Here is a 68,716-nt window from a genome sequence, read left to right as displayed (position 1 = left end):
AAGTTAAATCAATGCCTAACAGTACACCACAGTCCAAGCAGCATAACAGGTGAATACTTGCATTTCATTTCAACTCAGCATTACAGTAGGGTAGATCAAATGTGTACCTGATAATTGCAAACAAGAATAGGAGGAGATCAGTAGCAGTGACAGTTTGTAACAGCAGCCCAGGGAGAGGTTAAAACTAGTATTAAACTCAGTTCAATACAGCACAACAATTCTCAACTCGATTAACACAGCAGGACCAAAACACCAACAATTTTCAAACACCAATGCAATCCAAAACCAAACCAGACGACCAGATTCAGTTTAACAATTAGATGGAGTACCCCAGTTGTTCATGATTTAGCACAGAATGAATATCAAGACAGTTTCGAAAATTTTCCAGGATTTTCAATGGAACAGTGTATTTTTCTCTGTATTTTTCTGTTTTAAAACTCTAAATCCTCTTAGATTCTAGCAAATGTTCCTCACTGTTCTCCTAAAAATTTCAGGCCTCCCCTCCCTTTTTTCAAGGCAAAATGACTGCCTATTTATAAGTAAGCTAAGTTCAATTTTCAGGTTTTCTTTACCCCCTTTAGTCCCTATCCCAATTTCAGTTTTTACCCCACTATTTCTGACTTGTTATGCAAGCAACTATCCTAAGTTTATTAGAATCTACACTACAGCCCCTCCTAGAAGGTTCTATGCCTATCACAATCTCTATTCTACCCTTAACCTTTCCCACAAACTACAAAATCTGCTAAAAGTACCATTTTCTGGTGTCCAAACTACCCTTTAAGCCTTCTAAAATTTCTAGACTACCCAAACCCCTTTCGATTTTAACTTAACATTTGACTATGGTTAATTCAATCCTAAATCAACTATAACCAATCAATCAACCCTAAAAATTGAACTAAGAAACAATTTATCAATTTTAAACTGGAACTAACATTAGTACAATACTGGTTTTCATCAAATCAGTGCTCAAACGAACCCAGCGATCAAAAATGGAGCAACACAAACATATTCGAAATAAAACTGCTATTAAAAATAAAATGACAGTGAACTTAAAACAAACACAAAAAGAATTAGCAGAAAGGAACACATACCTTTTTTGATTAAGAGCTCGGACCATTTTGTTGCTTGAATCCTTGAGGATTCTTGATCCGTAACATCCCCAATCATGTATTTTCATAAGAATCCACATGATTGAGGGAGCTACGATCAGAAATCCTCAAGGTTCTTTGGTTAGGGTTTTGTCCATTTTTAAGATTTAAAATTTGAGAAATTCTAGCATGATTCGAACAATTTTGGTTGGGTATTAATGATGAGGAAGCCATGGGGACTATGGGGGTGTAAATTTGGGCCGGTTTGGATGAAGTTGAGTTTTGGCCGGAACTTTAGATTTGTTATTCGAGGGGTTTGGTTCGGAATTAGAAGATGATGTTATGGGGGTTGGAAAGAGGAGAGTGAGGGGAATCTGTGGTGTATTTTTGGTGTTGATTGGAGCTTCGCCGCCGGCGGCGGCGATTTCCGGCCGGCGGCGGACGGCGGAGGGACGGTGGTGGGACGATGGCTTATGGCGGGGCCGGTGATCGGAGTTAAGATACGAGGAAGATGAAATTTGGTCTCAAATTTTACTAAACAATTCGGACACTTCTATTTAAAACTCGAGACCAAAACTGGGCCGTTGGATGTGGGGAGATGGACGGTTGTGATTAAACGACGTCAAAACGACGTCGTTTTGTCATGGAAGGGACTGGACCGGATGGTGAATTGGGCCTGGGCAAGTTTGGGCTGGGTGTTCTTCTTTTTTTGGATTAATACAATTAGCCCAGTCCGGGCAAATTTTGTATTACTTTCTTATTTTGCCTTTTGTATATTTTTGTATTATTTATATATATATATTTTTTTTTTTGTATTTATTCGTTTTTTCTGATTTTATAAAATGCCTAAACAAAGCAAAGACCTAATTAAGCTATTTTAATTCCTAAAATTTACTTGTAAACCTATTTTGACACAAATGCAAAACTAGTAGTGCAAAAGACTATTTTCTTGCAATTTCTTTGTATTTTATTCTAGGACTAATTAATACTAAAATTGTAAAATTAAATCCCTAAATGATAATGCATATTTTGGTATTTTTATGGATTAAATGCGAAAAATGAATGCAACAATTACCAAAGAATGCCATAAAACTCACACAAAATTATGAAATACTAAGAAAATTATTTTGTTTGAAATTTGGGAATTACTTCTTTGGGCAAAAATCACATGCTCACACCAGTTTGGCGAGACCGTCCACTTCGATGTTCTGTGCTCGAGGTATTTGATCGAGCTGGCATTCGTCGAACTCGGGAAACAGTTTGCAGATTCCAGCCTGGTATTTCTATAGCCGTTGTTCCTTGATTTGGAAAGTCCCTGTGACTTGATTGACGATGAGTTGCGAATCGCATCGTAGGACTACTAGTCGTGCTACGTACTTGACTGCCAATTTTAATCCTACAATCACGACCTCATACTCAGCCTCATTGTTAGTCATATCAGGGCATCGCATGGACTGGCGAATTATTTCCCGAGACTTCGAGCACGAGTCCCAGTCCAGATCCTGACGTGTTAGAGGCGCCATCGGTGTACAGAATCCATAGGTTATGTATTTTGGGGGTACTGGCGGCTTCCCTTTCAACTTTGGGCATTATTTTTGCACTGAATTTGGCGACGAAGTCGGAAAGCACTTGCGACTTTATCACCGTTCGCGGGTGATGTCGCCCAAACTCACACCAAAATTATAGGTAGTGAGGCGATTGAAGAAATAATAAAATCCAAGGCAAGTCGGGGTCGAATCCTCAGGGAGTTAGAATTGGGATTAGGTCTATATTTAGTGCAATTGTATGATGTGACTCAAATTACACTTCCACATTCTTGTTTGTTGTTTTTACTTCTACTTTAAGCTATCGATTACAAATATGAAACTAGATGACAATATTTTTGGTTTTGGTTGTTTTTCAAATGATAAAAGATTTGGAGTCGTGACTTACACCTAGGTGGTTACCTAACGGGTTGTAAACTCTAGGGCAAGTTTAACTAGTGGGGGTTGTAATATAGCAATCACACGCAATTACCCACTCTATACCTCTCGGTAGTTTGAGTGATTTTGCCCAATTTGGATTTTTCAAGTCCAAATGGGTATAACACAAGACAAGTGATATATGCTCAAGTCGGGTCTTACTATCTCTAGATTCGACCCTTTCATTGGGGCTATCAATTTCTTGAGTTCACCCCAATTTCTTGTTATCCAAGTGTTCCTAGACTTAGTCTCTCATTCTCAAGTAGAGACTAAGTTAAATAGGCATGAATCAATATTTGCAACCATTAATTCTTGAATTTAAGCATGAACTTGGAAAAATATCACTAACCCAATCACAAACAACCCTAAATCAAACACCAATTAAGTACCCACACTAGGGTTGGGCCACAACCCCAGCTAAAAATTTAGCTACTCATGAAAAATGAAAAAATACAAAAAGAAATTAAGATAGAATGCATAATATTAGATTAGAGAAAGAAAATTTAATGTTTAGAAGTTAATCTAGTACAAAAGTACTCAAAACAGCAAAGAAAAACGGCTCAGGTTCTCTCCCGAAACTAAACTTAACCTAAAAATGACAAAAAGTTCTATTTATACTAAGCTGAAAATATCTGATAAAAATGCCCCTGCGAAGGTTGTGCGGCCGCATAATTGTGTGTGCGGTCCGCACAATGAGCTTCTGCGGCCGCACAATTATAGTGTGGTCCGCATTCCTGGAACTTGGGCTTGGCACTTTGGGATTTTTGCGGTCTGCATATAAATAAGTACGACCGCACAAAAATAGTGCGGTCCGCATTCCAGCTTGACTCTAGAATTCCCATCTCTCTAATCTTTATCTTCTGCGGACCGCATAATTTTGAGTGCGGCCGTACTTGTTCTTCTGCGGCCGCATAATTATAGTGCGGTCCGCATGCCTTCAGCCTTCCAAAAATCCAACTCTCTGAATCTCTTGTCTGCGGCCGCACAACAATTGTGCGGTCCGCACTATAGGCCTTTTTGCCTTATTTTGGTTCTTGTTCACTTTTGACTCCTTTATGAGTTGATTTTGACTTCTTTGGCTCGTTTCCCAATATTCCTGTACAAAATCACATTTCATTAGTTCTTGGGAATACATTTAAGCATTTTTGAGCTAAAATGCAAGTAAAAGAGAGCAAATAAGCAGTAAAAAAATCCTACTTATCAGCGGGTGATAAGTTATATCGTGCTAGCTCAGTTCTATGGTCCATTTGGCCAACCTACCCAACAGCTCGGGTTTGTGCAGGATGCCCCTTAGAGGAAAGGTCGTGACCGCTGAGGTGGGGTGGCACTGGAAATAGGGTCTAAGCTTACGTGAAGCTACGGCCAAGGCAAGGGCTAGCTACTCGCGGTGGGGGTACCGCATTTCAGCGTCGACCAAAGTGTTTCTAAGATAGTAGATTGGAGATTGCGTACTCAGACATAGCCAGGTAGATGAGGAGACGTTCTCCGAGCTCACCCTTAGAAGGCAGCGGGGGCGAAGACAGGTACGCCTTCAATTCTTTTAAGGCATCGACGCACTCGGAATTCCATTGGAGTCCGTTGTCCTTTTTGAGTACGCTGAAAAACTTGTGGCACCTATCAGAGGATCGTGAGATAAATCTAGACAGGGAAGCTATACGACCGGTCAGCTTCTGCACCTGCTTCTTGCGGGTTAAGTTCTCTGGTATTCTCTCTATAGCATTGATTTGGTCAGGGTTGACCTCGATGCCTCGTTGCGATACTAAGAAATCGAGGAACTTTCCCGAGGTTACACCGAAGGCACATTTCTCGGGGTTCAGCTTCATGCCGTACCTCCTAAGTATGTCGAAGGCCTCCCCCAAATGGTCGATGTGGTCTTCCTTTCTTTTCGACTTGACCAACATGTCGTCTATATATACTTCCATGGTATTGCCGAGTTGATCTTTGAACATCTTGATCACCAGCCTCTGATATGTCACCCCTGCGTTTTTCAACCCGAACGACATAACCCTATAACAGTACGTCCCCTGGTGGGTGATGAAAGTGGTTTTTTCCTGATCTTCCTCCTCCATGAGGATCTGGTTGTAACCCGAATAGGCGTCTAGAAAACTTAATAGCTCGTGCCCGACCGTTACGTTGATGAGTTGGTCAATATGGGGCAGTGGGAATGAGTCTTTCGGGCATGCTTTGTTCAGATCTGTGAAGTCTACGCACATCCGCCATTTCTCGTTTTTCTTTTTTACCAATACCACGTTGGCGACCCATTGGGGATATTTTGACTCTCTGATAGAGCTGTTCTCAAGCAACTTTTCCACCTCCTCGCGGACATCATCATTTATCGCCGCATTGAATTTTCTTCTTACTTGCCACACTGGGGGGGGGGGTGAAATGGGTCGACATTCAATTTATATGTTGCTATCTCCTTTGGGATGCCCGGCATATCTGCATGGGAAAAGGCAAACATGTCCACGTTATTTTTTAAGAATTGACGGAATTCACCTGCTTCCTGGAGTTTGTGGCCGATGAAAGCTTTCTTGCTGTGGTCGTTATCGTTGAGTTGGATGGGGTCGAGATCCTCTATGGTTGACCCCGTGGCTACAACGATTTTGGGGTCTCTGATAACTTGATATAAGCTGGAGGGGACGGCTTTCATGGCGTGTATCCAAGGTCGACCTATGATGGCGTTGTACGCCATATCCTGGTCCATGATATGGAACGTGGTCACCAAAGTAACGCCACCGGCCAGGACGGGTAGCATGATTACTCCAGATGTCCGCTCAACTGCATTGTTAAAACCCCTTAGTGTGATGTAGCATGACACTATCCTATCCTCGAGCCTCATTTGGGCGAGAACTCGAGGATGGATGATGCACGCGCCGCTCCCGTCATCGACCATAATACATTTTACATCGGTATCAAAAATGCGTAAAGTAATGACAAGAGCGTCATAATGAGGAAAAACCAAATCGTGGGTATCCGACTTATCGAATATGATACTTTCTTTGAGTTCGTCATACCGTTCATGGGTGATTGACCGTTTGAGTTTGTGGGTGGTGATGAACTTCACGCTGTTGATTGATTCATCGTCACCCCCTCCGATGATCATTTGAATGGTTCGAACTGGGGAAAGTGGTTTGGGCGGTCCCTGGTGTTGTTCACGTCCTCGGGCAAAGTTGGCTCTCCCCCGGTCGCTCATCAGCTCTTTCAAGTGCCCTTGGTGAAGCATGTTCATGACCACCTGTCTTAGGGCGATACAGTCCTAGGTTTTGTGACCCCGCTCATGGTGGAATTCGTAGATTGCATTCGACTATCTAGTGCTCGGGTCGGATCTCATCTTCTGTGGCCACTTCACTTTTAGGCCTAGCTTCTCCAGTGCGTAGACTATTTCTGAGGGGGAAACACAAAAATTATGAGCAGATAATAAAGGGGGCATACCTCTCACACTTTGGTGGGTTCCCGTTCGTAGCCTGGATGGGCCTTCGTCGTGGCGTGGATACGGCATGAAGGCACCTCTGATATAGGGCTGATGTCTTTCCCGATTAGGTCGAGGTCCCACTAGATCTCTCTTGCTGTCGTTTCTCCGGTCTTCCTGGACTCCATTTGGACCGAGGTCAAACGTTGGGTAGGTCCGTTGAGATCGTCCTCGTCGGCTCTTACCTCGGCACAATAGGCGTTGTGTATCTCATCCCAAGTGGTTGGAGGGTATTTCATGAGTCGGCTTAACAAATATTTGGTCGCCCTCGACCCGCTTATGCTTAGCCATTTTGGAAAGTGGCTACCGCCATCCCTTCAGATACATTTGGAAGGGTCATTCTTACACGGTTGAATCGGGCACGGAAGTCCCTGAGTCCTTCGCCAGGCGATTTCTTAATGGCAAATATGTCGTTCACCCTCGCCTCTGCTTTCTTAGCTCCGGCATGGGCAGTAACAAACTTGTCTTCCATCTCTTCGAATGTTTATATGGAACGCGCAGGTAACTGTGAGTACCAAGTCAGCGCTCCCCCGGTTAGGGTTTCTCCAAACTTCTTTAGCAATATGGATGATACCTGTTCTTCGGCGAGGTCGTTGCCTTTCACTGCAGTGACATAGTGGGTCACATGATCCTCCAGGTCCGTCGTGCCGTCATATATTTTTAAGTACGGTGGCATTTTGAAGGTCTTAGGTATGGCGTATGGTGCAGCTTCGTCGCTATACGGCTGCTCAACAAACCGAACGGCGTCCCTTTTTGGCAGAAGTTTTGGGGTACCCGGTATTTTGTCTACCCTTTCTTGGTGCTCTTTCATTTGGTTGCGGAGCGTTTTGTTCTCGTTCTCCATTTCCTCCATCTTTTTCAAAATGGATGCGAGGGTGTCATTACCTGTATCATTAGCATTGTTAGTAATACTTGTTGGGGGGGGGGGGGTGTGCTGCTCGTCAGCTGCCGACGCAATGCCGACCCTTGCCTCTTCTCTGCTCGGCCTTTGAGCATGCTTGTCGAGGAAGCCGGTTAGCATGTTTGCCAACCACGCCTCGAGTAGCTTTTTTACTGCCGGTGGTGCCTCTTCTGTTGTGGATGTAGAGGCCCCTTTACCGTGCGAGGTCGTGATGCTACCGTGAGGTGGGGGCGGGTCGTTTCGCCTGGGAGAGGTGTTTGGTGTTATATCTTCGCCCTCAGTTTCATCCACTTCGTTGATGGTGTGTAGGAGGTTGGTGGTAAGGTCAGCTGTCGCCTTTTTCTTTTCCTCTCCATTGCCTGCCATGTTAGGTTTGTGCACACAAGGATGTATAGGGTTTTTGCAAAGTTTTTTTAGATCTAGAAGAAACTAAAATTTTAACTAGAAAATTCCCACAGACGGCGCCAAATTGTTTGACCAAAAAGTATGAAACCTTTTGTTAAAATAATTAAATAAGAAGATAATGGAAAAATTCTAGTTAAACATAATAAACCCTGGATTGAAGGAGTGTTTGCACAGATAACATGGAAATGCGTTGTCATGACCCAAAAACCGACCCGGTCGTGATGGCGCCTATTGTGAAACTAGGCCAGCCGACACAACTCCCAAATCAATCCATTATTCTATAAAAAGCCATTTTTAAGTCATTAATTAACAAGTAAACTCATAACATAAGTCTAAATAACCAGTGCGAAATAAATACACCAGTCCGACATCGGGGTGTCACAAGTCACGAGCATCTACTAAGGTCTGAATACAAAGAAGAGTCTGAAAATATACTAAAAACCATCTAAGGAGGATAAGAGGGAGAAGAGCAAGGCTGCAAACGCCGGGAAGCTACCTTGCTAACTCCGTTGAACCTGCCACTGAGTGATCAACACCCACTACCGGGTTCAGAAATACCTGAATCTGCACATAAGGTGAAGGGAGTAATGTGAGTACGCCAAGTCAGTAAGTAATAAAAGTAAATGAAAGCTGAGCAGTAAGAAAACAGATAATTCCACGTCACAGCACTACAGCAAATACAGTACATTTCCAAAACAGTACAGAACTCAATTATCTCGTAAAACAAATTCAATTTCAGTAAAACCTTTTCTTTTAAAACATCTTTCAATAGTTTCAAATAAGTGAAGAAACAGTGGGTCAAAATGATAGAAACGTAAACAGCCCCTCGGGTAAGACATGTACCATAAACCGCCCCTCGAAAAAAAATATCAACAGAACCAGCCCCTCGGGCTACCTCACAATCGCTCGTAATCAGCCCCTTGGGCAACAACATGAAATAACAACAGCCCCTCGGGCAATATCACATCACTCACACTGGCTACCCGCGCTCACTGGGGGTGTACAGACTCCGGAGGGGCTCCTACAGCCCAAACGCTATAACAAGCCATCTCGTGGAATAAATCAATCAGGCCCTCGACCTTATAATAACAAGCCACCTCGTGGCATAAATCAATCAGGCCCTCGGCCTCACAATATCATGAATCAGTAACAACTTGCTGCGGCATGCAACCTGATCCCATAATATCCTCACAACACAGGCCCTCGGCCTCACTCAGTCAAAACTCACTCAAGCCCCTCAGACTAACAGTAAAACAGGTATTCGGCTCAAAATATCATTTATAAAATCGAAAGGAGTAAATAAACCCGAGTAATGAAATCAATGAAAGCATAGCATGATTGAGTGTAAATGTTACCAAAAACAGTGAGGAAACAGTAGTAAAAAGCCCCTAAGGGTCCAAACAGTCGGCATTTAGCCCCAAACATAGTAATACTTTCCAAATTATAATAATATCAAACAGTTTCCAATTAAATACGTGACTTAATAGTCGTACGGGATGGACCAAGTCACAATCCCCAACGGTGCACGAGCCCACGCTCGACATCTAGCGTGTGCGTCACCTCAAAGTAGCACAACGATGTGAAATTCGGGGTTTCATACCCTCAGGACAACATTTACAATCATTACTTACCTCAATCCGGTCCAAACTCTAGCCCGCGATGCCTTTGCCTCTCGACTCGATCTAACCAAAATCAGTATCATACCATTAATACGCGCTAAAGGAACAAAGCCCAAGCGAAAATAATCAAATTAACTCAAAAATCCCGAAATTGTCCAAACCCGACCCCCGGGCCCACGTCTCAGAATTCGATAAAAATCACATCACAGGAATCCTCATCTTCCCACTAGTCCATACATATCAAGAACATCAAAATCGGACCTCAAATGGCCCCTCAAATCCCCAATTTAAACTCTCCAATTCCAAGCCCTAATTCACCAAGTTTAGTCCTTAAATCCCACAAATTTCATGTCTAATTAGTTAGAAATTATCATAGAATCGAGTACTGAGTTCAAAATCTTACCTCCAAGTGTTTCCCTTTGATTCCCTCTTCAATCCCTCTCAAAAAGCTTCAAAGCCGCTCAAAAATGGTGAGAAATGGGCTAAAAATCACGAAGATGGGTTTTTATACATTCTGCCCAGGTGCTCTCTTCATCGCGAACGCGACCTCCCTCTCGCGTTCGCGTAGGCCAAACTCAGACTGACTCCGCTTAACCCTTCGCGAACGCGACAACTGCGAACGCGATGCTTAACCAGCTCACACCTTCGCGAATGCAGACCTCACCTCGCGAGCGCATAGACCAAAGACCTGGGGTCCCCAACTGCCTCACTCCTCTTCGCGAACGTGACCCCAACCACGCGTCCGCGATGCACATGCTGCCTTAACCTTCGCGTTCGCGTCCTCTCCTTCGCGAACGCGTAGAACAAAATCACCACCACAGATGACACTCTTCGCGAACGCGATGAACAAAATCTCTGCAACAGAAAACCAGCAAAAACTGCTAACTCCTCAAGTCCAAAATGTCCCGTTGAGCATCCGAAACACACCCGAGGCCCTCGAGACCTCAACCAAACATGCCAACACATCCCATAACATCATTCAAACTTGTTCCAAAATTCGGAACACTCAAAACAACATCAAATCACCCTCGGATTCAAGCCTAAGAATTCTAGAACTTCTGAATTCCGCAAACGATCAAAAAGTCTATCAAACCTCACCCGAATGACCTGAAATTTTGCACACACGTCAAAAATGACACAACAGACCTACTCCAATTTCCGGAATTCCATTCCGACCCCGATATCAAAATTTTCACTGCCGACCGAAAAACGCCAAAACTCCAATTTCGCCAATTCAAGCCTAAATATACCACGGACCTCCAAATACATTCCGAACACGCTCCTAAGTCCAAAATCACCCGACGGAGCTAACCAAATCCTAAAAATCCAAATCCGAGATCAAATACTAAAAGTCAAAACTTGGTCAAACCTTTCAAATTTAAAGCTTCAAGCTGAAAATTGTTCTTCCAAATATGTTCTGATTATCCTGAAAACCAAAACCGACGATCTACATAAGTCATAATACACCATACGAGACTAGTCATGCCCGAGAACTGGCGAGCGAAGTGCAATTGCTCAAAACGATCGGTCTGGTCGTTACATGCATTTTTATCAATTTAATATAGCGGGTATTAAAAGATACTGTTATAAATGAGTGGGAGAATAATGATAAGCAATAAATATATTAAATGGCAATAAATGTAATTAGAGAAGATGATTCACCCAAACATTGGATGAGGTGGATGATTCTTCTCTCTGACAATGATGTAAGACAAATGAATATGAGAATATAGAGAGTTTTCTCGGATCTAATGCGAGAAATATGGGATAAACAACAAATCGAATCTTTATGAAAATGCAATATTTGTATTTCTCTTGAGAGTCAACTTTTCATAAGAGTTTTATCATATAGAATATTACATGCCCCTTTCTTCTCTCTACCTTTCCCTTTATATGGGACTTATCCCTTACCTAACATAAAGTACAAGTGCAGAGAATATTCTCCTGAAATATCTTGCTACAAAACTAGCCGTTATGGCCAACCTGAGTATCCGACCTCGACCCCAGTTACTCGGCTCGCCAATTGGTTCCTTTTATCTCGAGTACGACCTCGGCCTAATCGGCTCTTAGTAATCTACCTTTGAGCAAGATTTCCTTGGTCAGATTTCGATCCATACAGAGTTATCTTTTGTTTATACGGTGAACCAAACAATCGCTAATATAATTAAACAAACGAGTCCAAACATGTTTTTTTCTTTTTTCTTTTTCAGTAGAAGCCAATAGCTTTTGCTCTATATTTTATATACTACTATTCCTTCCGTTTCAATTTATGTGAACCTGTTTGACTGGGCACGGCGTTAATGAAAAAATGAAGACTTTTGAAATTTGTGATCCTAAACACTTAACTTAGGGAATAGAATAGGGGAATCTAAATATACAACTATTTTATATACGATCTAGAGTGATATAAAAAAAATTATGGTTATAAAAGCTTCTCATTAATAAGGGTAGAATGAGAAGTTTAAGCTAAATTGTTTTCAAATTTAGAAAGGGGTCATTTTTTTAAAACGGAACAAAAATGAAATATGTTCGCATAAACCGGAACGAAGGGAGTACTTCTTTATCCTACGTGGCAAGTAAAAAGCTGACAAAAGCGAGAGCAAAATGTACACGTTGGCACCTACGTCAGTCTGACTGGTACAACATTAACACGTCAACGTTAATTGGTCGCGGTCCGGTGGGTGGATTATGCTTCATGTCTCTCAATACTCCACCAGTCAATAGTCAAAGGCACCATATGTGCGACAGAGCACAGCCAAGAATTATAAATCTTACTAGTAATTAGAAATTCTGGTTTTATTTAAACCCTAAGGAAGTTTCTGCTTCATTTTTGACCACCAACTAAAGTATTCCTGTATTTTAGTGGAAAGTACTTGGTCTAGTACTTTTCTCTTAATCCCATTCTCCTTGGAAAATAATCCTTAATACTCCACTATGTGCCCTTTTGTCCTTATTTTCTCTGGACCATTCTCTTCCAACAAAACGCGTAAATGTGTAATTTTCTTTTCAGAAACTCTAGTTTTGATATCTTGTCATCTCATCCTCCCTACTTTTTGTTCTTGTCCTGACTCAAAATATCTTTGATGAGAGGGCTCCAAGAAACAAGAACAATCTTGGCTCGAGGTTTCATATGCTTTCTTGCTTCTTCATCTAGACAGTCTGTTTAATCCCTTTGCCCATATCTTTATGTTTAGCACTTAAACTTTGGTTTTGTCATGTTACTGTTTCAACATTTTATTTAACAGTATTTGGCTGTTGATGTCTTGATGATTGTCTATATATTGTTGTAATCATGTGATTTGTGGATGTTTGCCTTAGTTTCTGAGTGAATTTGATATATTTTCATGTCCATCCACTGATACCTACTAGTCTTTTAATGTTAGTGACCATAAAAGGGTTTAAGAGAAGTATCCAATTTTGTCCTATTTCATTAGAAGTTCTTGGGCTGTTGAGGACTTGAGGTTAATCTATGAGGTATATTCTAGCTACTAGTCTTGGTTTCTGAATTTCTGACCCAATCAGAAAACATATAGAAAGAAAGGGGGTGGAGAGGCCTCTTGATTACCTATTTCATCAGAAAAATAGAGCTTGAGGTTGGTTTCAAGATTCAGGAGGAAGGATCATCCAAAGTTTAGACTTTTAAGCCTAATCAACCTGCTCTAACTTTTGCCTGGAAATGGATGATAATAAATCAGTGGTCACAGTTCTTGATGGGGAACAACACATAATTGCTGCAGCTCATCACCTTGTGAAGGCGTTACGAGCCAGTACGAGCTTGAGTGTTGAAGTTAGAAGAAGTCTAGCAGATCTTGACATTCATTTGGCTGCAATGACTGAAGCAAAAGAAGATGAGACCACAAGTCTCCGAGAGATTGAAGGTAGGCTCAAGTCAGCTCAGGTAAAGATCTTGACTTTGCAGTCAAATTCTTTGAAGATTTGGGATGTTGGTCCTTCGCAACTTCTTGAGTATCTGCAAGCTGTAGAAGAAGTTCGAAATATAACACTGAGCTTGGAAAGCATGGTGCCAAACCATAACGGAAAACAAAACAGACTCGCTAACCAAGCTCACAGTGTGTTGCAAATGGCAATGGCAAAACTGCAGGAAGAAGTTATCAACATTCTTGCACAGAATAAGCTGTGTTTTGGGCATGATCATGTGTCATTCCACTCGTGTGAAGAGTTCGTTGTGGATGAGGAGTCGATGGTTTCAACTGAAAATGACTCGGTTGTGGGAACTTCTTGCAGGGAGAGTAGTGGAGCTGAATCAGAAGAATGTACAATGGATTTGGTCCATCCATATGTTGTTCCTCATATCAAGTCTATTGCAAATGTAATGTTCGCTTCACATTACGATCAGGAATTTTGCCAGGTCTTTATCAGATTCTGGAAAGATGCATTGCATGAATACTTAAGGCTTTTCTGTATGCAACAAATCAGCATTGAAGATGTTCTGAGAATGGATTGGACTTGCTTGAATTGCAGAATAAAGAAGTGGCGCCAAGCCACAAAGAATGTCATTGCATTCTTTCTCCCTAATGAGAAAAACCTCTTTGATCAACTTCTAGGTGAGTTTGGATCTGTTAGCTCAACCTGTTTCATTGAAGCTTCAAAGGATGCAATGTTGTGTCTGTTGAATTTTGGCCAAGCTGTAGCTATTGGCCCCCTTCGACCAGAACGCCTTTTTTGTTTACTTGATATGTATGAGCTTCTAAGAGATCTTTGTCAAGACGTGGATGCTTTGTTTTGCGAAAATCATGGTAATTTTATTAAAATAGAATACCATGAACTCCTGAAAAATCTTGGAGATTCTGCAAAAGCAATCTTTCTGGAGTTGGGGAATCACATCGCTTCAAACACTTCAACAACTCCCTTCTATGGAGGAGGTGTTCATCCTCTTACCAAGTACGTTATCAATTATTTCATGCTTCTTTCAGAATATTGTAATACCCTGAGGTTCCTTCTTGAGGACAGAGAGGTACAGAATTTGGAAGGTGTTGTTGATGCTATGGCCAGGCTCGACGTTTCTTCTGAATTCTCATGTCCATTGGCTCTTCACTTGCAGTCAGTAGCATCTACACTTGAATCCAACCTTGACAAAAGGTCCAACCTATATAAAGATGGTTCTTTAAAGCACATCTTTCTGATGAACAACATCCATTACATGGTTCAGAAAATCAAGAACTCCAAAATTAGAACTTGTTTTGGTGATGAGTGGATAAAAAAACGTATTGTAAAATACGTGCAGCACGAAAAAAGCTACGAGAGAATAACATGGAGTCCTATCTTATCTCTGATTACCGGTTATGAGAAATCAGGAAAGACAGTTCTCAAGGAGAGGTGCAGAAATTTCAGTATTGCTTTTGAGGAAGTGTACAAGAACCAGACAGGATGGACTATCCCAGATATTGAGCTTAGAGAAGAATTGAGAATTTCAACCGCGTTAAAGGTTGTTCATGCCTACCGGCCATTTGTTGGACAGGTGAAGAAATCTGTAAGTGACAAGCACATCAAGTATACAGAAGATGAGTTGGAGAAGTATCTCTTGGACCTTTTTCAAGGTTCAACAAAATCACTGAATCATCATCAATGGAGAAGGTGAAAGTTGAATAATGGCTACAGTGTATGCTCTATTTTCATGCACTCAGCAATCCATTGCCAAATGTATAGCTGCCTATACTTCTGGAGTTCATTATAGTATTATGACTTTATGGTATAATAGTTTATGCGTGCATTTTAATTTGATGGTTTCAAGAGAAAATAGGTGGTCCAATTCATCAAGTTCTTCCCTTGGTACTGGTATATTGTGTTGTTGTAGATGATAGATTAACATACCAGTTTCTGTGAATGACATTAGCATTGTTACTCTTTCTGTCCCAATATATTTATCTAGTTTAACAGTCCACAATGAAAAAATATTCTACTAAGTAATTATTATTCAGTGTGAATTAGTGTTTCATCTACGAACTACCCCTGAATCCTAGTTGGATCGCACTATTTGGTTCTATTTGTCCCAAATTCAACCGATGAATTTACAACAACAACCATCCAGTAAAATCTCACTAGTGGGGTCTGGGGAGGGTAGTGTGTATGCAAACCATACCCCTACCCCGAGTAGTAGAGAGGTTGTTTCCGGAAAACCCTCGGCTCTAATTTAGGGAAAATTACCACATAACCGCTCTCAAAATAATAGCCGAATATATATATACATTTCTCTATGGTATATATAAACAAATATACAAATTATATACACTTTTGTAGCTATCAGATATAAATAGTTTCGACCACGTGCTAAAATAGATATTTGCCCATGAATTTACACTGATCGTCAACCTATCACTGTTCTTCACTTATATCCGAGCTTGAAACCACCTATGGGAAGCTGACATAGGTGATATTTTCATCTGATTTAATATACTTTTTAAAGACCACTGAGCTTTCAACTAAGATGTAGCTGCTAGCGGAATGAATGGTTAGATGTCATTTCTTCTAAAATTGACCTAGCAATGCTGATGATAGTGGTCACTTCGAGCCATAAAGATTGGAAAATGGAAGACAAATTTAAGGTATTAAATTCTGAAGACAAGCCTAACAAAACAGCGACCAAGTAAACATGGTCGGCTTGAAATCTGAAAAGACGGTGCTAAGATTAGTCCTTTTTAAGTCATGATGGCATTAAACACAGAAATAAAAGGGACGACTTGTTTGAGCACGTGTTCTACAGCAATTATCAAGATTTAATACTATATATTTTCTTTTCTCTATTGATTTCAGCCGCTATACTGCTTCTGGTTTTTGTCAGCCACAAGATCAATTTCGTTCTACCAAATCATATTGATATATTCCTTTCTCGTTGTTAATCCTCTTCCCTAATTCAGTACCCTGAGGCAGAGCGGACCTATATGTTATAGAGGGATTACCGGACCCCGTAAGGTTCGCAACAATCTTGTATATGTATATGTATATACCTTGACAATAGTTAATTTAACGCACTTAGCACCTTGATTCTTTTAGGGGGCACTCGTTGAGTAGAATATTGTGCCCCCGTCGTGTAAAAATCCTGGGTCCGCCTCAGCCCTGGGGCTGTCATTGAGCATTTGTATGATTGTATCATTAATGCCTCATAATCAATGTGAAAGTCGTCCCAAGTGTTCTCCCTTGTACCTGTACTATAGTTCTATACTCTAAAACCATTGATGGTGTGGAAGTCTAAATTCTGTAGAGGGAATAGTGGTCCAAGGGGGGAAGGCTAACAACAACTGGTGATTGAAACATTTACATTCAGTTTACATGATTCCTCTACACAAGGGATAACGAACTACTTAAGTTAAAAATTCAACATGCTAAGTATTAAAAAACAAGTAAGAATTAAGCAACAATTCAAGAGCACTATTGCATTTAACAACTCAATCTGCAGACTAGAGCTGGTAATTGCAGGAAGTACTTAAAGCATGTATAATTGAGTATAAAGTGTTGTTGGAGGTATTCAAGTAACAAAAACAAAACCTCGTAATCATTGAGTGATCAGATCACGTAACAAATGATCTGGTAACCTCATGTTCAGTCTCATACAATCTCTCCAGTATACTCAATGCATCATAATTCTTTTTCAAACAAGAAGAAATTGCAGGCCTAATGGAACTTAGTCATCTACAGGCAAGTGCAGCTTCTCGAATGCGTTTGTGATGACTTTTATACAAAAAATACACACTTCTCTCAGTAATCATACTTTCCGTAGTGTCAAAAAACAATAAAATCCAGATACTCATCTGCCAAGCAATCACAAGTCTAAGGAACAAACAGTGTAATGAAATAGGCTAATTGACATAGTCAATTTGATAAAGAATGTAATGGAGGCAGAGCCAAAATAAGATGCCAACTCCAGCTTTAGAGACACCAGATTCTCCTTGGCATTTATCTTTATGTCCCTTAATATACTCTCCTTTGTTTCTGTTTCATAGATGAAATTACTCCTACTAACTTCCTTGGAGAATTTTGCAGTAGAAGTTCATAAATAATTGTTGAATTTCCATATTACCCTTTTCTCAATAAGGGAAATAAGGATAAAGATGTGTTAAACGCTTAATGTACTAGTCACAGTTCCGAGCCAACATTATAGCTCAATTGACTATAGCTTTCAAAAAGAGCACAGGTTTTCCTGATTTTCTATTTACATTCTTTCAAATGAAGCAAATTACTTTCCCCAAACACAGTGGTCAGGTACATTACTGATGAGTCATGTTGTTTCAAACAGACAATCAAGATTCAAAACTTACTTTAATAACAGAACAAACAATATTTTCTGCTGAAAATTTGACAATAAAAGTGCCATTTCATATCCCAAAGTCATGGTATGATTCTATTCAAAGCTCATTTCCTAGGAAATGGAAAGAAGGAACTTCCCCTGAAAATTGTCAGAAGCACTCAAGCATTTGATGTTAAAATACGAAGTTCACAACATAAAAGTAACAGAGTAAAGACAAAAGGGAAGCGAAGATGAACAATCTTGTGATTTTGTATCATCTTTGTGTTTGTAAAGTTCAATCATTTTCATTGATTTTCATGACTTCACAAAGACAAAGGTGATACAATATTAATCAAGATTATTTTTACATATATCGAAGATATCAATCACTTCTGAGTGATCTAATAAAAAATACTGTAACACTACTAGAGATGTTCGGTCTTATTGCATCCTAGACAATCGGTTATGTTCAGAATTAATATAACCATTCCAGCCATACTTCACATTCCTAGCCCTCCCTCTCTCTTTAGCTTGATTGACAAGTACTTGCCCTAGTTTTCACCATGCCAATGCTCAGAGCATTGGCACAACCGCACAAGTCATCTTGTGCTTTCTTAAAATCAATTTCTTTCCTGCTTTAGGTTACTGGTCATTTAAAGCGTGATGGCAGACTGGCAAAGCAAGATACCGATATTTTACGTCATGTGCCAATTATAAAAGACGTTTCTATGATATGTATGCACCACCATAAAAAGCATAAGCAATGTATCGACATGTTCGCATATAATGGTTTCTAGTGTCTGATTTGCTCAGTACATAGAACCACTAGCTCGTATGTCCCGTTCTCATATCCATGGCGTATGGCTTCTGTATGTCTTTCATCATGAACCACTACCTGTTTCTTTTATTTCACACACACACAAAAAAAAAATGCTACCGCTAATGCATCCACGCTTGCAATTCGACCAACTTGGAACAAACAATAAAAAAGATGTTATAACAGATATGAGTGAAGAATTATTATTGCTTGAAAGTAGTTCCATTATCAATGAGGAAATAATGTTCCTAAAACATCAACAGGTTCATAGAACATTGTACAACAAATGTCTCGAGCAATAGCCGAGTTAATAAGTAAAACAAGACACCTAGCATAACGGACACAGGAAGAGCAGGCAAAGCTTTCTGATAAAATGCAAGAAGCATCAGAGTGATACCAAGACCAGCTATAATAGTAAGGTAGCATGCATAAACTGTCATGAAATCGTACATGGCAGCCCTGGCTACTAATACACTGTAGAATATGAAGTCTCCTAGCCCCAGCTTAATAGCACCTGAGGATCCCAACCCGATTCCTTCAAGTGCAAAATCATCATTTGACCCTTCCTGTAAATTCATTCTGACATTTATCCTATGTTGAATCAGCGGCGCAGCAAGCTCAGACTCAGCTCTTAAAACTTGACCGTCCTCCACATCAACCCCATTCCTCTCATTCTCGTCACTGCCGATTGGCGTAAACCTTTCAAGACCAGAATTCGGTTCGAAACTTGAATTGACAGTTGCATTCAAGTTAGACCTAGAGTCTAAATTTTCATTGGAGCCGAAATCATTGTCCCGTCTTTCTCTCCACACTCTCCTTTGCACAACAGCACCCCTTGGAACTGAATCATGATTAATAAGCGGCCTAGCCTCGTACACCAAAGCAGGGATATCTTCATCCCTAGATATTGCAAGCTCAACAAGTAGCCTTAGGGGCCCACCAGGCAACAAAACAGCAGCAAGGTCATATAATGCCATTGCAACCAAAAGCACCCAAGTAGTCCATTCAGGCAGCATTGTAAACCAATAAGCAACCAACACTCCAATAACAACCAAATATCCTTGAGTAACTATAATTGCTGTCTTTGACATAAACACAGCCAAAACCCCAACAACAGTGAAATTGAACAAACTCAATGCAAAAGTAATGCAATCAATTGGAATTTTGAATTTTGATATCAAGAATAAAGATATTTCACCACCCATGAATCCCAAAACAAGACAAGACGAGAAACCCATGTAGTATTTCAAGAATTTGGTGCATCTGAAGTAGAAAAGTAACACCAAAAGGAATGTAACAGCGGTAACAACCACAACAAAGACCAAAGCATTCAAAAGGGCACCTTTCAATTTGTCCCACGTTGAGTCTGAGCTGCTCTCAGTGTAAGCAATTGTGGCTACAGATGTAAATGAGGGGCCCGAGGAATCTGAATCAGTGTTTAGTACTGAAACAAGAATGACCACCATAAGCATGCAGATTGAGACTGGTATAACGATTCTAACTATTTCTTCACCCAGTGAATCAAGAACGCTTTTGGGCTTTGGATTTTGCTCCATTGGAATTGGAGCTCCAAAATTTGCTTTTTGATTTTCAATGGTCAGTTGATGGTGAGAAAATTTGGGTATTTCCAATTTCGACTTTGGATCTCCTAATAGATGTCAAATTAGCCCGACCCGAGTTAGACCCGAATTCCGAAGCTGGCCTAATACATCAGTCTGGCCCAAACTCGGGGAGAAATTCAAAAATACCCAGATTTACAAGTGGTAGGTCAAAAATAACTCAGTTTCAAAAGTAATCGAAATCTAGCCATTTTTCATGTAAAGATAAATCTGAGCGAAAATACTGTTCAAAACCCGAAAAATACGTCAGTATATTATGCTGGAGTTCCAGCATAAGTATACTTGAACTCCAGCATATTATACTTAGGGGTGTGCATTCGATTTATCGATTCGATTTTGACCCTTATCGATAATTACTTATCGATTATCGATTTGTACATATGCTTATCGTTATCGTTTCAATAAGGTTTCGATTTATCGATTTTTGGGGCTTATCGATTACACCAATAAGAAAATTTGCGGGGTTCCACGGAAAGTATATCACTATAAACACGCCTAACTAATATGGACCAAAAGAAGCTAAAATAAGACGAATACCGTTTATAACATAAAAATTGTGTCAACAAGCACATGCAACGAAACTAAAGTAAGGGATCAAATGTATGCCACCAACACTCCAACGGTATAAAAAAAAAATACATCATCACGGCTATTCTATTTTCCATTAATTTGAACTTCATTCCCTTGAGCTTTAAAATGATCATTCCTTAAATGTGGTAGATGAAATAATAGGGTTAGGGACTTAGGGTAAAGGAAAGGGTATTACAGAATAAGGGCAAAAAAAAAAAAAAATTAAAAAAAAAAAAAAATAATTTTTTTTAGTATTTCTTATCGGTTTATCGATAAACCGAAGAGGACAAAATCGAAATCGAAATCGATAACTCGATAAGGAAAATTTCGAAATCGAAATCGATAAATCGATAAACCGATAACAAATAATCGATTCGATTTATCGATAAACCGATTCGAATGCACACCCATAATTATACTAGAGTTCCAGGATAAGTATGCTGGAACTCCAGCATAATATGATGGAGTTCCAGCATAAGTACACTAGAACTCCAGCATAATATACTGGAGTTCCAGCAAAGTATACCGGTCCAGTATAATATGCTGGAAGTTCATACACAAGTGCCCGAATCTCCAGTATATTATGCTGGAACTTTCCGTGTGTTGGAGTTCCAGCATAATATGCTGGAAGTTCATACACAGGTGCACCGAACTCCAGTATATTATGTTGGACCGATCTCTGTTGCAGCAAAATAGTGGCTATTTTTTATTGACTTGGTAAACACTGGCTATTTTTGAATGACCAGTCCGAAAATTGGCTAGACCGTGCTATTTTAACCGAAACTCAGTAAGGAGTTCAAAACAATTAATCTCATGTTTCACGGATTAGCTTTAAAATTCAAATATAGCTATAAATAATAAATTTATTAAAAGTTTAGCTACGAATGATAAACATAGCATTTATGTTTGACGTATCGTGTAGTTTTCCCTATTTTAAACAGGCACTACACCGTAAGAGTCGTTTAGTTTGTGGGATGGACAATAATATTCCAATATGGGATAATTATTCTCACATTTTTACTATAAGATGATTCTCGAGATTAACTAATACTCATACTCAAACGCGAAATAAAATAATCTCGTACACTACTAGAAATCCGGAAAAAAGCGACCACAAAAAGAGACTAAATTTGATCGCTTACAGGTCAAAAAGCGACCAAAAAGCGTCCAAACTAGCTTGGTCGCTATTTTGCTGGTCCCTTTACCTTAGAGACCAAAGTTGGTCGCTAATTAGCGACCAACTTTATTAGCGACCAACTTTGGTCTCTACGGTAAAAGGACCAAATATTCCGGGTAAACAATATACTGACCAACTTTGGTCGCTTTAATATTTTAATAATATAAATTTAGCGACCAAAGTTGGTCTCTATATTTAAATTATGTTTTTTTATTTATTATTAATCAAAATATAGCGACCAACTTTGGTCTGTAAACCAAATATTATATTTTAAATCTGGAAAATAGCGATAAAAATTGGTCGCTTTTTTTTAATTTTTTTAAACCATAAGTCGACCAAATTGGTCGCTAANCGACCAAAATTGGTCGCTATTTTTCAGATTTTTTTTTAAATAGAATAGCGACCAAAGTTGGTCGCTTTTTAGGAAATCTGGGTTAATTAGCGACCAACCGTGGTCGCTATTGCCCAGAAAATATTTTTTTAAATAGAAAAGCGACCAAAGTTGGTCGCTTTTCTATGTATAATTTTGGCAGAAACTGCCTGTTTTGGCAGCTACACCACCTGGTAGCATACCAAATTCCTAAATAACAATATAATTCAATTCATAAACTACAATTTCAATACCAAATCTCCACAACAACCCAACAACAACACCACCACCACAACAACAACAACAACAACAACAACAACACAACAACAACAACAACACAATTCAAAAAACACATTAAAACCAACAAATTAAAGTTCAATAGAACTAACAATACTAAGTTAATGCTTATTACACCTAGTTCATAACCGTTCTATTTGTCTAGTTCAAAGTATATAAAAGTCAAGGAGTGTTTTGTACAACATCATTATCATCACTGTCTGATGAACTTTCATCACCAAGATGGTATGCAGAAGGGTCTACTTGTCGAGGACGGGAAGAACGATCACGGGGAGGATAGGAGGAACGAGCACGGGGAGGACGGAAGGAACGCTCACGTTCAAGTCGAGCCTCTGGCGATGACTCACGAGACCGAGGAATCGGAAAACATCCAGAAGCTAGGAGAGATTTGAGCTGCTCTTGCATGCCCTGGTACTGAGCTTGCATGCCAATGTACTGAGCATCTTTAAGCTTTTCTCTTTCTTTGGCCGCTTCTAACTCGGATGTGAGCTTTAGCACAATCTCCCGCATAGCGGAGAGGCTCTCCCCATCAAGTTGCTCGCCTTGCGAGGAAGTCTCTATTCCTTGCATTCCACACTTATAGCGATGGAATTTCTTCGTAGGAAGCCCGTATACCTTCCCCCATTTTGGACCGCCAGCAGCCTCCGTCCACATTCTTTCAGCATCCTCGTCCGAAGGTTGGATTGGCTCGCCCGACTCGTTACGTGGCTGACTGCGTATGAATTCCTCCACTTCAGCTGTGAAGCGACCCTATAAGAAAAATTACATTGAATTAGTATTTCAAAATTTATATAAAAGTAAATTAAAATACTTAATGAAAAGTGAAAACTTACATGTACAGTCGAGGCTCGGCCCTCGACCCACCTTTCTTGATCCGTCTCTTTCTTCTCTTTACAATATGAGTCTCCTTGAATAGCTTATCTTGGTTCATCGGACGCCCCAACTTCTTTTCGGATTACGTGGACCGGAGATAATACAATTTAAGAATATATATGGACTAGTCATGCATATCTCGGGTGGTAGATTATAAGGTGTAAGAAAGACATGCCAACATGAATATGGTGTCGCAGATACAGAAAAAGGCGTGAAGCCATCCGCACACAGACCTAACCGAATGTTCCTTGGTTCAGTAGCAAAATCTGGATATGTCCTATCAAAGTGCTTCCAAGCTTCTCCATCTGAAGGATGACACATAACACCAGGTGGTCTTCTATTTTCAAAGTGCCATCTCATATGAGGAGCAGAACTCATCGACGCATATAACCTCTTTGACCTAGGTATAAGAGGTAAATAATGCATCGCCTTGATAGCGACCATATTCCCGCCGGAAAGCCTCTTGAAACGAGGCTTTTTGCAAAATTTACAACTGCTTAAATTTGCATCATCTTTATAATATAACATGCAACCATCTTCACAACAATCAATTCTCATTGACGAAAGTCCTAACTTAGAAACTAATCTCTTTGCCTTATAGAAATCACCATGTAATTTGATATTAGGGTCAACTAGTTCACTCATAAGGTCAATGAAAGAGTCCATGGCTGCTTGAGAAATATTCCAATCAGATTTGATACTTAGTAATCTAACTGCAGCAGACAGCTCAGAGTGCGGACTTCCATTACGTAGTGGACGACTAGCTTCCTCTAACTGTTCATAAAAACGTTTTGCGTCATCATTAGGAGTTTGTTCAACATTTTCATTGGTCTCACCCCCTAAGTGCATCCCAAAGCATCCGCAACCATATCATGAATTCTAGAATCACGATTTGTATTCTCCACTGACCTACTACTTTCACCCACATGTTATGAAATATCTCATGGCTACCATCCATCTCTCCATGATTAATCCACACAAAGTAATTTGCTATAAACCCCTTCCTATAAAGATGATGCTTAACTTCCGCCGGTTTTCCAAACTTCATACAGTCGCACCTAACACAAGGGCACCTAATTACTCATTCACTTAGGTATGGTGGAAGTGACATTGCATGTCTAATAAAGTCATCCACCCCTTCTACAAAATCCTCCCGCAATCCCTGCCGATTAGGATAATTGCTATTGTACATCCAAGTACGATGTTCCATCTATACAAATAAAACAAGAACAAATTAATTTAGTTAATTCATATCCTAATCTTTTTTTAGTTAATTAATTTCATATCCTAAAATTTCAATTCATATCCTAAATTTCAATTTATAAACTAAAAGTTCAATTCATAAACTAAAAGTTCAATTCATATTCCAAAAGGTTCAATTCATAAACTAAAAGTCCAATTCATATCCTAAAATACTCAATTTATAAACTATCAAGACAATACAAAGTATAATTCAAATCTAACTAAACTAAATTCAACACTAATTAAACTAATTAGTTAATAAAATTAATTAACAAAGCTAACTAAAACAAGACCTAAACCCTAATCCTCAATAAAATACAATGTTCAAAGAATTTAAACACTAATTCATATCCTTAAACTACAATATTGAAATAATTGAAACAAAAACTAGAAATAACAAAGATTCAAGGTTATAATTCAAACCTAGGTTTTTTTTAGGTGGAGAAGGAGAGAAAGGGGCAGACGGCGGCCCGGCGGTGGCTCCGGCGGTCACAGTGGTGGCGCGGGGTGGGGGGATTGATTTGTGTGAGGGAAATAGAGAAGGGGAGGGGAATGTGTTGAGAGAGAGTTGGAAAAATTTGGGGAAGAAAATAAGAGAATGGGAGGGGGAAACTCGTTTTTGAGTCTGGAGTTACAAAAAGCGACCAACGTTGGTCGCTATTTTTGGTAGCTAATTAAGTTTTGACTGTTTGCCCAAAATAGCGACCAACGTTGGTCGCTAGTTTTTTACTGTTTGACCAAAATAGCGACCAAAGTTGGTTGCTATTTCTAAAAAAAATTAAATAACTTTTTTTTTCTATTTTGGTTTTTAAATATTATAAGCTATAAAAAATCTTATTAGCTATTTATTTTATTTAACTACAATTATTATAAATAATTAAAAACTATAAGCATAATCTTAAAAAAATTAAATTAACTAGGTAATTACTTTTAATAAATTATAATACAATGTATGTAAAGGATTTTTTTAACTTATATTTAAGTATATGAGTAATTTCATACACACGCATAAACTATATTGTAATTGATGATCAATCTTATTCATTCATCACTAGGTTATAAGTCGATGAATCAATTATAACAGATTAATTGATATAAGTCGAGACGTTTTGTTTTTAATATTCAACGATGCATCTGAGTAGGTTATAAGTCGATGAATCAATTTACATATATATATATATATATATATATATATATATATATATATATATATATATATAACACGCTTCGTTGTACTACTTTAACTACATATATAGCATGTTAGAGTATATTTTAGTGTATTCATCCCTTGTATTACAAAAGTGTTAACGGATTACATTTATATTATTTAGATAGTAAATACAAAAGTGATTTTTAATTTTGACCAATGTTGACTTGAAAAGAGACCAACTTTGGATGCTAATTATCCAGAAATTAAATTAGCGACCAAAGTTGGGTCGCTAAATTTAAATCAGATTTATTTATATTTTATATAATATTTAAAATAATAATATAATTGTTAAACGTTAGAACTGGGTCCCAGATTAGCGACCAAAGTTGGTCTCTATCTGCTTCCCCTTTCGTAAGCGACCAACTTTGGTCGCTAATTTTGAATCATATTTATTTATATTTTAGAATTTTTTTAAATAATAATATAATTATTAAAATTTTATAATTGGGTCCCGGATTAGCGACCAAAGTTGGTCTCTATCTGCTTCCCCTTTCGTAAGCGACCAACCTTGGTCGCTAATTTTAAATTATATTTATTTATATTTTATTATTTTTTTAAAATAATAATATAATTATTAAAATTTTATAACTGGGTCCCAGCGACCAATAATTTCAGTATTTCTTTGACCAAGCAAGTCTCACCAGTCCGGTCAACATTTTGACCACATTATCGACCAAAAAGCGACCAACCTTGGTCGCTAATGTATTTAGAATAATTATTTAATTATTTTTCAATTTAGCGACCAACTTTGGTCGCTTTTCTTGACAGACCAATTTCGGTCGCCAAATTTTGGTCGCTTTTTTGGATTTCTAGTAGTGGTATTTTATATGAGAATTATACACAACAATCCCTAATTTACTATAAGTTAGACTTATATCAGAGGCAGGATGTGATCACATTAAATTGAGTGAGTATTTCTCTAAAATTTTAATCTTTACATTAAATGCATTATATAGTCCTCTTTTATCTTAATTAGTAGTTTGTTTTATGATAGACGAGAATCAGACCTACATATTAGATGTAACTGCAACATATTAGATGTATGATATTGCTCAGCCCTTAAACTTTTCTTACTTATGGAGAATAACCATGCCTATAATTCGAACTCGAGGAATTAACAATCAAGACACCATTACATTAAATATTGAAGATTTAAGGTCCGTGAAAGCAAAATATAAAGGAAAAGGTATTACTGAAATTAATATTGATCTAAGAGGACATACATTAGTGCACATATACATATTAGAAGTTTTGGACTCACAACAATACTCAAAGACTAAACTACATTTTGAACTCTATATATTTGAGCAAACAAATTAAGTAGGAGTAGTAATTATTTGCGCAAAAAAAATGATCAAAGCTATTATGTTAATTTACAAGGAACTTGGCTACATTAAAAAATATTCCAAAAACAACAAACTGCCACATCAATAGATTCAAATACTCTTCTCCTACTTCAACTCAACCAAATATTGTCCAAATTAAACGCCTCTCACAAAAATAAATGTTTAAAAGAGAAAGAAAAAAAAAAAACCTAATGTTTAAGGGTTTGATTCTCCAATCCCTTAGGGTCGAGCATTATTAAACCGATAACGATGATAGCCAATGCACAGCACAAGTTAACGAATCTGGAGACAAAGGGGTTACCAATTACAAGGAGCACAGGAAAATAGTTGACATAAAGCAGCACGATACCAACCACAATTAAAAGCGTTGCTAATTGTTCTTCCTTGTCCCTTTTTTCATCAATTTGATTTTCCAGCATAAATATCCATTGATCATCTTCACCTTTCGAATTCATCCTTGTATTTGGTGCCTGTTGCTGCTTTCCACGCTTGAGAAAACTAGAAATCATATCGACAGTCTTGTTCTTCTTTTCCATTGTGTTATTTGGAACAAAAGTAGTCCCCTTCACCCTAATCATGACAACTAATACATGAATTAATAACTATTATCACGACAACAACAATAACTCTAATGTAATTCTATATATAACGCCACGATTTTCATTAAGGGATCAAAATATAAAAAAATAAACTCACCAAAAAGTCAAAGGGTGTCATTATAATACATATTTTTGTTAAAATTACTGAGCTAAACAATGTAATTTTTCGACGAAGGGGTGTCGGTAGTGGCGGAGCTTAAGCACCCATTGCTTTCAGAGGTGAATGTAGCATTGTATTTACGGGTTCAATTGAACCCATAACTTTTGATGCGGAGCGTAAATTTGGGTATAAAAATTTACTAAAATTGCAACAAATAGTAGATATGAATCCATAACTTTAGAAATATAATGAGCTCAATATTAAGAATCTTAAATATTGAACCCATAAAATTTAAATCTTGGATCTGTCTTTGATTGCTTTTGGACACAAACACTATTACTTGTATAGAAAAATTAATAATTCATAAACTAAGTGGTAATTTCCAAATTAAAAATAGTTGAGCACAAATAATTTAAAAATTCTAGATCTGCCGTTGTTCGGGGTCTTAATCCTTTTAAGTTACTGGGTTCTAAATTAATAATTTGTATATATTTAATGAAAATTTTAAGAAAAATACATGATTTGAATCAAAGCTACTGGGTTTGGCTGAAATCATAAACGACATTGTGGCTCCGCCTCTGACCTTACCCCTACCTTGTAAAGGTAGAGAGGTTATTTCCAAGACCATCGGCTCAAAAAACAACAACATCAACAACTATAAAAGAATTTAAAAAAACAGCAAGGAATGATCTAAAATAATTTGAACTCCATATATTAATTATAAGAGAAGAAAGGGGAGAGAAGTCTAACCTCTTAAGTGTAAAGCTATGTCAATTCTTCACAGTAGGCGAAACCTAATTATGAATGATCAAGCAGCAACTACGCACAATATATACCCTCTCACCCCAAAAGAAAAGGGAAAAAGTTGAAGTGTTTTAGTCCTAGGAGATTTAGGACGCTTAATCTCTTAATCATTTGCTATAAGTCGGGCTTAAGTTTAATTAGATAATGACCCACATTGGATGCATGTGCAGTTTTTAAAAAAAATTTATTATCAGTTTTTATACATAAAATTCTAAAATCATTAACTCAATCAATAACAATTTAAAGCTTTTGGATAAGGATTATTAAGAGAAAATTTGTAATTTGTGAAATAACGGGCTAAAAGTAAGGGAAACTTGTTAGAGAGAAACTAAAATAGGAAAAGAAGGTAAATCCCATGTATGTTGTTACTAATAGGGCTGTGCACGGATCCGATTTAGCACATTTCGGATTCGGATTTCGGATTTCGAATTCTAGAAAATGCAATCCGAATCCGATCCGAATTATATCGGATTTTAAAGTTTGGATCGGATCGGATTTCGGATCGTATTATTATGCCTCAAAGTTGCAAACTATTATATATATTTTCTTTGTAAAAGAGGCAATACATTAAGAAAAATTCATGTTTATGCAATTATGAGAGTACTATGGTGATAATATAGCTAAATCAAGCAATTGTAAAGGTAATAGCTTGGAGGAAGATGTAAAGGAAGTACTGACTATCCAAAATTAAAGTGTAGTATTTATACATGCCCTAATAATTTCGGATTTCGGATCGGATCGGATTAAAATATACCAATCCGATCCGATCCGAAATCCGAAATTGAATGGATCGGTTCAGATTTCGGATATCCGATCCAAATGAACAGCCCTAGTTACTAAGCCCTAACCTAAGTTGCTCCGACATGGCAGTTTAGATGTTGTACCCGTGTCGACACGACACTAGTATGAGTGTGGGTATGGGATCCGTACTGGATTTGGTCAAATAATTTTGGATACATTGACCACATCAGACAGAAAAATTCGAGGCGAGATACAATTTGATTCCCGAAATTAGAACTAAAACTAGAGTAAATCAAAAGAAAATAGCATACCTTATCTAGGAAATTAATCATTTACTTATCTACAATTTGACAATAAAAATATTCATACTTTACAAGCTAAGTATTCCACACAATTTCTCATAATTTAGAGATATTTTTATATTTTTATTTTTTTGAATTATTTTTAGCCGGATCCCTCCACCCGTATCCATACTAGGATCCATATCCCCGAATCTTAGAATTTACATCTCGAAGGATCCGACATCTAGATCCGCACCCGTGTCCGAGCAACTTAGGCCCTAACTTAAGGCGCAAGATAAATCATAATCAGTAAATTTTAACAACTTCATCCTCTTTTTAATTTTTTTAATTGTGCCTAACAACCTTGGAAGGTTTTTGTACTAAACTTTATTACTAATAATATTAGGTTCTTTTTTACCATAGTCCCTACCCCCCCCCCCCCCAACCACCCACCACCATACACTTTAGGGGCAGAGGCATTTGGTATTTCAAGCTGATTAAGCTCAAACATTTTCTGCTAAAAAAGAACTAGTTATCTAGGATTTGGGGGTTTGAAAAAGGTTCATATTTGAGAATACAGGCAAATTGACTTATAAGTTGTCAATTAACTGGAAAAATCCTTGATAGGGAGCGCTTCCCCCCGAATAGGGCCCTACGCGGCGGGAATCCGGATATAATCGAGCTCAAATGCAGGTACCGGACACCGGGTGGGAAACCAAAAAAAACAAAAAAATGCAAAAATCTTTTTTTCCTCTTTACTTTGTATTGGGAATATATCAATGTTCATTATCATCAAGTGAGAACAAAGCTCTCTGCACATTTAAAACTGCTGGAGAGCCTTTCCTGGCTTTCTCAACAATATGCCTAATTAATTTCTCCATCTCATCATCACCATCTTCACTTTCATCATTTATCCTACCATTTTCAATCCAGTCAAAGTCCCGTTCACGTGATCGCGAGTTTTCTTGGTGGTTGCTGTCCTTAACCCCTGATGCAACAGCAACATCCTCTTCCTCTGACTCATTTAACCTCGTGAAATCGTCAAAAGCCTCGTTATATGCATCTAAAGCTTCCCCGGATAAATTGATTACCACGGGCTGGTCTGCTGGACGTTGTTCAACTTTAGTTACAGGACTACCATGGGTGGAAGAAGAACCCCCTTCACTGTTTGAGGAATCCCTCCAAGAACTTACAAGTTCTGCTTCCATATACCGAACTTTCCTTTCACTGTTCTGAAGTGCCATCTCAAGCTCCTTGAGGCGTTCTTCTAATTGTGATTGAAGGACTTCATGCAGCCGTAAGCTCAGCTCTCTTGGCGAGACAGCATAGTCAACAGGATGAGGGGTCGAGGTTGCGCTACCGTCCTGATCTGCATAAGGTTGACCTTTGGCTTGTGTACTAAAGAGTTCAGCTCTAAACTCCCCCTCGGCTAGATCTGGCACAAAGCCTGGATCAAGCTGCAAAAGATTGAACAATTATTAAAGCTTCTTTAAAATAGCAGACAACTGACTCTATACATGTATAGCTTAACATGGCAGGCATAGATTGTCTTCCGTTTTCTCTTCACCGAAGCAACCTATTGGAACCTGGCTTTAGTTGTTATGTGGTATAGCAATGAGAGTCATTTTCCTTTACTAGTGTATGTAAAAGGGTTGCACCAGTCATAACTTCTAAGTCTCTCTGAGAACTATCCTATGAATTCTTCAAACTATAACATAGATTCCTTCTAGAAACCAGATATGGATGATACTCTGATCCTACCAATCATAAATCCAATGGTTCTCCTAGTAAAGACATGAATACAGAACTTCTTCATTAGAGGATCGAAGGAAAAGGGCAACTTGATTAAGATTGAGATTGATGATACTTGCAAAAGCTAGAGATCATAGTGACTGATTAAAGACTGACAAGAAGCTAAACAAAAATCTGGAAAAGAGAACTTTAAAAAAATCTCCAACACAGAGAGAATGCAAACACAAGATACGCCTAAATTGCACACTAGATCACAAAGCTAACTGCCACAGCAAGCAAATTGAAGCACAAAAACCTATTCGCCGCAAACATCATGATGTGAAATTTTCTCAATCTTCTAAAGAAGAGCCCTCCTGACATTGTATAAGCTGAAAAAGTTGCCGGTCTATACTATCCAGATCAAGAAGATAGCAAGAAAGGAAAAAGATGGGCAAACCTGAAGAAAGAAGAAGGATATAATGTCTAAGAAACCACAAATATATTTTCATAAAGTTCAATAAAGATATTAGATCTGATGATATGACTTATAAATGTAAGGTACACATCCTACTAATAGCAGTATTAGAGACTAAAGAGCTCAGCAACAATATGCAACATAACCACCAGAAATCAATAAGCACTAGAGAGATCCTCCTGAATAGTTATTTCTAATGGCAAGAACTGATGGAAGTACCTATCTTTAAGCTTATCTATTACCAACCATAAGCTCTAGCGCTTCCTTGAAAAAACACAAATTCATAAGCTGTCAAAGTTAACCAGTTGTCGATCTTGCACCAAAATGCTTATGTGCATATAATGCCTAAATTAACTTCTCTAATAAGATAACTATATTTTCAAGAATGGAGTATCAAAGTAAGCAATTTGTGTTTTAGCTACGCGAAAAGAAAAAAAAAGGCATAGGGATGAATTAATCAGAAAGCATTCCTACCTCATCTAGTTCTGCAAGTTTCCCCTCCAACTTAGACGAGTTCATACTGAATTCTAACCTCTCCAGTTCAGCTTCAAGCTCTGCTTCAATTTTACTCATAGATTCTTCCTCTGTCTTCTGGCTTTGACAGTCTTCATCGTAATTTGTTGACGACTTATCCAACTTCCCTTTAGGGGAAGGTGCATGTAAAGCTTCATTGTTTGAAGAATCATGATGTCTATCTTGTGATTCACAATCTTCAGCAGCAAGCTCTTTCACAGTTAATGAATCTTTCATCTCAAGTTCCTCATGTAGATCTTGAACCAAATTCTCTGACTGTCTCAGCATCTCATTTAATTTATCCATTTCATTTCTATTTTTCCAGAAAGAAGATATTATGCCCACAGATATTCCAAGACAGAAAAGAAGCACACCATGAGATGATCCTGATTTCAAGACAACCATAAAATGGGGGATAATAGGAGCTGTTAATATTACTTACTAACAAGATAGAAGTTAGTATTCACTTATCGTGCCATTAGCAGGAAATTCATGAGCAGTTATGAGCTTCAAAAGTTTTAGTATCGCAAGTAGAAGTCTAAAGAAAGAAACAGACATGACTCCATTAAGGTACAAAACGACCATCTCTCTTACAAATTATTTTGTGTTCCATCAACTGTTGCAGGTAAACAGATAAATCATTCATGTGTTTCATTATGTGAAAATTGACTACCATTTTGCAAAGCTGTGCATTAGCATAATATCTTGATGGAAAATATTTGGGAGCTACATCCCATTTTTCTCTACTGGTTTTAAATTCTTTCAGAGAATGTTGCTAAGTGTCTAATATCTTGGAAAATAATATCTATCTATTTCATTAAATCTTACCATGGAAACCATTAAAATCAGACTTCAAACAGAAAAAATTACCTTGTAAACTTCCGCGTCTCTCATTGTTCATTTTAATGAAATCACTAAATCTTCCAGAATGATCCTTCACCTCGGCTTTTCCCGGGAGCTCCATGGATCCAACACTAGGTAGTTGAGGGACTCCAAATACAGTATTCAATTTTGAAAAGTTAACCTGCAGCTTATGATGTCCAGCGCCTCTTGAGGTACTCAAGGAGTTAGACGTACCTCTGCTTATAATTCTGCTTCCGTCGGTAACTAGAAATGGTCTCGCAGTTGGTGTCCATGGTGAAGAGTTTGAACTAAAAATATAGTCCTCAACTTCACCATGTTCCTCGTATAATTGAGCCATGAGACAACTTTCTAGAGAATTTAGAGGCTTTATTAGATGCCCAATTTTTCTTCTACTCCTAAGGCTGCTCTTTTTCCTCGCATTACCACCATAAGAAAAGGCCAATTCAGTCGTAGAAGGGGGAAGTAATGACTCATATCCCGGTTCATTAATGTCATCACATATGCTTCCACAAGACATCCCTCGGTTTTCACCAGCCAAATTGCTGGTGGAAGCCACTTCTGGATCATGACATTCGCCTAGTTTCTTTCTCGGTGTCTCTACAGGGGAGGAACAATTACTATCCAGGACTTGCTGCATACGCGGTAATGAGTCAGTTCTTAGAAAACTAGGAGACTTAAGAGATGATTCTGAAAATTCATGTCTGCTTTTTAAGAGATCCTTCCAATGCTGGGCAATATAACCAGCACCGGCAGCTGCAGCCACAACCCAAATATCCATGTTCACTGCAATTCCTCACAGCAGATAATACTAACCTAGTTCTGCAACCAAAATCTCCCTGTTGCAATCATCTAAGTAGCAGAGGCAAAACTTCTTAAATCCTAAAATTAAAAAAAAAAAGTGCCAATGACAAATCAAATTGGAAGGCACTAATCACAATTAACAGAAGTATCTCTTTGCCTTGATTCAATTCAGTTCTTGAGAAGCTATAGTCAAAAACCCTAATGCAAACTGGAAAGAAAAAGAGGAAAAAACTACCAAATGAGGAAAGATTACGCTTTTATCAAACAATAAATGCCCAAAAATAATTCTATTTTCTCAATTTTCTGAACCAAATACAACTTGTCAAACCTTAAGAACAATCAGAAGCCATGTTCAATAACCAAAAGAACAAGAACCTCAATCCCTTTAAAACATATGCAAAAACATCCTTTCTGCACCGCACGACGCATCAATAAAAAGAAATAATCAAAATTTTCCCCGGAAAAATCCAATAAAAAATAGCAAGAATCTAAAGGCTACTCGTTTGAAAGGCGCAGGTAAAGTGCAAAATCCCACCAATAAAAATCAACCAATTTTCACCAAACAACTACACCCAACTCAGCCACCGGGTATATAAAGTACAGTAAAAAGGGAGTGATGAATATAAATAAGAAAAAAATAATCTTGAAAAGGATTCTGGGTCTGTTTAAGATAGAGAAAAAGAAAAGAGTGATTTTTTTTTCACAGGTTGGTGTGAAAAGGGTCATTTGGTTGGAGATTTGGGTCCTCATTTTGCCCCATTATCTACACAGAAAGGCGCAGATTTTTACACTAAAGAAATATTGGGAGAAATTTTATATGGTTTTACACTTTTACTAGTCTTTATTTTTTCCTTAAAACCAACCGGTACTGAAATGATGTTTCTTTTATAGCCAAAATGGAGGGATGATAATTAAATTTCTATTTTCATCCTTTTTGGACTTTTCTTTTTGACAAATGAAAGATATATAAGTTGCAAGTTTGTATAATGTAATAGTAATGAGTATTAAATTATTGAAATTGATTATTCTTTAGTTTGAGATTTATCTTTTTTGCTCATATGTATAATAATGTCATTTTGTTTCACGCTATTATCGTGCACAATGTATAAATTTATTACGAGCTTATCTAGACTTTTGATAGTATTATCGTTCACATTTTTATCGTTTGACAGACAATTACATTATCAAAGACCTGATGTATTATGTTTAATACTAACAATGTCCTTATAGACATAATCTGATAGTTTGCCCTGTCATTGAGTTATCTCATGATGCAAATTCAAATTTTCGTATTTTCCCCCCATAATTTAATTATAAGGAGCGAAAAAAATAATTTTAGAACTCAACTAATGTCCATTTTTTGAAAACAAAACTTGTTCAACTCTTTAAAGATGGGATTATTAGATGTAATGTCACATTCTTGTAATTGTCAATCCAAAAGACCAGGTCTGTTTTTCATTTAATATTTAACTTTCAATTCTTTCAAGTTCAACTACAAGAAGAGTGTATATATAATAAACGTAAATCTTAATAAAATGAATAAAAATATGAAGAATGGACATGAGGAACGTGTGATAGGAATATATTTATATCAAGGCGATTTTCAAAGTAGCCAACGGCTAACTTCAGCTTATTTATTTGTTTTATGAAAGGGAGAGGGGATAAGGTGGTGGAATGGAGATCTCAACTTAATTGACAATTGTAGCCATGGTTTGTAATGGACCCTGCAGAAAATAAATAAGGGATTTTAATATAAATAGTCGGTCGAATTTACTGTTTACCTTTTTTTTAGTCAATTCACATAAATTATACAAACGCATTTAGGGAGCTTCAGTTCCGAACCTGAACATATGCCTAAGTCCAAGATCATCATACGAACCCGTAGGAATCATCAAATCTCTTATCCAAGGTCATTTACACACAAGTCAAACCTTGGTAAAATCTAACAACACCTTGTTTGATCGTGTGTTCTACTTGATTCTATGTTTTACTCAATTGATTAACAACGTGAGCACGATAAATTATGCAAGAGCTAATGTGAGTCTAGTAGTACATTATTTTGAACATGATGAACTAATCTTGAGATTGAAGCTATACTTGCCAGGGACGTAGTCACATGTATGTTATGAACACACATCCGTACTTGTTGTTGCTATTTAAGTTAATTTTTCAATAAATAAGGTCCTTGAATCATTTTAAAAATATATGATCCACCAACTTGATATAAAAGTGCATCCACAAATAGTTATCATGAGAACTACATTTCTCTTAAAGGGCACTAATGAGAGAAACCACATCAAATAAAGTGAACCCACAGGCCATAGCCACTACTGAAAATGATCACAAATTCATAATCATATTTTGCAATACTATCACACCACAACCAATACTAGCTGATCTAATCATGAACTTACGTGTTCAGCATAATTCAGTTTTTGAAGATCCAATTCTATATATATGTGAAAAAATAAGTATAAGAAAAATTACATATATTTGTCAGATCAACTTGCTCTTTCAAATGAGTATCTGCTATATGTCAAAAAACTGAATCTACCATTCACAATGAAAACTACAAATGATTTAAAATTTTGTAGTTGAATCGTGAGATAATTTGGGATATTGACATTTAAAGACAGACTAAAATAGTGAACTTCATTAGCAGTACAGATATAATTCCAAACCAGACAGTAATATGAGTGACCCTTAATTTTCTTCCTACCTCACATTTAAACTTCTCATTTATCATAAACCTAATTAAGGCTGAGGCACTTGCTTCCTATAAAAGGCACTTACTTCCTATAAATAATAGTAGGACCTAGTACTGCTTTCATGAAAATGATCGATTGTGGAATAGATTTCTTTTATTAAAAAAAGGAAATATAACAATTCTATTACTTCACTACTAAACTACATCAATTTGAAGATTTAATAGCCATCCATGTTTTGGTACGAAATATTGAAATGTATAAACATCTATTATTCACTTCAGCACAGCAAAACACTAATGAATTAGTGACAAACACTATAATAACGTTGTAAATATTAAAACATTCAAACAGAATAACATTCAGCGGTTTAACAAAAGAAAATACTAGCTTTGCGTAGGAATAAAAGAGAAAACATTTATTTATAATAACTTGGAATAGATTTCTGAGCCGAGAGATCTCTACCGTCATAAGGTAGGGGTAAGGTCTGCGTACACTTTACCTTCCCGGATCTTACTTGTGAGATTTTACTGGGCTTGTTGTTGTTGTAACTTTTGAATAGATTTGTGAATGTAAAAAGGAAAGATGAGATTTGTGAAGGAATATAGTATATTGACGAAGAAGAAAGTCCCTGCAAAGGTGGAGTTTCGAACATGTTGTCACGTTGTGGGGATCTCGTGGGTTGTAACGAACATATCAGGACAAGAAAGGACCATTACCATTCACTTCTATTTGCTAGCGACAATAACAATTCAGTTGATTCCATCTTGCATCAAAACAATACCAAGAGTTATTGTACCAGAGGAAAAAGAACAAGCAAGAATTGACCAATTGATTTCCTTGAGAGATAAAATATCAATGGCTAAGCTCCAACCTACTCAATGGGTTTGACATTTGCTGTCGAGAAATATGTGGATTATTTTTTCTATGCCTAGAGATTAGAGGAATGTAGAGTTGGTACACTTTCCACAGAGATACTATTTCCTACTACCAAAGCTAGAACATAGTAACTCACAAATTATAAAATAGTATCATTGTAGTCCGGCCCTTTCCCGGACCCCGCACATAGCGGGAGCTTAATGCACCGAACTGCCCTTTTTTTACCATTAGTTTTCACTAGATAAAACAGTTTTTTTATGGGAGCAAGCTAATGTGGCCGGCCTAAATATTTGACAAGTAAACCTCTTTAAACGTACTAACAGAGAAGCTTGCCTAGTTTAATGCCCAGATGTTTCCCCTGGCCGGCTTGCTGTTCCTTTGTCTAATAGTCACATAAGCTATGAGCAAATTGCAATTCCAACAAGTTCTATTTTGAACATAAAAAGTTGTCTGTTTTTTAAATTTGTTTCCATAAATAACATGAAAGATGTCATCGTCTTATTTAAGTAATGTTGCAGTTAGGACAAGTTCCAAGGGCAGTGTTTGACAAGAGAATACTCAATCCTAAATAGGTATATTGAATTACTGACATGAACTTACGCTTCTCAGAAAATTACAATCATCATGCACTTTCATTCTGAAGAAATTGGGTACCTTCGCAAGAGCACACCATAAACTACAAGTACATCATAACATTTGAAGCAATATTATTATATCATTTAACTGTATGGCTGTAAATGTTCCATAGCCCATTTTGAGGCTGATAGAACCAGATTACATTTAAAAACAGTCACAAAGTCCTTACACTGGACCAGAATAGCTCACAAAGTAGAAACTTGATGAAAGGGCAGATGTCAACTTACAAGCCAAAAACATGCACCAAGGCAAAGAGCTTTTCAAGAAAATTTTCTTGACCAAGTTATGGCAATTCAGGCTGTGCCACCCGGTACAAAGAATAAAAGGAAACAGATCATGACATTTGTGACTATTTTGCAACAGTGAAACCGATTTTCCCCAGAAATAAAAGTTAACCGGGAGATTATTCATAAATCAAAACTGATAATCATCCACCTCACGGTGCTAAAAAAGGCTATAGATTTTTTATTGTCTCCATCAGACAGAAGCAATAGCTGGTCCAATTAACCCTCCAGTGCTGATGCTCCTGATATGATCTCTATCAGTTCTGTGGTGATAGATGCTTGACGGGTTCTGTTTCACAGAAAAAAATATAAAAAAAGGCCAGTAAAAATGACAGACAAAAAAGAATCGATCAACCTTCTAAATTATATGTTATCCTCAAAAGTATACAAATGTCATCTGTTTAGATCATGATGTATCAGCAGCCACTTGTCACTATTAGTGGTGTATATAAAGCCAGTTAGTTAGCAAATCTGCAGTATGTTGGACATCAATTAAGGAAATATCAATTTATTTGTAGGTTCATAACTGCATACGTGTAGATAAGCATGTGCGCTAAGTAGAGAGCTTAGGGTACTTTTGAGGGGCTTTATTTATTTAACTTTTTTTTTCCGATAGAGCATCTGAAGTTATGTGTAGGCCAAGTTTGAGAGAGATAAACTGTCTCTTTCTGTTTGACTGTGTAAGCATGCCTGAGAGTTTGACGGTGCAAATACGTGTGTGATAGAGACAGGGTGAAGAGTAAGACCTGTTGTAAGTAAGAGTGAGACGATCAAGCATGTCACCAGCATTTCTGCTGGAGCTATCCATGGCAGACATTCTTGCTCCTTGCTCACTACAAGCGTTCTCTAGAACTGCATTGAACATAACCTGGAAAAGACATTTTGCAATTTATCCAATTTTAAGTACACACCAGTATCATATTCATCACCTTGAAAGAATCATTTTATTAGCGGTAAATATATCCATCAGAAACCACGGTCAAGACTTATTTATTCCCCCCCCCCCCCAAAAACCAGTACCACATTTATTTAGAAGCCGAGGAGAGCAAATAGCAAGCTTATAAGACGGCTCTAACACTAAAATGGCAAACTTACACATGAAAACTGAAATTCAGCTAGGTTCTGAAGAACTTCAGCCTTTGTCTCGGCACCTTCAACTTCATATGAATCCAACTCTCCAAGCTTTCCACCAGCTTCAGCCTCCCTCTCCACAACCTACATTAAACCACAAAAGACTTGTTCCAAGAAACAGATAAAATGAAAAGAAACATAGTGAACAACAAGACCTTCCAGTTTAGGCACCTCTGGAGATAGTACAGTGGACATTGTTGGCAAAAATGCGACAACTGACTGGAACTTATTATAAACAATCCTCAGTGCATCAAATTCTACATTCTTCAAGATGTCATCTGCAATCACAGAAACCTGCAAGAGAAATTACATATATCAGTAGAAGGAACAGTGTAAAGAAGTCAATACAAAACAGCTGTCGGTATATTATTTCAGTGCATACGTATTGCTTCCAATACTTATCAGGCACTATAAGATTTTCATTTAATTCACAAAGATTTGAAGTTGCAACATTGCAATCAAATTGTTTGCTTTACACATGTTTTTTGAGAAAAAGGTAAGTTTGTTTGCTTTACACATGTAAAACTCAACAAGAATTTAAATCAGCCAAAGTTGACATTCTGAAAAATGAAAATAAAGGCGAGTGAGACATAGCTTTCAATTGTCTACTTTCTCGGAAAAAAAATGCAAAATAAAAGATTATACCACAGATTCATGTACAGGTCAAAACCCCCCCCCCCCCCAAAAAAAAAAAAATAGGAGCCCTATACTACATGGACTTGATTAATGGTCTGGATTTAATTAAGTTGTGTGCAAGTATCTGATGCAGGTACATGTAGGGGTGTTCACGGTTCGGTTTGGTCGGTTTTTGATTAAAACCAAAACCAAACCAATTTAATCGGTTTTTAAAATTTTAAAACCAAAACCAAACCAAATTAAATACAAACCATCAGTTTGATTATTGTTGGTTTGGTTCGGTTTGGTTCGGTTTTTCGGTTCTTAGCAAGCTAATGATAAGTCGATAATATTAAAACAACGCTAGACAACAATCTGAAAATAATTGGCCAAATTTATGCTTTTTATATATTTCTTTGAGAACTGAAAGTTTATTTACATGTTTATATGAGAAGAATGAACAAAAAACAAACTAAAACTTTGCTTTCTCAAGCTTTAGCCATTGTTGTCTTGCAATTTGAATGTGCTTTCTTTACTCTTGTGGTGATTTTTTTTTTAACTCTTCTTTTAGGCAAAAGTATGTGCAAGAAAATTGGTCGAATCCTATTGTTTTGGGCTTAGGCAATCTTATAAGATATAACAGGATAAACCAAAATTCAAAATAACAATTAAAATTATTAACAAAAAGATATTATATTGTATATAAATAATTATTAAATTTTATATATAATTAATCGGTTTGGTTCGGTTTATTTTTCGGTTTTTTAAAATAGAACCAAAACCAAACCAAATATTATCGGTTTTTAAAATTTAAAACCAAAACCAGTCCAAATCAAAAAAAATATCGGTTTACTTAATCGGTTTGGTTCGGTTTTCGGTTTGGATCGGTTTTCCGTCAAACCGTGAACACCCCTAGGTACATGCAGTGTTCGTGAAGCATCCCATAAAGGCAAATGCAGTCCTATTTTAAATTATAATTCGGCCAGGTACAGTCTCTTTCTAATTTGCCTGCTTTTGAATCATCTACACAAAGTACCATCACCCATGTCATACCAGTTCGACAAGGATACGCTAAGCCAAATGAACAATCCATGTACCACAGGGTAAGCTACAGCAGCACCAACTTCAAGAAATAGTTGGCAAAAAGTAGGAAAATAAAAAGTGGGCATGCTTCACAGTTCACACAAGGTTGAAAATAAGGAAGATGTAACACATCATAACCTGTGTGTAGTTAAGGGGATTTTTCTGCAACTCAGTCATGATCAGCTCGATGTCCTTCTTCGAATCTCGCAACAGCTGAGCCTTAGCCTTTTCCCCCAAGACAACATACTTATTTTCCTTTTCAGGGCCTAGTAGTTGCAAACAAAGAAACATTAAACTAATTCCGGAAGAACAAATTTAGTCAATATAAAACAATTTTGCATTTTACCAGAATTCAACTTATGAATAGCCCTGCTTATCTTGACAGATGTAGAATTGATTCCACCACAAAGACCTTTGTCTGAGGAAATGGTAACTATAACATTCTTCTTGACATCAACACCTGAAGCAACAAATGTTAGATGTGTTATCAGCCGAAGATTTCTTGTTGACTGCTTAAAGTTGATGGCATCAAATTTATAAACTTTGGTGTAGTAAAATGTATCTCGGAAAGTCTCATCAACAAAATGCATTCAGGCTGCGGCAATACCCTTTCACAAAATGTTGATTTAGTTGTTGCATCAAAATGCACAAAACATTGATATTGGACCGCAAATCGACAGGCAGAGAGAGGGGCAATTTCCTATTATCCGTTTTCCCACATTCATGAAGTATCTCAGCACAAAATAATCTGAGGATAAACATTCTCATGGGTCCAGTGAACCCTGCTAGACAATCTCCAGGGTACTGATCTCCATGGTACTGAGCTTGCGCTTGAAAATGCACCAAATTATGACTTCCACCTCAATGGTTTTTTTCTTTTTATTTTATTATGACAGTGGTGTTCCGGCCAGCTTGCTCACACCCCGACTATTTCACTAGATACGTGCTGCCTTCCACCACAACAAGTACCGGGTAACTCTGCCTACCAAGGGTTAGGCATATGGGACTGAATCACCTAGTGTTTTTTCCTCTACTGGGATTTGAACCTGATACCTCATGGTTCTCCCCCCACTTTATTGATCACCAGGCCACACCCTTGGGTGCAGTTACACATTAGAATTAGTAAAGACTAATCCGAGAATCAAAAACAGACTAGATAAGCTAGTTAGAAATAGGCAGCAGATGAAAGGATGCATGAACAGTCCATAAGGTGATTCATCCCTACCCTTTCACCACTTTCTCCGCTAACTGATTCAAGAATTTAGTTAGATCCAGACAATTTAATCACGAACTTACTAGGAGTGTCACCAAGAAGAGCAGTAAATGGCTGCCATAGGCCACGTGAATTTTCAGTTTTAGTTTGAATAGCTCTCAGCTTTGAAGCAGCAACCATCTTCATAGCCTTTGTAATCTTCTGGATATTTTTAACACTCTTCATCCGGTTTCTGACTGCACAAGGGAATGTCCAATGTACTTAATGTAGCCAACCAGAAAGTTGGTAGAGAAGTTAACGAGAACATAGGAGAGGCCAAGGAAATTAGCGTGCATCAAAGGATTACGGCCAAAACTTACCAACTTGAGTTGAAATACATCGAACTCCTGACGAGACTGGTTCCCTGCAAATAAATATAGGTCATAAAAGTGAAATGCTATGAAACAAAACAGGATAATTTGTTTTTTCCCCTGAAACAGAAGAGAATAATTTTGATTGAAAGAAAAAATGTGGAAAATAATACTTATATCATTTTAAGCTAAGGTGCTGAGCATGAGCCTGTTATAGAAGCAGAAAGGGAGATCATCACTCTCTTGTTGATATAAAAAGGCACACTTAAACATAATTCATGTCAGTGCAGCAACCTCGCATAATCCATCCAAAAAAAAAATTACAATTACTAGATATTATTTGAACTTCATCAATTTCTCCCATTTTCATTTTTATTTTTAAGAATGAGAACTTAATCAGTTTCTACAATTCTTTTCTTTGCAACTTCCGTTCCAAAAATCTCTTAAAATTCTGTACCTTTCTCAAGTTCCAAATCAACTATTTAAGCTCAGGCAATGTCAATTACAATTCTCTATAAAGTCAAAGTTAAAGGTAACCTTTTTCCTTCTGACCAAATAACTACTATATTCTTAAATCTCGAAAAAAAAAAGGGGGATATCCAATTACGATAAATATATGATCACCAACAAATCTAAATCCAGTGAACTTCATACAAGCTTTGCCAGCATAAAAATTAATTTTTAGGATTTTGTTAATAGAAGTGCTCTAGTGTACAATAACAGATATGCATAAGAAAATAAAAAATTGAGCCATTACTGTCTACAGATATTTATATATACAATAAAAAAATGATTAAAAAAGCAGTAGTAGAGGAAGAAAACTAACTGGGAAGGAATTAGGGAAGAACGAAGAGCATTGGTCGGGTTGGGAGAAATGAGAGGTGTGGCGAAACGCCTTCCCTCACGCCTCAATGCAGCCATCGCCATTTTTTGATTCGATTCGATCTGATCGGTATCTTCCTCCTCTCCTGCTTATCCTTACGCGGATCAACAATTTGCGCTCTAGGGTTTACAGCCTTCGCTTGAAATGTCAGCTGAGCTACAGTGATGGGTCCGAGTCCGCTGGGTGAGTGCACATTTTCCATAAAACCAATGTTTTAAGGCTGCTTTGATACGGTGTCGTAAGATGTTCCGCTGTTACGCTAACGGTTTTATGGCCAAATGGGTCAAAGCCCGGTTCAGCTTGATCAACCCTTTTGCTTCCGGAATTTTTACATTCCTATACACCATATGAATCTATATTACCTTCCCTACTCAAGTTTTACTATAATTACATTTTATAAATCCAATTACTGTTTATGTACATTTTAAGGAAATTAATGATAATAATTAGTGTCCTAAAATTACTCTAACATATCTTCCACTCCCCACGTTTCTCTTTCCACATCTCACCCCCCTCCCCACGTATCTTGCACAAGAGAGCAGCAATTCCACCATTGACAACCAGTAAAATGCTTTGAAGTTTTGAATTCGAATTTGAATTTTCAAAAAATATTGTTTGTTTGGATTGGATTGTTGCAAAGAATTGAGAATGCTCTTTATGTCTCTCTCTATCTCTCAATCCCAAATTTCAGTAATGTAAAGCAAAGGAAAAGAGAGCAGCAATTCCACCATTGATAGCTATTAAAAAGATTTGAAGCTTTGAATTCGAATTTAGGTTTTCAAAAATCATTATTTGTTTGGATTGGGTGTTGTTACAAATAATTGACAATATGGTTTGGAGTTTATATCTCAATTTTGAGAGTTTTTGGTGAATATTACTTGGTTTTGGCTGAATTTCAGATTAAAACTCGAAGAAGAAGAAGAAGAAGAAGAAGAAGAAGAAGAAGAAGACATGACATACATTATACTGCAGAAATTGTAGTAAAATTGTAGAAAATTTGTATTCTGTTGTTTATATACTTTTATTTATTTAACTATTGTATGAAAGTTGAACAACATTGTATAAAAATTATATTTTAGTTGTATGATATTGTAGTTGTATATAACTGAGTAGAAATAATGTACGAAAATTATAGATAAGTTGTATAATATATAATTAGTTGTATGAAATTTGTTTTACTATGTATAAATCAGATTCAAAACATACAAAAGATATATTGTATAAGATTTGTATTTAAGTTGTATGTTATTGTAATTGTATTTAACTGGGTAGAAATAATGTGTGAAAGTTGTAGATAAATTGTATAATATATAATTTAGTTGTATGAAATTTATTTTTACTATGTATAAATTAGATACAAAATATATAAAAGATATACTGTATAAAAATTGTATTTAAGTGGTATTATATTGTAGTTGTATATAACTGGGAGGTGAGAGAGGCTTTGGCAAAGGTGTCTTCGTCGACGTACACTGCTTTCTTCACGAGTAGCTCTTGGAGAGAATCCAGATTCGACGCCATCTCCGATAGATTTCTGATCGCAACGCTCCATCTCTCACTCCCCACGCCATCTCCGATAGTATGATTGAAACCTATGGTCGATTTTTTTGTCTTCCCCTTGTCTTTTCAAATGCTCAGCTTGATTTTAAAGGATTGCATTTTTATGGTAGCTTCCTTTTGATAAATACAGTGGTCAGCAACATTGTAAAAAATAAAATAAGAAAAAGCTGATAAGGAAAAGAACATCTTTTTGCTTGCTTGTTATTTTCTTTCTTTGATTATTTCTTTAATTTGTTGGTATTTTTTTGACACTGAAACTATATATTATGCTAAGTGGCCGTCACCTTCTCGTCGGCGATCACCGTCGCCCAATGTTGCTTGATGCAAACGAGTCTACAAAAAGTTAAGCTGCGTTAAGATTTCCAAAATTATAATAGTGAAGAAAAAAAGTAGTCAAGATATTTTAAGGCGGAGGAAAAATAAGAAAAGAGAAGAGGAGAAAAAAAAGAAAAAGGGTGTAACTAAATCCCTTAATTGAAGGCACTAATAATGGATTGAGAGCGTTTTAAGGTGAAATGTATATATTTTGTAAACAAAACTTGTGTAGGTAGGGTAATTTACTAAACATGAACATTTAGGGTAATAAAGTTTCCAATAGTGTATAGGAATGAAAAAATCCTTTGCTTCCTAAGGCCATATTTGAGTAGTCACGTAATTAGAAAAGAAAAATTGTTTGGCATATCTGTATTGGTCTAAATTTGGCGACTTGATAAAATCAGATATGAGATCGTGAACGGGGTCGACCACGGCGTAATAGCGAAAAGCCGTCTTCAAGAGAATTTTAGTCGAGGACGGGCAATCGGGGCAAAGAAATAACGGTAGGATAGATTTGGGGATGAATACAAGGAATATTCCTTTGGATATTCCTTATTTTGTACTTTTTAGGGTTTCTTGAAAATACCCCTTATAAATAGGAAAAGATGGAGAATAATAGGAGATCTTCACTTTCTGAGAAAAATATATTATAAAAGGTTGACTTGAGAGAATATACAAAAGTTATCTTGTTAATTGATTATCTTATTCCAACGCACTTTATTTGATCTTTGTTCACAAGATCCAAAGATCCCATAACCACCTTCTCTTCTCCTCTTTCCACGATGTTGTCAGGGGAAAGACCCATCCAAGTCATATAATAATTGGGTGGTAGATTCTTTCTTATTACCTTTATTGACATTATCTACATTTATTGCATATTTGTATTATCATATTTATTGGCATTCATTGGATACAAACGTGCTAGTTAGCGCTATCAAAACACCATTTATCTCACCGGTATCCTATAATCCTTGATCTAGAATTTATTATTTTTAACTACGATTCATCCTTCATTTCATCGTTAATCAGTTTAACTAAAAGGCTCAACACTTTTTGGTCAAACAATTTGGCGCCATCTGTGGGGAGTATTTTAGTTAAAAAATTTAGTTTCTTCTAGATCATAAAGGACAACCATCTTTTTCTCGTCTGCACAATCTAACAATGGCAGGAAAAGGAGATGAAAGACATAAAGCAATAATGGGTATCACTACCAACATCACAAACACCATCAACAAGGATGGTAGAGAAGACGACGAGAATGTGATGCCGGGTGATACACCCACGCGGAGTGACTCACTCCCCCTCATGGAAGTGTCTTCACGTGAGAGAGGAGCTTCCACATCCACAGCCGAAGAAGCACCACCAACAGTGAAAAAAATACTTGAGGAATGGCTGACAAGCACTCTAAATAACATACTCGACAAACCCGCTTAACGGACGAGTAAGAACGTCATACAGACGGATACCACAGCGATCGTCAACGAGCAACCCGCTCCCCCAACAGGTAACACTCACACCGCCATTGATGCAGGTAATGACGCACTCACGTCCATCCTAAAGAAAATGGAAGAAATGGAAAACGAGAACAAGGAACTCCGCGACCAGATGAGGGAGCATCAAGAAAGGATCGATAAAATACCGGGCGCACCAAAACTGCTACCAAAACAGGATGTCGGCCGATTCATCGAACAACCATATAGCGAGGAGGCAGCCCCACATGCTCAAAACCTTCAAAATGCCGCCATACTTGAAGATATATGACGGCACAATGGATCCCGAAGATCACATCATTCACTACGTCACAACAGTAAAGGGCAACGACCTCTCAAAGGAGCAAGTACCGTCAGTGCTACTAAAAAAGTTTGGTGAGACCTTAACCGGAGAAGCCTTAACTTGGTACTCACAATTACCGGCACGATCTATAACAACATTCGAGGAAATGGCCGACAAGTTCGTCACCACCCACGCCGGAGCTAAGAAAGCGGAAGCTAGAGTAAATGGTATATTCGTCGTTAGGCAATCGCCTGGCAAGGGAATCGGGGACTTTTTAGCCCCATTTAACAGGGTAAGAATGAGCTTACCAAATGTATCAGAAGGAATGGCGGTAGCAGCTTTCCAGAATGGGTTGAACAAGAATGGATCAAGAGCGACAAGAAAACTATTATGGAGACTCATGAAATACCCTCCCAACACATGGGAAGAAATTCACAACGCCTACTACGCCGGGGTGAGAGTGAACGAAGATGACCTTAACGGTTCGATACAACGATTAACATCTGTTCAAACAGACCCGAGGAAAGACCGTCGCAGTGACGGTCGAAGAGATCAGCCAAGACCTCGCCTCAACCGAGATAGGCACCAACCTTATGTCAGAACAGCCGTCCTACCATCTCCTAGCCACGCGGAAGGACCGTCTAGGCCGCATACAGGGACTCAGCGGAACGAAAGAGGTATGCCTATATCTGCTCACAATTTTTATTTTTCCCCTTCAGAGATAGTGTACGCACTAGAAAAGCTCGGCCCGAAGGTAAAGTGGCCGCAGACGATGAAATCCGGCCCGAGTACCTGAAAGTCGAACATCCTCTGTGAATTTCATTAGGAACGGGGTTACAAAACTGAGGACTGCATAGCCCTACGGCAAGAAGTAGTAAACATGCTCCACCAAGGACACCTGAAGGAGCTGATGAGCAATCGAGGAAGAGTCAATTTAGGCCGCGGAAGAGAACCACACCAAGGACCACCAAAACCGCCCTTCCCTGCCCGCACCATTCAAATGATCATCGGTGGAGGCGACGAAGCAGCAATCAACCACATAAAGTTTACCACCACACACAAACTGAAGCGGCCGATCACCCACAAACGGTATGATGACCTCGAAGAAAGTATCATTTTTGAGAAGTCAGATACCAACGGTTTGATTTTTCCTCACTCCGATGCTCTTGTCATTACTTTACGTATTTCAGATGCTGATGCAAAAAGAACAATGGTAGACAACGGTAGCGGCGCGTGTATTATTCACCCTCGAGTTCTTGTGCAAATGCAACTCGAGGACAAGATAGTACCACGCTGCATAACACTAACGGGTTTTAATAATGCAGTCGAGCGAACCTCAGGAGAGATAACGTTGCCTGTTCTGGCCGAGGCGTCACCCTAGAAACAACGTTCCACGTCATGAACCAGGACACAGTTTACAATGTAACCATAGGACGACCATGGATACACACCATGAGGGCCATCCCATCCAGCCTGTATCAAGTAATCAGATTCCCAACTCCGTGGTAGATATTCAGCATCCGAGGCGAAAAAGGCACAGCCCAAGAATGCTACCGCATCGCACAAGATTGTACATTCACTCAACAGCTAAAAGGAACAAACTCACAAGCATAACAATTATCAAAGACGGGGTCCGAACCCAACGATCAGAAAGACGTTATCAAGGACCCCGACGTCGTGGAAGCAGCGGGGTCAACAATAGAAGATCTTGATCCCGTCCAATTAGACAGCAACAACAGCAGCAAAAAGGCTTATATAGGCCATAAGCTCTCCGAGCCAGGTAAATTTCATAAGTTTCTTATCAATAATGCCGATCTCTTTGCTTTTTTCCCATGCAGATATGCCAGGTATCCTGAAAGATATTGCCACACATAAGTTGAACGTCAATCCCTTCTACCCCCCCTCCCAGTACAACAAGTAAGAAGAAAATTCAATGCCGCAATCAACGAGGACGTCAGCGAGAAAGTGGATAAATTACTCGCTAACGGCTCCATCCGAGAATCAAAGTATCCTCAATGGGTCGCCAATATAGTCATGGTAAAAAAGAAAAACGGGAAGTGGCGGGTGTGAGTGGATTTTACGGACCTGCATAAGGCCTGCCCGAAAGACTCCTTTCCCTTGCCTCATATCGATCAGCTAATTGACGCAACAGCAGGGCGCGAGTTGTTGAGCTTCCTGGACGCCTACTCAGGTTACAACCAAATCCTCATAGAGGAAGAGGACCAGGAGAATACTACTTTCATCACTGATCAAGGAACATACTGTTATCGGGTCATGCCATTTGGCTTAAAGAACGCGGGGGTGACTTATCAAAGATTGGTAACCAAAATGTTCAAGGACCAACTCAGCAAAACTATAGAAGTTTACATAGACGACATGTTGGTCAAATCGAAAAGGAAGGAAGATCACATCGACCACCTGAAAGAAGCCTTCGGGATACCAAGGCAATACGGCATGAAACTGAACCCCGAAAAATGTGCCTTCGGCGTAACTTCAGGCAAGTTCCTCGGTTTCTTGGTGTCACAAAGAAGCATCGAGGTCAACCCCGACCAAATCAAGGACATTGAGGGAATACCCGAAGTGTTAACCAGCAAGAAACAGGTGCAAAAATTGACGGGCCGCATAGCTACCCTATCAAGGTTCATCTCACGATCCTCCAACAGGTGTCACAAGTTATTTAACTTGCTAAAAAAGGACAACAGGCTCCAATGGAATGCAAAATGCATCGAGGCCCTAAGGGAACTAAAGGCGTACTTATCCTCGCCCCCACTATTCGCCAAAGCAGAACACGGTGAACGCCTCCTGATATACTTAGCCGTATCAGAGGTCGCGGTAAGCGCAATACTAGTCTGCGAAGATAAAGGTACGCAATCTCCGATCTATTATATTAGCAAAACTCTCGTCGACGCCGAAATGAGGTACCCTCACCTCGAAAAATTGGTCTTGGCATTAGTTATAGCTTTGCGGAAGCTTAGACCATATTTTCAATACCACCCCATATCGTTGGTAACGAACTTTCCCCTACGAGGTATTTTACATAAACCCGAGCTATCGGGGAGATTGGCCAAATGGGCCATAGAGTTGAGCGAGTATGATATAACATATCAGCCTCGAACAATGATAAAATCTCAGGTACTCGCCGACTTTGTCGCCGATTTCAGTGCCAAGATAATGACTGAGGTCGAACAAGAAACTTCTTGTACCTCGTCCAGTTTACCCGACCTATGGGTCCTATGCATTGCAACACGTCAGGATCTGGACTGAGACTCGTACTCGAGGTCCCAACAGGCGAAGTCATTCGCCAATCCATACGGTGCCCTGATATGACTAACAATGAGGTCGAGTATGAGGCCGTAATTGCTGGATTAAAGCTATCTCTCAAATACGGAGCACGATGAGTCGTCCTTAGATGCGACTCGCAACTCGTTGTCAACCAAGTCACAGGGACTTTCCAAATCAAAGAGCAGAGGCTACAAAAGTACCAGGCAAAAATTCATACACTGCTACCAAAATTCGACGAATGTCGACTCGATCAGATACCTCGAGCACAAAACATCGAGGCGGACGGTCTCGCCAAGTTAGCAGTGGCCACTAAAAACATCACGAAGGAAAACATGGTCACTCTCCTCCCCTCATCGATAGATCAACTCGAGGTACACTCTGTAAATTTGACTTGGGACTAGCGCAACCGTATTATAACATATTTGCAGGAAGGAGCACTCCAAGCAAACAAAAAGGAAGCCAAAAAGCTTCGAATGCAGGCAGCCAGGTACAATCTCATAAATCACGACCTATACAAAAGAACGTTTGGAGGGCCCTTGGCGAAATGCCCAGGGCCGAATCAAACAAGACGCGTACTCGAGGAAGTACACGAAGGCCACTGCAGCGTCCATACCGGCAACCGGGCCCTCGTTAGATGCCTCATTCAAGCAGGATATTATTGGCCCACAATGAAGAAGGAAGCCGTCAATTAGGTCAAGAAGTGCGAACAGTGCCAAAAATATGCCCCTATGATACACCAAGCGGGCGAGCACCTCCACTCTGTCACATCGCCGTGGCCGTTCATCAAATGGGGAATGGACATCGTCGGACCCCTCCCAGCAGGGCGAGGTAATGTACGTTTTCTTTTGGTTTTAACTGACTATTTTTCCAAATGGGTAGAAGCAGCTGCATTCACCCAGATACGTGAACAGGAAGTTATCACATTCATATGGAGAAACATCATATGCCGCTTCGGCATTCCCAAACAAATCAGTTTTGACAATGGACCCTGATAACTAGGGATTCTAGCCTATATTATGCTCCTTTTTGCTTAGGTTTTGGATTAAAAGTGTGTACAAGTATTCTCGAAAGCTAACTTATCGTACTTGTTTGCAGTGTTTGGTAAAAAGGAGATAAGAAAGTCAAAACCAGCTCATAAAGGAGTGAAACCTGCACAAGTTCAAAGCTGAGTCAAAAGGGCGCTGACAGCGGAAAAACAGACGCGGACGCAGAGGGTCCACCGCTGAGGCAGTCTTGATTACGCTCTCAGTGGTGGCAAGTTTCAGAGAGTTGCATTTTGGGCTTGCAAGTTACCGCTGCCCGCGGTGAAATTGCGCGGCAGCGGTGTCTCTGACGCTGCAGCGTTCAAGTTCCTGCCCTCAGCGGAAATGAGAATCAGAGAACTCAGTCTAGAGCTCAAATTGAAGACAGAGAACCACGCTCATATTTTGCGGCCGCGGTAGGAGGAGCGCTAAGGCGATAGTTTTTTCCGCTCCCAGCAGATTCAAGATCAAGACCAGTAAAAAAGAGAAGAACCACGGTCCGCGCTTGCTTTTGCGTGGCCGCGGCAGTCCAAGCGCCGAGGCGGTCCTTTTTCCGCTGTCAGCGGTATCCTCGTAGGGGAAATTTTGTCCGAAAAATTTAGGTGTGTATAAATAGTTCTTTTTCAGATTTTTAGGTCATCTGTTGTGAGAGGAACACGTGAATAACAGTTTTTTGTTATTTTGAGTAATTTTAGAGCTTGGTTAACTATTAATCTTAGATTCTTCTCTTGTAATTACTTTTTATGGGTTATATTTCATCTAAATCTTTGATTTCTTCTTTAATCATGAGTAGCTAAATCTATTAGCTAGGGTTGTGGCTCAACCCTAGTGTGAGTATTTAATGGGTCTTTAATTTTAGGGCTTAAATGTTTATGGGTGAATGATATTTGGCTTGTTTTATGCTTTAAATGTTAAATTGGTGGTTGCGAACACTGCTTGGTGCCTTTTTTACTTAGGCTCTTCTTGAGAAAGAGAGACTAAGTCTAGGAAATTCAGGCCAACAAGGAATTGGGGTGCATTCAAGAGATTGATAGCCCCAATTAAAGGGTTAAACCTAGAAATAGTAATACCCGACTTGAACTAATGTTGCTTGCATTGTTTGAACACCCAATTGGGCTTGAGAAAGCCAATTAGGGCAAAGTCACTCAAACTACCGAGAGGTATAGAGTGAGTAGTTACGTGATTGGCTATATCATGATTCCAACTATAAAAAATTTGCCCTAAGTTTTAGACCCCGTCCGATACTCACCTAGGAGTCACTGTATGCGTTCGATTTATCGATTCGATTTTGACCCTTATCGATAATTACTTATCGATTATCGATTTGTACATATGCTTATCGTTATCGTTTCAATAAGGTCTCGATTTTTTCGATTTCGATTTATCGATTTTTGGGGCTTATCGATTCGGTTATCGATTACACCAATAAGAAAATTTGCGGGATTCCACGGAAAGTATATCGCTATAAACACGCCTAACTAATATGGATAAAAAGAAGCTAAAATAAGATTACCACACCGTTTGTAACATAAAAATTGTGTCAACAAGCACATGCAACGAAACTAAAGGGACCAAACGTATGCCACCAACACTCCAACGGTAGAAAAAAAACAAAACAAAATACATCATCACGACTAATTTTATTTTTCATTAATTTGAACTTCATTCCCTTGAGCTTTAAATATCGTCATTCCTTAAATGTGGTAGAGGAAATAATTGGTTTAGGGACTTAGGGTAAAGGAAAGGGTTATAGAATAAGGGTAAAAATAATAATAATAATAATTAAAAAAAATTTAAAATTTTTGTCTTTTTAGTATATCTTATCGGTTTATCCATAAACCGATAACCGAAGAGGACAAAATCGAAATCGATAACTCGATAAGGAAAATTTTGAAATCGAAATCGAAATCGATAAATCGATAAACCGATAACAAATAATCGATTCGATTTATCGATAAACCGATTCGAATGCACACCCCTACCTAGGAGTAAGTCACTTCCCTAGTGCCTTTCTACCAATTAAGAAAACCCTTACAAAAATATCATACTTAGCTTATTGTCCTACTTCATTAATGTTAAAGTAGAATAGTAAACAAATAAAGAATGATGGAAGTGCAATCAAGAACATCGCACATTGCTAGATTAGATAGGAACCCAATTCCAAACCTATCTTAGCTCTCTGTGGAAATCGATCCCGACCCCCTCGGGTAAAGCTGTATCGACCACTCTTGCCATTCTATAGTGGTATAGGGTTGGAGCCGATCACTTTTTGGCGCCGTTGCCGGGGAGCTAAACAGTTTTGGCTATCTATCTAACTAGTTTTGTGTCTTGTTTTTCTTTCCTTCTGTTTTACTAATTTGTGTGAGTTAATCGATTCAGGTACACTATGGCAAACAATGATCCTATTGGAAATGTTCCGGGGGAGGAAGTAGATGATAATGGTAAGGATGAGGTGCCTCTAGTACCTCAAGATCAAAGAAGAGGCCGTCAGGCAAATGACAACATTCTAGACCTTCCCCCAGTTCATCCAAGAATCGCTCCTCGGGTGCTTCCAAATGAAGGATACGCAAGTGCAACTGTCCCACCTCGGATCCGGTCAGCCAATTTCCAAATTACAAATGTGATGTTGACTTTATTGGAGCAGCGAGGGTACTTCACCGGTTCTCCCCATCAGAATGCATATAAACATCTTAAAGGCTTTGTGGATACCTGTTGGGGAAGCAAGCAGACGAATGTGTCGGGATGCATTAAGATTGAGATTGTTCCCTTTGTCACTTCGAGGGAAAGCTCTGGACTGGCTCGAAAGACTTCCCAACCATTCCATCACTACGTGGGATGAGTTGGCGGACATGTTTATAGCTATGTTTTTCTCGCGGGGGCATATGGCGACTTTGAGAGATGAGATCTTGGCCTTCAAACAGGAACCTAATGAACCACTGCATAAAATCTAGGAAAGGTATCGAACAATTGTGAAAGAATGTCCGAACAATGACATGACCGAAGCAATGATCAGCAGACTTTCTACCGTGGCATTAACATGACCAATTAGTGTGTAGTGAACCAGCTAGCAGGGGGAAATTTCATGAACATGGTCAAGCAATAGCGGAGTTGACTACAACAATGAACCAGTTGGCAAAAGCACAATCGCAACGAGTTCAAGAAACCGAGACAAGTAAATGCTATGGAAGGTGTCAACATGTTGGTCAACAAGAGGAGACAAAGAGGTCAACAAGGTCAAGGAAGTCCAGATCAATATGAGGAAGGTAGTGGTGTTTTCAACCAAGATGATGGATATAATGAGCAAAGTGAAGAAGTGCAGTACGTGAACAATTATCAAGGAAAAAAGGGCAATGTTCCTAACCACCACCAACAGTGGAGATCCCAAGGAAATTGGGGGAATAAAAACCAACAAGGAAATGGTAACTGGGGGAACAACAATCAGAATTGGGGCAACCAGAACAACCAGGGCAACTGGGGTGGCAACAATAACAACTGGGGAGGAAATAACAACCAAGGGGGTTGGAATAATGGCAATCAAGGGAATCGGGGGCAAGGCTTTCAACGGCCTTCGATGTATCAACAACCAAACAACCCGCCTCCATTTCCATCCCAAGGTCCTAGCTTATCAAACAATAAGATGGGGAGGACCGAGATGATGTTTGAACAAATTATGAAAAAGAACGCCGACTTTGACGCCCAGTTGGCATCCTACAATACTTCAATCCGAAACTTGTAGGTTCAACTTGGTCAGATTTTACAATCTTTGAATACTCGCCCTAAGGAGGCTCTGCCTAGTGATACAGTAGTAAACCCGAAGAGTGGGAACAATACCGGGCATGCAATGGCGGTGATCACAAGAAGCGGCCGAGGAGGTGATGTGAATACCTCCAAGCAAAAGGAAATTGTGCGTGATGAGGTTGAAGTGCAAGATGATGATGTTCCTATAGTTGATGAGCAAATGAGTGAAGAGAATTTAAATGCGAAAGTGAGAATTGATATTCATGATAATGAGGTGGAGACTCAAAATGACGTGAACCCGTCTAGGGAACACGTAATAGTCATGCCGAAAATGGTTGTGCCCAAAGCCAAGGCTCCTTTGCCAAGGCCTCCTCCACCTTACCCTCAAAGACTTGCGAAGCAAAAGAATGAAAACCAATTTAAGAAGTATGTTGAGATGATGAAAAGCTTGTCAATCAATGTTCCTTTGGTGGAAGCTCTTGAGCAAATGCCGGGTTACGCCAAGTTTATGAAGGACTTGGTGACGAAATAGAGATCTATAGATTGTGAGACCATCAAAATGACTCATCAAGTAAGTGCAATTGTGCACTCGATGGCTCCAAATCTTGAAGATCCCGGTGATTTCACCATTCCATGTACCATTGGGAGTGCGAATTTTGCAAAGGCATTGTGTGATTTGGGAGAAAAGTATCAATTTGATGCCTTACTCCGTGTTCAAAACTTTGGGTATTGGTCAACCGAGAGCTGCTTCAATGAGATTGTAAATGGCAGATAGAACTATGAAGTGGCCGCTTGGTATTATTGATGATGTTCTTGCACGGGTGGACAAATTTATCTTACCTGTTGATTTTGTGATTCTCGACTGCGAAGTCGACTATGAGATGCCAATAATTTTGGGAAGACCTTTCCTAGCAACTGGGAAAGCATTGGTTGATGTGGAAGCAGGGGAGCTCACCTTCCGGGTGGATGATGAAAAAGTGGTCTTTCATGTGTGCAAATCAATGAGGCAACCGAATAGTACTGAAGTGTGCTCTTTTGTGGATCTTGTCACGGAGGTGATAGTTGATGATACTAGTTCCATGATCAATGTGGAGGATCCTTTGGAAGCGGTATTGTTGAACCTTGATGTGAATGAGGATGAAAGTAGGGTGGAGTGCAATGCTTTGCACAGAATGGGCTCTTATTCTTATGAGCCCCGTAAGCTCTCTTTGGATCTTGAGAACAGAAAGACTCCGCCAACAAATCCCTCAATTGAGGAACCTCCCGTTTTGGAGTTGAAGCCTTTGCCCTCACACCTCAGGTATGAATTCTTGGGCCGTAGTTCAACTTTACCTGTTATTCTTTCTTCTTGTCTTACTAATGTGCAGGTAGATGCTACATTGTAGGTGCTCTAAAGAAGGAAGAAGGCAATTGGATGGACTCTAGCTGATATTCGGGGAATAAGCCCCGCCTTTTGCATGCACAAAATTATACTTGAAGATGACGCCAAGCCCTCCGTGGAACATCAAAGGAGGTTGAACGAGGCTATGCAAGAGGTTGTTAAAAAAGGAGGTGATCAAGTGGCTTGATGCAGGGGTTGTGTACCCCATCTCGGATAGTTCTTGGACTTTACCGATGCAATGTGTGCCGAAGAAGGGTGGTATGACTGTGGTTACCAATGAGCGAAATGAGTTGATTCCCACCAGGACTGTCATCGGATGGAGGGTGTGCATGGACTACCGTAAGCTGAATAAAGTGACCCGTAAAGATCATTTTCCATTGCCCTTTCTTGAACAAATGCTAGATAGACTTGCTGGGCGTGTCTTCTACTATTTTTAGGATGGGTACTCAGGTTACAACTAGATTTTGATTGCTCCGGAAGATCAGGAAAAAACCACCTTCACATGCCCGTACGGGACCTTTGCATTTTCACGGATGCCATTCGGTTTGTGTAATGCACCGGCTACCTTCCAGCGGTGCATGATGGCTATATTTACCGACATGGTGGAGGATTTCTTGGAAGTATTCATGGATGATTTAAGTGTGGTGGGTGACTCCTTTGATGAGTGTTTGAAGAATCTTGACAAGGTGTTAGCCCGGTGTGAAGAGACAAATGTTGTGCTTAACTAGGAAAAATGCCACTTCATGGTCGAGGAGGGCATTGTCCTCGGCCATATGATCTCAAAGAACGGAATAGAGGTGGACAAGGCTAAGATTGAAGTGATTTCAAAGCTTCCTCCTCCTACTTCAATCAAGTGGGTTAGGAGTTTTCTTGGGCATGCGGGGTTCTACCTAAGATTCATCAAAGACTTTTCAAAGGTAGCGAATCCTTTGTGCAAATTATTGGAAAAGGATGCAAAGTTCGTGTTTAATGATGAAGCTTTTGAACTTCTCAAGTACAAATTGACAACCACTCCTATTATTATCGCACCCAATTGGAGCTTACCGTTTGAGCTCAAGTGTGGTGCAAGTGATATTGCGGTAGGAGCGATCTTGGGTCAAAGAGTAAACAAGATGTTTCACCTGGTGTATTATGCAAGAAAAATAATGAATGATGCTCCAGTGAATTACACGGTTACGGAAAAAGAGTTTTTAGCAATTGTGTTTACAATGGAAATATTCAGGCCCTATCTCATGGGGGCCAAGGTGATAGTTCATACTGACCATGCAGCTCTCCGCTACTTGATGACAAAGAAGGATTCCAAAGCTCGGTTGATGAGATGGGTTCTATTGCTTCAAGAGTTTGACCTTGAGATTGTTGATCGAAAAAGGTGTGAAAACCAAGTGGTGGACCACTTGTCCTGCTTGGAGGAGGAGGGGAGGCCCCTTGATGGCCTCGAAATTAATGATTCATTCCCTGTGAGCAACTCTTATCCGTATCTGTGAATAGCATGCCTTGGTTCGCGGATGTTACCAACTTTCTTATGAACTGTATTATTTCGTATGAGCTCTCTTCTAACCAAAGGAAGAAGCTTAAACGGGATAGTTTGGACTACTACTGGGATGAGCCTTATTTGTTCAAAATCTGTAATGATGGTGTGATCCGGAGATGTGTTCTGGAAGAGGAGCAAATGAGTATTCTGGATGCTTGTCATTCCTCCCCCTACGGTGGTCATCATGGAGAGGCGAGGACAGCTTCAAAGGTGCTTAGCTGTGGTTTTTATTGGCCTACATTGTACAAGGATGTGGGTCAACTTGTGAGAGATGTGATGAGCGTCAGAGAGCAGGTGGAATTTCAAAGAAGGATGAAATGCCTCTCACCACTATTCTTGAGGTTGACATATTTGATGTGTGGGGTATTGACTTCATGGAACCTTTTGTAAGTTCATGTGGCAACACCTACATTCTGGTGGCCGTTGATTATGTTTCCAAGTGGGTTGAGGCTGTGGCTTTACCCAACAACGAGGCCCGGAGTGTGGTGGCTTTTCTCAAGAAGAATATCTTTACTTAGTTTGGCACTCCTAGAGCAATCATCAGTGATGGGGGTTCTCATTTCTGCAATAAGGCATTTGACACCTTGCTTGCAAAGCATGGTGTCAATTACAAGGTTTCAACCCCTTACCATCCTCAGGCTAGTGGGCAAGTTGAGGTCTCCAATAGGGAGATTAAGAACATATTGTCAAAGATGGTTAATGCAAATAGGACTGACTGGTCAAAGAAACTGGATGATATTTTGTGGGCTTACAGGACTGCTTACAAGACTCCGATTGGTATGTCTCTGTACCGGTTGGTGTTTGGAAAAGCTTTCCATCTCCCGGTTGAGTTAGAGCACAAGGCCATGTGGGTTTTGAGAAAGTTAAATCTTGAATGGGATGTTGCAGCAAATCTCCGGGTGGAGCAACTCAATGAGCTTGATGAGTTTCGGTTTCATGCCTATTCCAGCTCGTCCTTGTATAAGGACAAGATGAAGTACTTACATGACAAGTGTGCCCGTGGCAAGGAATTAAAAGAAGGTGACTTGGTTCTCTTATTCAACTCCCGGTTACGAATGTTTCCGGGAAAGCTCAAGTCAAAATGGAGTGGTCCTTTTGAGGTGGTGTTAGTAACTCCGTTTGGTGCTCTTGATTTGAAAAACAAGAATGGTGAAACCTTCAGAGTTAATGGGCACAGAGTGAAGCACTATCTTGGCAAGTTTGATGACAGCCACGTGGTGGCAATGATCCATCTCAAGTGATTGATGGTAACATGTGTCGTGTCGCGATGTTAAATCAGGCGCTTCTTGAGAGGCAACCCATGTGTTTTTCTTTTTTCTGACTTTCCTCGTAGTGTAGGATTTGTTTTTGACCAACTGGTTGTAAGATGTGTGTAGGAATGTTATGATGAATTGGAGGACAAAACTGGAAAATTTGGCAAAGTCCGAAGTTGGACCGTTGACTTTTCTAAAGTTTCAACCGCGTCCGCGGTGCTATTTTTCGCTGAGAGTGTTGCCATTTTCCGCAACCGCGTGCCATTTTCTGCTCTCAGCGGTAGTTTCAATCAAGTAGCCCTTCTGTTCGACATCAGCGCGGACCGCGGTGGTTTTCCGCGGCCGCGCCAGGTAAATTGTGTGGGTCCTAAGGTCTTTTCTATAAATATGAGATCATGAAGCCTTTTACCCTTTTCGATCTTTTGACTCTCAAGCTAAAATTTCACTGTTCATTTGAGCCCTAATCTGCACAAACACCATTAAAGTTTAGTTTTCCTCACTCATTTCAATTCTGGTAATTTCACTCCTTCATTATTCTTTGGTTCTGTACTTATTTTTCTTTTATTTGTTAGTTTTTACTTCTTCTTCTTCTTTTCTTTTAATTTTGACCTAGGGTTTATTAGGGTTAATTAAATTAGGCTTAAATAGTTAGGGTTGATGACTTAATAGCTAGTTGGGGTTAATAGTATAGATAATGACCACTAAATGCATGGAAAATTGAAACCATAGGATTGCTCAGGCCGATTTTGAAATCCACGGCCGCAGATGTTTTTCCACGGTCAGCGGTACTCAGGTTCAGAGAATTAACTAATAAGGGTCCGCGACCGCGGTTGTTTTTTCGTTAACAGCAGCGCAACCTCCGCGGTCGCGCCCAATTTTCGCGTCAGCGGTGCCATAGAATCAGAGGGTGGGTAGTCTGATCTAAAGGTGTTTAACGGGTGGGCCGGGCCGGGCCTGTATTTTTTGGAGCCGTACGGGTTACGTTCCGGGCCAGTTCCGGGTTGGGTCTTAACGGGTTTAACGGGTTCGGGTTCATCCGGGTAAAAATTGAACCATAAGGGTTATGGGTTGAGGGGGCCGGGCCCGACCGGGTTTAGTATAATTTTTTTTTTTTTGGATTTTGTATAAATATTGTAAGTTATAGTATTAATACAAAGTACTAACATAAAGAATACAAGGAAGATGGGAAAAAATTGCACTTATAAATTGCAAGTGCTATATTTATTTCAAAATTACAAAATTAAAGTTTGCATTTAAAAAGTAAATTAACAAATAAATAGTAAACTAAATTTTCATGCATAATAAATTAATAATACTTCAAATTAATCTAACAAACTAAATCATTAAGCATAAATACGTCTAATAATTTAAAATAACACAAATTGTCTTAACATCTTAAAATAACACATATATAACATATTTTAAAAATAATATGTTACCATCATATTCTATGATTTGAGCATTTATAGTTTTATACCCTAAATATATACACTATATGTTAAATTCCAACAATTTTAAATTATGTTAATTAGTATACAATAATTGGTATATTCATTGTATATCCATGGTATATTTATAGTATATTCATGGTATATTTATGGTATATTCACGGTATATTCATGTTATATTCACGTTCCGGGCCGGTCCGGGCCGGGCCCGTTAACCGGTTTAATGGCACTGTTCATCTAACGGGTTTTATCGGGCCGGGTAACCCGTTTCAAAAATTTAAACCGTCCAAACCCACCCCAACCCCCTACCCAGCCTAGTCCAGCCCAGCCCAGCCCCCCTTACCGGGCCTGTTCCGAGTTTTACCGGTCCGGGCCGGTCCAAAACCGGGCTGACCCGGCCCGTTTAACACCCTTAGTCTGATCCCTACACCTCCGCAGCCACGTAGCATTTTCCGCGGTCGCGCTTCTTTATCCGCTGTCAGCGGTCTGCAAATTTTTAAGCACCGTCAATTGTTCAACTGCTGTTCTTCACTACTTCTTTTAGCACCGGTACTAACAATCTTCCACTGATTATATTTGCAGACAATGGTTAAATCTAGAGGTGGCGGTGAGAAACAGAAGGGGAAAGCAGAGTCCTCCCGGGGTAGGGGACGAGGACAAATTAAGTTAACCCCATCAATACGAAAATAATTGGGGAAATGAGGAAAAATATTAGAGCTACAGACAGAGCTGCTTCCCACTCTGAGGGGAGTGAGTATGTTCCCTCTCGGGAGGCTTTCGAGAGTGACTTTGTGCCCACACATGTACCAGACTTCCCGGGGAGATTGAGACTGACATATGAGCCTACACCCCCAGCCTCCCCTACTTCTCTTGCTTCTTTTGAGTCGTCTGATGGCTCAGCAGAGGGTAGTGAGTCCTCAACTTCAGCCTTACCTACAGCTTCGTCGCCTGGACAGGATCCCATAAATATAGATGCTGAGGTACCGGATGACGGGAGAGGGGGTGATATCCAGACCGGAGTGTGGAAAGGACAAGAAACCCGGAGGTATGGCAATAGAGGTTTGTCAGTGAGCTGGCATATCACAAATTCAAGGAGTGGTGGCCTCAAAAGTCACTCATACATGAGCGCCAGTTTATAGAGCGGGATCTTTTGCCCCACAACCCCAATGTGAAGCAACACTTTAATGAAAGAGTGGGGTGGGACTACTTCACCAGCAAGGTGCCGGATGCTAATGAGCACCTAGTCAAGGAATTCTACGCCAATGCCTCCCACATCAAAAAGGGCACATTTGTGACTAAGGTGCGGAACCTGAAGGTCAAGTTTGATGGGAAGAATCTGAATGATTATCTCGGATTCAATGATGAAGATGAGTCACTATACTTGGAGAAAGTGGCTACGGATGAAGTAGCTCGCCCGTGGTTGGCATCATTATTGGCTCTCCCAGATACTACTCCAACTTGGTTGGCAGCGGGGGTTCCTATCTTGAGGAACACCCTGAACTTTGAGGCAAAGGGTTGGGAGACATTTGTGTGCAACAGACTAGACCCCACTACTCACGACAGTGACATGCCGGTTTCCTGGGCGATTATAGCGGCAGCTATCATAGCGGGGTTCCCGATCAATGTCGGGAATATCATGTCTAGGGTGATCACTAGAGTGGTCAATGAGGGTGATAGATCTTACCCCTTTCCGAACGGTGATAGATCTTACCCCTTTCCGAACTTACTCACCATGTACTTGGAAGATCAGGAGGTGGAGAAAGGGGATTTTGATATCAATGTGAAGCCCAAGAAGCCCTTCTCATGGTACAACCTTCAAGGTGCAGGCAACCCAGAATCCAAAGGCAAAGCAACTACTTCTACTGGCCAGTCTGAAGAGCCAGCAATGGCAGTCACTACTTCTCAGCCTCCCACTGCCATGCCACAGCCCCCCTCGGGACCATCTACTTCCATACCTACCTCAGTGCCTTCCTCATCAGCATACCCATTGACTGCTCATAGGCTGAACCAAACACTCTTCAGCATCAACAACTGGATGCAGGCAGCAACTTCTAAGCTGTCTATACTATCCAGTTCAGTGGCAGCCCAGTCAGTTCCCGCACAGACCCAGGTGCCACCTTCAGTGGAGGAGTCCCTCAAGGAGCTTCTGGACAACCAAAAGAAGCTCTTGGACAACCAAAAGCTTATCATGGATGCTCTTGTAGTTCAAGGAAAAACAATTAAGGAGTTGAGCAAGCAGACAAAGAAGCTGAAAAGACTCGGGCCTCAAAGGAGTCGGTGAAGCAATTGAGAGGAGAGGTGGAGAAGATGAAGTCAGCTGGCGACTTACCATTGGAGCTTTTATTGGAGGATCCGGTTCCAACAGCTCAGGCAGAGCAGGCTCAGGAGCAGGAGACTAAGGGTGAGCCCAGGAGGAGGAGAGTGATGCCCCAGGTTGATGATGTGGAGATTCAGCTGGAGGACCCTGAGGGAGGTGCCCCAGGCACCCAGCCACAAGACCCCGTGCCAGGTGATCCAAGCACCCAGCCACAGGACCCCTTGCAAACAGAGGACCCATAGGGAGTTTTCTTTACTCTCTAACCTCTTTTTGATCTTATTTTTTGTTATTTAGCATTAAGGACAATGCTAGTTCTCATTTGAGGGGGTGGTCCTATTTTGATGATTTGATAGTTGGGTTGTAATGATGATACTATTTTTATTTATGCTTATTTTGCACTTTTGGTATGTATATAACTTTACCATTTATTTTCGTTATTTTTCAATTTTGGTTGTATATAAAGTTACTTTTCCATGTATACATTCATTCCCTCTTATGTATATTCGTCTAATTCCCCTACTGTACATATTTAGTTTACTTTCCGCATTTTACTTCATAACTTCTTTTGCAACTTCCCTTAATAGCATAACTTCTTATTTCATTTAGTAGCTTCTTTTTTGGTTTGTAGCTTCTTATTTTACAAGTTTTTGTAATCAATAAGCCTTTGGTTTTCTTAATACCACGGTTCTTTCCAAAGGTGGAGATTGTGTGAACCGGGTGGCTCTTCCCGATGATGGATGGAATGACAACCTTCTTAAGGGTTTGAGTCTGTTTTCTTTTCGTTCTTGAGTAGATAGTAGCTAGTGAGAAATAGTGCCTCAGGAAAAGATTCACTTGGGCCTAACACATTTACCTTTGACCTTATGGTTAAAAATAAATTGGTGTGTATAAGATGGTGATAGTTGTGACCTTGAGACTCTTGTGTTGACTAAACAATCATCGAGTGGTTTCTCGGAACCATTTGTGTTGCTCAAATCTTAGCTAAGGTTGTTGTGGACCCCCGCATCTGTCTCTTTAGCAATCCTATAGCTTGTGTGGTGAGGTATTAATTTGCAAATCCAAGTCCCGTGCCAATAACTCTAGAACTTGCCCTGAATGTTCGTCTAGGCGAAATCCTAAGTATAGCTCGACTTGAGAAGTGATTATAGGCTCTCCTTGATCCCAATTGAGACTTGAAAACATCCATAGCCCTCCAATGATGATATCCCTAGTCAACCCCGTTGAGCCATAGCCCTTATTATTTTAATAACCATGATGCAAGCCTTTATCCGTTCTAAAATGATCCTCTCTTGGCACCCGATCTTTCCTTAGCACAAGACAAAAGCATAAGTTTGGGGGGAGAGACGAGGGATGCAAAAGTGATAAAAGGTACAAAAGTAAGAAAAGGGAAGGAAAAAGAAAAAGAAAGAAAAAGCCATAAAGTAAAAAAAGAAAGCAAATAATGTAGAAGAAACGAAGCGATTAATAAAAGCGGAAAAAAACGAAAGGCTTGGAAAGACTAGAAAGGAGAAAAAGGATTGACATGAACAAGAAAGAGTGACAGTGTCTCTCTCTAGCCCCTAAGGAAGAAGTAATTGACTCAAAGAGTCAAGAAAAACATAAGTTTGGGGGGAGAGACGAGGGATGCAAAAGTGATAAAAGGTACAAAAGTAAGAAAAGGGAAGGAAAAAGAAAAAGAAAGAAAAAGCCATAAAGTAAAAAAGAAAGCAAATAATGTAGAAGAAACGAAGGGATTAATAAAAGCGGAAAAAAATGAAAGGCTTGGAAAGACTAGAAAGGAGAAAAAGGATTGACATGAATAAGAAAGAGTGACAGTGTGTCTCTCTAGCCCCTAAGGAAGAAGTAATTGACTCAAAGAGTCAAGAAAATGTGAGCCAAATGAAGCAAATGAAGTGCTTAAGGAAAGATGAAACCTTCATAGACCAATATATCCTACCCTGACCCAAAAGCCTTCATTAAATTCCCGCAAAAGCCCTATATGATCTTGAGTTGAGTGAGCTTACATTAGTGGTGATTCACATAAGGGGCAAACTTATGGTACTTAGAGCCGGACTTGTGACCTTCCTTAGATAGAGATGAGTGTATTTTCCACAATCCTCGTTTTGAGTGCTACAATCTAAAAGTGAGTTTTGCTTATGGAGAGTTGAGAAGTATGAGTTTGGGTTCCACAATGACCAAAGTAGTAGAAAGAGTTTCCTTGATGAGTTGAGTCAACTCTTGATACTTTTGTGTCGCACTAAAGCCATGGTGCTAAAAGGTTGTGTACTGTTAATAATGCATTTATGTTGAGGGTAATTGTTAGTCCCAATTGATGCTAGATGAGGTCACTTTAGGACAGCTGAAATTTTCCTTTCTTTTATCTTGAGGATGTGGCAATTACTTTGTTAGCTTGAGGACAAGCAAAAGCTTAAGTTTGGGGGAGTTGATAAATAGGGATTCTAGCCTATTTTGTGCTCCTTTTTTCTTAGGTTTTGGATTAAAAGTGTGTACAAGTATTTCTAAAAGCTAACTTATTGTGATTATTTGTAGTGTTTGGTCAAAAAGAGACAAGAAAGCCAAAACCAGCTCATAAAGGAGTGAAACCTGCACAAGTTCAAAGCCGAGTCAAAAGGGCGCTAACAGCGGAAAAACAGACGCGGACGCGGAGGGTCCACCGCTAAGGCAGTCTTGATTACGCTCTCAGCGGTGGCAAGGTTCAGAGAGTTGCATTTTGGGCTTACAAGTTATCGCCGCCCGCGGTGAAGTTGCGCAACAGCGGTGTCTCTGACGCTGCAGCGGTCAAGTTCCCGCCCTCAGCGGAAATGAGAATCAAAGAACTCAGTCTGGAGCTCAAATTGAAGACCGTGGTCCGCGCTCATATTTTGCGGCCGCGGTAGGAGGAGCGCTAAGGCGATAGTTTTTTCCACTCCCAGCGGACTCAAGATCAAAACCAGCTAAAAAGAGAAGAACCGTGGTCCGCGCTTGCTTTTGCGCGGCCGCGGTAGTCCAAACGCTGAGGCGGTCCTTTTTCCGCTGTCAGCGGTATCCTCGTAGGGGCAATTTTTTCCGAAAAATTTAGCTGTGTATAAATAGTTCTTTTTCAGATTTTTAGGTCATCTATTGTGAGAGGAACACGTGAATAACAGCTTTTTGTTATTTTGAGTAATTTTAGAGCTTGGTTAACCATTAATCTTAGATTCTTCTCTTGTAATTACTTTTTATGGGTTATATTTCATCTAAATCTTTGATTTCTTCTTTAATAATGAGTAGCTAAATCCATTAGCTAGGGTTGTGGCTCAACCCTAGTGTGAGTATTTAATGAGTCTTCAATATTATGGCTTAAATGTTTATGGGCGAATGATATTTGGCTTGTTTTATGCTTTAAATGTTAAATTGGTGGTTGCAAACACTGATTTGTGCCTTTTTGACTTAGGCTCTTCTTGAGAAAGAGAGACTAAGTCTAGGAAATTCAGTCCAACAAGGAATTGGGGTGCATTCAAGAGATTGATAGCCCCAATTAAAGGGTTAAACCTAGAGATAGTAATACCCGACTTGAACTAATATTGCTTGCATTTTTTGAACACCCAATTGGGCTTGAGAAAGCCAATTAGGACAAAGTCACTCAAACTACCGAGAGGTATAGAGTGAGTAGTTACGTGCAATGGCTATATCATGATTCCAACTATAACAAATTTGCCCTAAGTTTTAGATCCTGTTAGATACTCACCTAGTCACTTCCCTAGTGCCTTTCTACCAATTAAGAAGATCCTTACAAAAATATCATACTTAGCTTATTGTCCTACTTCATTAGTGTTCAAGTAGAATAGTAAACAACCAAAGAATTATTGGAAGTGCAATCAAGAACATCGCACATTGCTAGATTAGATTGGAACCCAATTCCAAACCTATCTTAGCTCTCTGTGGAAATCGATCCCGACCCCCTCGGGTAAAAGCTGCATTGACCACTCTTGCCATTCTATAGTGGTATAGAGTTAGAGCCGATCAGACCCCAATTCACCGGAAAGAAGACCGCCGAGTTCTTCAAAAAATGGCACATCAAGCGAATATTCTCCACGCCATATTACCCTGCCGTTAACGGTCAGGCTGAATCCTCCAACAAAATAATAGTGTATATCTTGAAGAAAAAGCTTGAGTACGCCAAGGGACTATGGCCGAAATTACTACCAGAGGTACTGTGGGCATATCGCACCACGCCAAAAACAAGCATAGGAGAAACGCCATATTCACTAGTCCACGGGACTGACGTCATGATACCGGTCGAGGTTGGGGAACCCAGATTGAGATACTCCAACGAAAGTGGGCCAAGCGATGACGAAAACAGAAAATAAGACCTCGACGAAGCAGAGGAGCGAAGAGACATGACTTACATAAGAATGGTATCCCAAAAGCAACAAGCATAACGATACTACAACAAAAAAGCCAAAGTACGACCACTCAAAGTCGGAGACTATGTACTCAAGGCCAAAACACAAGCGAGCAAAGATTCGAGAGAAGGCAAACCAGGAACCAATTGGGACGGGCCATATAAAATCACAGCAGCAACAAACAAAGGATCTTTCCAACTGGTAACAATGGAAGGAAAACTACTACAAAACAATTGGAACGTCGCCCATCTCAAATACTTCAACTTCTGAAAATAGACGCCCTGCACGTCGTACTCTTTTTCCCTCATCCGGGTTTTGTCCCAGTTGGGTTTCTCGGAGAGGTTTTTAATGAGGCGACAAAGGGGACGTCTCGAAGTTCAAGTATAATTTATCGACCCGCCTGCAGAATACTTCTCCATGCCGAACGATGAAGGGACTGGATACGTGGGAACTTCTCCAATATATGTATAAAACAAACAGACACGCGTAATATTCTCCAATGAATGAAATAAAGCAGCATCTTTACTCTCCACCAAGTCTTTTCATACTCTACTTTCGACCTCGGTCGAATTATTTTACATTCGACCTCGCTCGAATTATCTCACATTCGACCTCGCTCGAATTATATCACATTCGACCTCGCTCGAATTATTTTACATCCAACCTCGCTCGAATTATTTTACATTTGACCTCCCTCGAATTACACATTCGACCTCGCTCGAATTATTTTATATTCGACCTCGCTCGAATTATTTTACATTCGACCTCGCTCGAATTATATCACATTCGACCTCGCTCGAATTATTTCACATTCGACCTCGCTCGAATTATATCACAT

General features: G+C 39.3%; 4 protein-coding genes across 4 annotated transcripts; 1 reads left to right on the top strand and 3 right to left on the bottom strand.

Annotated features, from left to right (window-relative positions):
* Positions 12,244-15,307, top strand: LOC109223769 (exocyst complex component EXO70B1-like). The gene has a single exon (XM_019388189.1). It carries the CDS (start codon positions 13,120-13,122, stop codon positions 15,040-15,042), a length of 1,923 nt encoding a protein of 640 aa, XP_019243734.1. The 5' UTR covers positions 12,244-13,119; the 3' UTR covers positions 15,043-15,307.
* Positions 18,678-20,143, bottom strand: LOC109223768 (presenilin-like protein At2g29900). The gene has a single exon (XM_019388187.1). The coding sequence runs from the start codon at positions 20,056-20,058 to the stop codon at positions 18,751-18,753; it is 1,308 nt and encodes a 435-aa protein (XP_019243732.1). The 5' UTR covers positions 20,059-20,143; the 3' UTR covers positions 18,678-18,750.
* LOC109223767 lies at positions 30,465-34,954 on the bottom strand. Its single transcript, XM_019388186.1, has 3 exons — positions 33,321-34,954; positions 32,412-32,836; positions 30,465-31,188 (listed from the first exon to the last, which is right to left on the bottom strand). The coding sequence occupies exons 1-3, from the start codon at positions 34,090-34,092 to the stop codon at positions 30,508-30,510; spliced, it is 1,878 nt and encodes a 625-aa protein (XP_019243731.1). The 5' UTR covers positions 34,093-34,954; the 3' UTR covers positions 30,465-30,507.
* Positions 38,383-44,115, bottom strand: LOC109223766 (ATP synthase subunit gamma, mitochondrial-like). Its single transcript, XM_019388185.1, has 9 exons — positions 43,838-44,115; positions 43,021-43,064; positions 42,745-42,897; positions 41,795-41,908; positions 41,587-41,714; positions 39,922-40,044; positions 39,715-39,834; positions 39,366-39,487; positions 38,383-38,908 (listed from the first exon to the last, which is right to left on the bottom strand). Exons 1-9 carry the CDS (start codon positions 43,936-43,938, stop codon positions 38,839-38,841), a joined length of 975 nt encoding a protein of 324 aa, XP_019243730.1. The 5' UTR covers positions 43,939-44,115; the 3' UTR covers positions 38,383-38,838.

The sequence above is a fragment of the Nicotiana attenuata genome, chromosome 3 (genome assembly GCF_001879085.1).
Source record: "Nicotiana attenuata strain UT chromosome 3, NIATTr2, whole genome shotgun sequence".
NCBI lineage: Eukaryota > Viridiplantae > Streptophyta > Magnoliopsida > Solanales > Solanaceae > Nicotiana > Nicotiana attenuata.
This window is presented reverse-complemented; position numbering and strand designations above follow the sequence as displayed.

Bases quoted from the DNA above. Each gene is read 5' to 3' on its own strand.
- LOC109223769 (XM_019388189.1), top strand. From the start codon at position 13,120: ATGGATGATAATAAATCAGTGGTCACAGTTCTTGATGGGGAACAACAC.
- LOC109223768 (XM_019388187.1), bottom strand. From the start codon at position 20,058: ATGGAGCAAAATCCAAAGCCCAAAAGCGTTCTTGATTCACTGGGTGAA.
- LOC109223767 (XM_019388186.1), bottom strand. From the start codon at position 34,092: ATGGATATTTGGGTTGTGGCTGCAGCTGCCGGTGCTGGTTATATTGCC. The intron at 32,837-33,320 runs GTAATTTTTTCT...TCTTGAAATCAG, and splicing joins GAGACGCGGAAGTTTACAAG to GATCATCTCATGGTGTGCTT. The intron at 31,189-32,411 runs GTAGGAATGCTT...AATCTTTTGCAG, and splicing joins AACTTGCAGAACTAGATGAG to CTTGATCCAGGCTTTGTGCC.
- LOC109223766 (XM_019388185.1), bottom strand. From the start codon at position 43,938: ATGGCGATGGCTGCATTGAGGCGTGAGGGAAGGCGTTTCGCCACACCT. The intron at 42,898-43,020 runs GTAAGTTTTGGC...TCCCTTGTGCAG, and splicing joins ATGTATTTCAACTCAAGTTG to TCAGAAACCGGATGAAGAGT. The intron at 38,909-39,365 runs GTCTTACTCTTC...TCTGTGAAACAG, and splicing joins CTCACTCTTACTTACAACAG to AACCCGTCAAGCATCTATCA.